Consider the following 72,089-nt stretch of genomic DNA (forward strand, 5'->3'; position numbering starts at 1 on the left):
TTTAAAAAGGTAATGGCGTCGTACATCAACATCAACAGGTTTTAACCCCGTGAGGGGTAGTTCTTACATAGACCTACCAAAATGTATCAAACAGAAAAAGGCGACGATAAACATTAAAAACAAAGACGACGAGTGTTTGAAAAGGTGTTTAAGAGCTGCTCTTTGGTTTTATACGGATATAGTAAACAAAAGAAAATTTAAAAACGATCCTAAATATAAACTTAATAAAGAAGAACCGGTTGTATACACCAAAGACGACGGACTTAAATTTAAAGGCGTAGACTTTCCAACACCGATCGACCAGATACCAAATATAGAAAGACAAAATAATTTAATGATAAACGTATACGGTTATGAGGGGGAGATACATCCATTATACGTGTCTAAAAATTACAATGCCGAGTTACGACCGATCGACCTTTTTTTGTTTCCAAGGGCAACAAGCATTACTTACTGCTGGATAAATAATTTTTCGAGATTGATTTACAACGTTACAAAACATAAAAGTAAGATATATTTTTGTTGAAGGTGCCTGTGCCATTATAGAACGCAAGTAAAATTAGATACACACATGGCCGATTGTAATGGCATAGAAACACATCCATCAAAGATTGTATTTCCTACCGCTAAGCAAAAATAATATTAATAGTCCTGGATAAAGACCTGCAGACAATCAAACGGCGACAGCACAACAGGACAGAGTTGGAGAACTTGAGACAACTCACAAGGGAACAATGGATGGATCTGTCAGGACGAATTGTCCGAGCGGCAGAAGCGAAACTGTCGTAGAGAGCAACGCGTACACTGCTCCACACTTACACACCAGCGAAAATACATAAATTGTCAGAAAGTAGTAGCTGTATTGATTGTGCTGACTAGCGCACTCTTGTGGTTTGCATGTTCATTTGGCTTACTGATGGATAGCATGTAGGCAAGGTTTGCCCTTATTTTATTTTTTTTACTGGCCAGCCGGACCTGTTGGCTAGAATTTTGACTGGTACGTTTAACTTAGACAAAGCAGACAGAGTCTGAGTTTCACAACAGATGATGAATCAGGTAGATGATTGAAGCACAAACCAACTAGGTATTATATTTTGTTATGGTCAGGAAATCCATTTATTAGAAAACAAACTCAGTTTTAAATCCACACACTTTTAATTCATGAAAGCTGATTGAATGGGATGACCACTTAAAACCACTAACCAAAATGATTTCCAAAGATCAAATAACTGCGACAGTGTTATGCAGGTAATAATTTAACTCACTCACAAAACATGCAGTCAGTTAAGCAAATTTGACTTAAGGCTTAAGCCTAACTTGAATGCAGACTGAGAGTAATTTGGGGAGGAAAAAAAAAACTGGAAAAAGTAGGAAGTAAAATGGCTGAGAACAGAGTTTAAAATTCAGAGTCAGATGAGGTGCCTTCCTCAGAGTCCTCCATCTGTTCACTGTGCAGACTGAGGTAATCATCCTCCTCCCCTCCAACATCAATTTGAAGAGAACTGGGTTCTTCCTCCTCAGGCTCTTCCTCGTTGGGCTCTTCCTCACTGCTGCCCAGCGCACTTTCACTCTCTTCATCAGAACCCTCATGCAGCTCTGTTGATCCCATCCGCTTGGATCTCACCCCAGAGTTGTTCCATAGATCTATGGAAGGAATGGGGTCGATGTTTTTTAGTTGGTCGGTCACCGAGTCATCCCTCAGTCTTGTCCGCTGAATTGTTTTGAGGAGTTTCAGTCGACTGAAACCACGTTCGGCATCTGCTGAACTCGCTGGGATGGTCTCCATGAGGTCAACCAGGCAGCAGATATTAGGAAGCTCCTCTTTCACTGAAGGGGTTATCTCTGACCACTTGGCTTGGGTGAATTTATTGTACCTGTAAATTGATAATAAATGACAATCATTAAGTGTTAAATCAATATTGATTTGTTCCATTCCAACTAACCAAGAATTGTGTGGAAACTTCTAATTATTCATGTTAATTTTCTGCCAGAAACATGCAAAATTTCAAATCTTATTACTTGTTTGAGTGATAAAAAAGTCACCTTATTTTATTTTACACTTTTTGGATTCAAAATGAAATAATCTGTAGGCTTGAATGTGACGTCTCTGCTGTGGTCTTTTAAATCAATTGTCTTAGTGCTCACTTGGCATATATCCTTGATTTGAGGAGGTCCCACTCTACAGCGATGTCATCAGTATCAACTTCGGCTTTTCTCAACACTGGCAAGAAGTGCTTCACTAGCAGTGAGATGTGTTCATCACCAAAGTATGTAAAAATAATAATGAAAACTATGCTCGGTCAACAAATCGTCACCGACACCACGAAGTAACACCCATCTACATACCAGTAAAAACTAGCAATCGGAGAAAACGGCAACTAAAGTTGAACGCCTTCTAAAACAACACTTTGCGTCAAAACGAAAGAGTATTTTCAGTTGGGTTTCTCGTTGTGGACACTTGATGAACTGAATTTATTAAATCTGCTGTTTTTCACTCGTTTGTGTATTAAATAAACAAGAAATAAAAGAAAAAAGATGAGTGTTAGTTCGTGAAACCGAAAAAGCTGCGAAACTGTACAAGACTGTTACTAAAAATAGACTTCACAAAAACAAGACTCGCGAAACATACTTGCAAAAAAACAAGACTCGGGAAACATATACTTGCAAAAAACAAGACTCGGGAAACATATACTTGCAAAAAACAAGGCTGTTACTAAAAATAGACTTCACAAAAACAAGACTCGCGAAACATACTTGCAAAAAACAAGACTCGGGATACATATACTTGCAAAAAAGAAGACTGTTACTAAAAATAGACTTCACAAAAACAAGACTCGCGAAACATACTTGCAAAAAACAAGACTCGGGAAACATATACTTCCAAAAAACAAGACTGTTACTAAAAATAGACTTCACAAAAACAAGACTCGCGAAACATATACTTGCAAAAAACAAGATTTGCCAAATTTATACTTGCAAAAAACAAGACTCGGGAAACATATACTTGCAAAAAACAAGACTCGGGAAACATCTACTTGCAAAAAACAAGATTCGCCAAACATATACATCCAAAAAACAAGACTTGCTAAACATATACATCCAAAAAACAAGATTTGCTAAACATATACATCCGAAAAACAAGATTCCACAAACATATACATCCGAAAAACAAGATTAACCAAACATATACTTGCAAAAGAGCAATTTATACATTCGATGGCACTAACGGGCTTTCGTAGTGTCGGACCGGATTCGATCGAAATCGGTCGGATCATTCCAGAAAGCCAACTAAAATTGTGTCCACAACCTGGACTAACATAATCATGACATGACTCGAATATAAAATTTTAATTTTCAGCAACTTATTGCTTAAAAAACATAACTGACCAACACTGCACAAAGCATGACCAAAAAAAAATACTGCCCGTTTGATCTATTTCCGTAAACACCATACACACAGATCATAACAAACGCGGTCTGGGGCTACTCTTCCATAACGCCAAATAAACGTAGTGAAACATGGGAACCAGCCTAAGCATGTGTTTGTTGCGCTGAGCGAGCTAGCCTTGCACACCTCCGGTAAGCGAAATGTAATACTACTACGGATTGCACATGGCATCACACGTCACAACAATGATTGCTTATTATGACCCACAACACTGTACTGGCCCACATGGCACACCACGCACGTGTTCGCGCTCTACCCCTGGCGCGACCAGCATGCAGACCCCCCCCCCCCCCCCAAAAAAAACCCCAAACATTGCAGCCGGGTTCTCGACCGTCGAGGCGTTAATAATTGATTTATTTTTGTTTCAACATCTCAAAACTCACCTCTACAATGAAATGTACAAATTTGCGTGCCGCTTTGTCGGTCCGGTATGCAGAGCCAATATTGAGGCCTTTGGTGAGGTCCAATCGGGTCATCAAGCGGAAGTCCGTAAATGGACGGCAGTTGAGTGCGATTGCATGGGCGTTTCTGAACAGAATCTGTAGACGCTTCAAGGCAGCTATATTTATGTTTTTCAGCATGACTTATGCTGGGCTGGTTCCTGGGGCACAGTATTGGCCTTGTCTCTGTCCAACGCAAGTTGGTGGTTGTCACTTGTAGCGTGGACCTTTACTGAATCTTTCTTGAAATTGTCGGTGCCCTTGAAGAAAACGTTGGTTTGCTTCTTCCCCTTGTCGCCTGTAACTCCGTTTGCCCGACAGGTCTTGCAGAACATAAGGTCTTCTTTGTAATTGTAGGACAGCCACTTGAATTCTTGGTCTCACTCTTTCCTATAAGATCGTTTGCGTTTAGTCTTGTCATATTCGGTGTCTCGTTCACGATTGAAGGTCGATTTCTCAGCATTTGGGTTCAAAACGGATGGCAAAAATCTCCCCATTTTCAGACGGAAAATTGAAAAACTTTGTGCTTGGAACACCGAGAATCTGCCGAATGACACGCAATGCCCAGCAGAAGGAAACATCTTGTTGATATCTTGATACAATCATTTCGTCACCGTTTTCACGAAGAGCTACATATGTCGATTTTGAAGAAAAAGTGTTTTCGAGATAATCGCAAAAGAAGTTTCTCATATTTTAAAACTGCAAAAAATACCACTCTGCAACAACTTTGTGGAGCAAGGAAACCATCACACTATTCTGTGTGAGCTGAATTATTACATGAACCCAGTAGTAGGACTTAAAGAGGTTGTGGAATGCTCGAAGACATTTCCGTCATTTTTGGGGTATATGTAGCCTAAGGTGTGATGAAATAAAAACGACTATTGTTTCTGTTGTGAAATGAGTACAAAGGTTACTTTTAAGAGCTATTTTTCATTCAGGTCCTGTTTCGACCCGAACGTGCAATTTGTGTTAAAGTCGTCGTTGCGGGCAGAGAACAAAACACAGTAAATCGTGACGTAATAAACAGGACTCGTTTATTCTACTCTGCATCGGCAGTCCTGTTTATTACGTCACGATTTACTGTGTTTTGTTTGCTGCCCGCAACAACCACTTTTACACAAATTGCACGTTCGGGTCGAAACAGGCAGGACAGGACTTGAAAAACAGCTCTCAAAAGTAATTTTTGTACTCATTTCATGACAGAAACAATAGTCGTTTTTATTTCATCACGCCTTAGGCTACATATACCCGAAAAATGACGGAAATGTCTTCGAGCATTCAACAACCTCTTTAATTCAGCAGTTTATTATTGAAAATCAATTAGTAAAGATATGTGGCTCTTCGTGAAAACGCAAATTCAGGTTTCCAACATATTGGCCTTTTCTGTTCAATGTGTTTTTCCATAGGCGCGCGTGAGCACGCGCGCGCAGCTGAAAATGTAACAAAGATATGTGGCTCTTCGTTAAAACGCAAATCTCATTCATTGACATTTGACCTACTTTTACGTATTTCCGTGCAATGGGTGTTGTACGCGTTCAAAGGGCCAAAAGGTATGTGGCTTTTTGAGATTTTGGCCCCTTGTAACATTAATGTAACTTGCAAATTAATGATGTTTTGCTTACAGAAACATGTCAAAATGGTTAAGAACATTGTTTTAAAGCAAAATATTGAAAAACATCAAATATCGAAAAAATGGTAGTTTTTGACATATATTATATGGCTCTTCGTGAAAACGGTGACGATTTGTATAAACTCATTACTGGACCAAGCCCAGTCTAATGTGGCTTTCTTAGATCAGATGTAGGTAGCTTTCCAGCACTTAACTGGATCGTCACTCGTCACTCAATTCTCATCCGAGGCAGGCCGGCTCTGGACAACAGACGGCTCTGGACAACAGACGCACATACATGTACATTGGAGATAGCCTGACTGTATATCAAGGACAAACCACTGCACTCCCACCCTATTATTAGTATCTGCGAACATATTTAAGGTCTTTAATTAATTAAAGAGCCATTATCTCAGTAGGGCCTGGGCTCATAATACGAACCCTGGAATCCCGGTTGGGTTCGTGAACTGGGCTTGGTCCAGTAACGCCACAAACTAAATTTGTCTGCCCTTGCCGATTAGTCTGCCCTTGCCGATTTTTTTTCAGCTGGCCAGCCAGACCACTTGGCAAAGGTGTTCAGCCCTGCTGGTCCCGCCGGCAATTCAACTGGCATTTGGCCAGCGGACCACCGCTAAGGTCGAACCCTGAGGTAGGGCGCCCTCAATATTATCCTTATTTTCCAATCACATTTTTGTCCGTAACTTCCGTTCCAGCTTTTGATCCAAACTTGACCTGTTTTCCCATTTATAACAAACCAGGTTGCCTAAAATACCATTCCTAGTTATCCCATAATCATCCAAGATAATTCCTGTGCGTGATTTTGAATAGTAAGTTCATTTTTGATGCTTTAATTGGCACCTTTCTGGGGTGATTTGTAACTGTATTGATAATCATTTTAGGTACATGTGTATAGTGACAATCCATGTACATTAATGTTGCAAGGGGCAGAAATCTCGATAACTGCATTTTGCGTTTTCACGAAGAGCCACATACATTTTAGCCCTTTGAACGCGTAAAAAACCCATTGCACAGAAATACGTAAAAGTAGGTCAAATGAGATTTGCGTTTTCACGAAGAGCCACATATCTTTGTTACATTTTCAGGCACGCGCGCGTACTCACGCGCGCCTATGGAAATACACGTTGAACAGAAAGGGCCAATATGTCGGAAACGTCAATTTGCGTTTTCACAAAGAGCCACATATCTTTACTAATTAATTTCCACTAATTAACTGCTTTATTAAGTCTTATTACCGGGTTTATGTAAAACTTCAGCTCACGTAGAATCGTGTGATGGTTTTCTTGCTGCACAAAGTTGTTGCAAAGTAGTATTTCTTGCAGTTTTAAAATATGAGAAAACTTCTTTTGTGATTATCTCGAAAACACTTTACTTCAAAATCAACATAATATATATAGTATGTGGCTGTTCGTGAAAACGGTGACGAATTGTAGGCCTATATACCCAACATACATAACTACTACTAGTGCATCTAGAGTTGACCAAGTCTGAGGGGTATTGTCTTTTTAACTCGAAAACAAGATATAATATCAACATTCATGATGGTAAAATAAAGATCCATTATTAAAAAAGTCCATTTTGAGCTCTTTTTTTTTCAAAAAGGATGTAATTCAACACTACTCCCTGAGTATTTTTGTCAGCTCAAAGATCCAACAAAGAAGGGATGTGCTACTTGCACTTGATGGCTTAATTGAAAATCAATGATTAAAAAATACTATTTTGAGCTCCTTTGGTTTTTCAAAAAGGGATGTAATTCAGCACCACTCCCTCAGTATTCTTCTATTCAGTTGAAAACAGATAGAGGAATGTTCAATAATATTGGAAATAAGACAAGACTTCTCTTGGGTGTCCTTTTTCACTCTGAGAAAAGTGATAATAGGCCCTACAAGCCCTGACAGCTCCTGCGTCATTGGGAACTTTGACATCATAGACAAGGTTGTCCATGAAATTCCACACAGCAGTAGCCTGAGGGGCATATTTCATTTCAAGTCAAGCACCTGGTGTGCCTTGTAGCACAAGTCTACTGCGCCCAGGAGCGTGTCACACTCCAAAGCCTGACCCTCGATGATAACGAAGCATTGCCCAGGTCATGAAGCCTCCTAAGATGGGTAGGATAAATGGCTGGCTTCTAGTCTTCCCATCGACTTTCTTCAGATAGTTGGCCAAACTGACACCTTCCTAAAAGACAGCATTGACAAATACAACAGATTTAGGGATATTGTCCCTATAACAAATAATGGTCATCTATGAACAACAAATGCCCATTATTCCATTATCTCTATTGATATTTCATATAGCTTAAGGCAAATTCAAAAAGATTCGGGAACAAGTTTGTGAAATAAATCGTAATCCTTGTAACACAATTACAAGCTTAATAGGGCCCGCCAGTGTTTAGAAAGTCAGACATGAATTGACCCTCTGCTAGCAAATTGGGGTGGGAGGAGAGGGGGTGGCAATCACATATATGAAAGCAAATGAACAAACAACACAGATGCCTGTTAAGCCACTCTCTTGACAGTTACATGTCCCTAATCTCTTGGGCAAAACTCCCATCTGCACCGGCAATATAATGTTACATGGAATCTGCTTTAGGTGATGAAAATTCAGTATCGGGTTTTGCCCTTAATCAACATATTTTTTTATAAACAGCGGTCCCCGCTTATAAATTACAAGCTGATTTACCCGATCATAGATCGGGTAGGGCGTATTTGTGTTGGGGTTGAAAGTGTGGGGAGTTTAATGTAAATGGGGGATTTAGTTGAGAAGACATGTAGCTATAGAAAAGCAATTTACGGCGACGCGATCTGAGGCAATTTCTGACCACGTACGATAGTAAAACAAAAGATCATCTTTTAAACATCATTTTCGAGTTTGGAGTCATTGAATCAGCTGTTCTGAGCAAAAGAATATTATAGTAGGCTACAATTTTTATTCGGGGAAGAAAAAGTGGGGGAAATTTCAGAGAAGTAGTTTAAATTTTGAGTTATTCAGTTTTGAATTGAGGTAAAAGTATTCCTCTTTACAGAGGTTTTGCAGGATGACCAAGGTAAATGTTATTGTCAGTACTTTGATCTATAAGACCAACAAAGAAAGACAACTTCAAAGATTTAAGTTCCTCCATGTACTTCAACGAGTTGCAATTAAAAAGGCAAATTAGAATCAAACTGTGTCAAAAGATGTTCCTACCAGTATTTGTATGACAATACGAATACGACTTTTTGACACATTTACATACCATCAGTAAAATCCCGGTCATCCCGATGCTCTACACATGGTAGTTACATTTCCAAGAATGAGCAATTCCATTTGCATACACTAATAATATGCAGGTAGAGAGGGCTGGCCACTTCTGATACAGTAGATTTGCCTTGCGAGGGTAGAGTTCAGCATAGTCTGGCTGAATCTGGGCAGTAAGTAAAAAAGGCATCAACGTTCAAATTCATGCTGAGACAAACATTGTATTCGTTATATTTACCAATTGAAACCACCCAAACCAGGGGGAGTTTGAAAAGCAAAGGTGATATGCAACAACATCCCCTTACTTTTTACAAATGTTGGCTTTGACTCCCAACTTGAATTATGTACTTTATAAGCGCATTGCTTTCTTCACCCCACCCGCCATACCTACCAACCCCTCCCCAAAAGAAAATCCCTGCTGCAAGAAGCAGCCCGGCTTGGGAGGTATTATAACACTCTGTTTAAGACCGTTGGAAGTCTGGATGGGTGATAATTACCCGAGGCGAAGCAGAAGGTAATTATCACCCAACCAGACTCATACCGGTTTTAAACAGACTGTTTAATATTGACGGAACACATATTTATTCCCATTCATAAATACCTTTTCGGTCAGAATCCCAAGTCTTTTCGGTCCAAAAATCAAAACCAGTCAAAAACTAGACGTTGCAACCATTTTGTTCCACAATTTTACTTCATGTTTTACGAAACACCCCTCCGACTATAATATGGAATGCCCCACCACTTTATAAGGACAATTGCGCACGCATCGTGCGTACTGGGCGATGTCATACAATACGCATCTGGGCTGGTGTAGTGTGAATTTTGAACCATGAAATACTGATTCACTGGTAGTATTGCGCATGCATTCGTGAGGAATGTGAACGTTCAACCGATGTAATGTTAAAAGACACCAAATTACATGACAGTCCAATTTTTTTATGTGACACTTGAAAAGTGTTTAAGACCAGCTAGCCATGTCTTTATAATCCGTTTAAGACTGACCTCGTGACGGGCTCTCGACCAATAGAAATTGGTAAGCTGTCTTAGGTATTTATTGTAGGGGCACGACATTTTATAATAGCACATCCAAGGTCAGCCGCTTAATTAGTGGGACTGGCAAGGTTATTTGTGACACCTATCTGGGGTCGTATAGTAGCCTAGCGACGGATATGTTGTGAATGGCGGAATAATTACGTTTCGGGCCGATTCACCCAGGCACATCGTTGCGGCCTCTTGCCGTGCGTGCTTTTTGCTGTCGCAGGTAAGACTTTCTCTCCTCAAATATGTCCATTTTACTAGTGTTTCTCGATATAGTTTCAGTGTCTCAATATGTTTAACTGGTGCATTATTATGTGCAGATAACTTTGATAGGGGCAATAGACATGAATATGTGTGATTTAAGGGATGCTGTACTGGCAACAAAGTTTATAACTTTTGGCCAGTGGGCGCGCAGCGGGTCATAATAATATGCATGTATAGTGTATTGCGCAATGGCGACCATGTGTTGTTACTGTACATGTACAATGTCGATTCTTGCTGTTGTGTGCACAACTTACGTGTGTTGTTGGGGCACTGCGCTGTGTGTTTATGAACGCCTGCTAGCTTCAGCGCGGTGGCGCTGTATTATTGGGGCACTGCGCTGCGTGTGGCAAGGCTCACTAACTATTTTAGGCGCTTAATGACGCAGATTGGGTGAATCTCTTTCTCCCTTTATTGTAATGGTCTTTTACACACTCCACTGTAAACTTGTGTACATGTATAGAGCATTGTTATGAGTGTCATTGTATAAATACACTCATGTTGAATTTGACATGTACCTTGCATTTTATAGACCTTGCCGACTACTCATAGATTTCGAGCAGTGTCTTCATATATTATGTCATGGGCTCCGTCGAAACCTCATTGGACACTGTAGCTATACTACCTTGAGCACTACTCGTCAAATTATTCACCACCCCATCTTATATCAGGGTAAGCTTGTGAATTCAAGGTGTCGATTTATATTGCATAATTCCCAGCCTTTTTGAGGAGGAAATAGGAATTATATTATTTATTATCACATGTATTGCATGTATTATCACTGGTTTACTTGTCAATGTCATTTCGTTTTAATAGTAGCCAACAAGCTAAATTGCGCGGTGGATAACTACAGCTCTGTTATACACACACATCCATTTGAAAGTGTATTGTACATTGTTTATTAATGTATAATTGACAAACTGGTGAGACTGAGTGTATAGTTTTGACAAACAACTGACACTTATTGTTTATTCTTTCTTTTATTAACAGGTTTTTTTTATTGGGATTGTATATCATTAGGGTACATCAGCTGGAATAAAATTTAATCAAGCATTGTATATCTAAGAGTGCTGCGTCCAAGTTTTTTCGGGCTCCCTATCCACCTCATCGTAGATGGACCATCAGCCTTGGATTGGCCCAGGGTCGACCATACTACTACAGAAAATGGCGTCGTAGACAGGATACAGGGGCTCTAGTCGACGCAAGAGCATCAAGATAATATTGTTTATATTTGGAACAAAAAAAAACTCTGATATATAAATTTATTAGTCTCAGTGGTGTTAAAAAAAAATTGGTTGGTGCTCAGATTTAGCTGTCTATTCAAAGGCACTGTATGACATCATTGGAAGTCTATGTTTATGTAAATGATTTATAGTGTTGCAGGTCACTTATGTAGTTTGGAGTAGTAAATAATAGAACACCTTTATACAAGTATAAAAATTAGGTGTATCCTGATTCTAACGCTCAAAATCGCGCTCGGTGATTTAGATACCTACGCGAGACAACTAGGTCTCTCGGGAAAAAAGTTGGTTAGCACGGCTATAGACCACCTGGGGTGAGGCCAAGGAGGAGGTCCTCTGCTGTCCTGCAACAGAAAAAGAGAATTTTGAAGGACTTTCGGCGCTACTAATGCGTAGGTTTGGCTCTCCGGAGTCTGTTTAGTCACTTAATGCTTCCTTTTACAGTCGTGTCCAGGAAGATGGTGAAACATTGGCGGAGTATAGCAGGGCTCTCATGCGTCTGTATGGCAAAATAGAGTCGACCGTTGAGGGATCCCATGAAAAGGGAGCTGTTGTCCAATTGAAGGAGAAGGCCCTAAGGGAACAACTAATTCGGGGTGTTAGAGATGTTTCAGTACGGAGAGACTTTCGGAAGTTGACGTTGGACCGTCCAGATGTCTCTTTCTATGATTTGCGAGAATTGGCTCTGAGTCTGCTTGCTGATGCCGACGAGGTTCCTGGGGAAGTAGACCTGCTCTCAGTCGAAAAGGGGCGAAGCCGAAACCCAGGTGGAGCAATAGGGTCTACGTATATCCATAATTCTGGTGTAGATAATCAAAAGTTGCTTTCAGAGCTACTGAAAGGACAGAAACAACTTCAAACAGCTGTCCAGGTACTGGTCCAGCAGCAGACTCCGATGAGTACTCAGCTGCAGAGTGTTTCAAACTCTCTGCAGTCCTGCTTTATCAAGTCTCAGGCCCAGGAGCGAAGGAAGAACAACCGGAACCCAGTGACTTGCACCTTCTGCCACAAACAAGGGCACTCGGAAGAGAAATGCTACGCTAAAAGGCGCGCCCAAGACGCCAGCAACAAAGAAGCAACATCGGGGCAGGCTTCCCCATCGGGAAACGCCCCGCCTCCGTCTTAAACAGGCACTATGGCGGAGGACTTAGTTGTGCCCACCAGTCACAGAAATCCTGAGCCACGAAGTACCAATTGTGATGATGATTTTACAGGAAGACTTTTCCTTAGATGTTTATAGGATAATGAATATGGACGACCACAGGAAGCTCCTTTCGAGCAGCCCTACTGCCAAAGTTTGCATTCATGGGGTTCCAGTTTGCCGTGTATTAGACACGGGTGCAGAAACGTCCTTGATTTCCTCCAAATTTTATCACAGTCGGTTAGCTTCAAAGGTGGGGACATTAAATGAGGTGGGCACATACATCAATTTGCTGGGAGCAAATGGTCTACGTATTCCAGTGGAAGGGTTTCTTGAGGCCCCCATTAAGGTGTTGGGACATGAGTTTACAGCCAGCTTCTTAGTTACTAGACAGGAAGCTTCGGACTCTGGTGGTAGGCGGGATACATATCCTGTCCTATTGGGTTGCAATATTTTGAGAATGTTGTCTGCTGGGATTCCGCATCACAACGTTCGCTCACTGGGCTCAGATTGGGATTTCGCCCTACCTTGGTTCAAGTCGTTTGACTGCAACCGTGACAAAGTCACGAAGGAAGTTGTTTCAAGTCCCCAAGTTGCAGAAGTTTGAACTCATAAGTGTGAGTCGGTAACCCCAGCTTGCGCTAAGCTGATCCGTTGTGAGATTGGCACGTCTTGCGCTGATTTTGCAGGGAAAACTGTTCTGCTCAGACCGCTTCAACACGATGTTGACGGAGATACTTTGGGGAATGACAACACAGTCTCTTTATGGCCTGTTGTAGAGGGCATCCAAGAAGTACAAAGAACTACAATCCCGGTCCTGGTGGCGAATACTGGCTCGAAGCAACTGATTATTCCGGCTCTCACCAGGGTGGCAACTGCCTCAACAGCATTGATGGAGGATCAGGTCATTACTGATATCCATGCCGACGGCATTGTTGTGTCCACCCATGAAGTTGTAATTGATAATTTAGAAGGAATATCAGGTTGTCCTGCTCCACGGGTGGAGAGCTCTAAAGATGAACAGGAGCGAGAACATTTCGCTCTTCCTGATGGTTCTTCCTACTTATTTCCTCCAGGTATTAGTGTGCGAGGCATGACTGGTGACGAAGCACTGGCAGTGGTTTCCTTGATTAGGAAGCACGAAGGACCTTTTTCATTAGGGCCTTATGATTTGTGTTGCATACGCGCCAAAGGGCATCCAGATTGCGAGCATCCCTGAGCTGCGATGGCATCTTTTCTGCAAGCATATGGCTGAAAGTGACAAGCTGCCTCCCACCCTTGGTGCTCTCAAGCAGCACATCCACCGAGTCCAGATCCAGGCCACAGTATGGGGCCAGGCAAGCATTGCTCAGCAGCAGTTCCTGGATCCGCTGCAGCATGGCTTCTACAAGGACACAGCAGCTGTTCAGGTGAAGCCAATCACAAGTAAGGTCCTCCCAGCCCCCAAGGCCATCATTGAGATGGTGATGCCAGTGCAGAGCAGACTGTTCAACATCTCGATGCTCTTGCAGGTCCAAGAACTTATCATGCACAGACCTCTGCCAGTGCAGCACCAAGTGCCAGAATGATGAGGACTCTAGGAATGACTTGTTGCCGACCAGTGACAGTGATGATGATGATGTGTAAAGATTCTGCTATATAACAAAGATTTTGTTATACCACACTTATTTTGTCATGCTATCATGATATTGAAGTTGTCCAAGAAGCTGCCTAGACATGCTAGAGGTTTGACTTGCTACATGTAGAAGTTTTGAGCCATTTAAAAAAGTATTATAATGGAATGAACATGAAAATCTGCTTTGTGGTTATGTTTAGCTGAGTTTACTTTATACCACTGGCTTCCTCACCCCTGAAAATGTATGTTTAGCCGTTAAAAGCATTACTCTAGGAAACCTGGATGCTGAGATATTGAGAAACACCAATTTTCAAGGCAGCCATTTTGAAAATCCAAGATTGCCGCTTGGTGGTTATGTTTAGCTTATTTTACTTTGTACCACTGGCTTCCTCACCCCTGAAAATGTATGTTTAGCCGTTAAAATCATGACTCTAGGCCACCTGGATGCGGAGATATTGAGAAACACCCATTTTGAAGGCGGCCATTTTGAAAATCCAAGATGGCCGCCATGCATGCTTCCGGCAAATTGTAAACATTGGTTTTCTGATTGCCTGTACCACACAGATTCCAAAAATGTATAGGTTTGCAAATCCCCCAAAAAGTTAACGAAGTTCAATATCTGGACATAGTGAACTTGACTAGTACTTCCTGTGGGAAAAAGGCTTTGAGCTTACTAATGACACCTATATTTCTAGAGATAATAGAACAAATGTTGTTAACTTGAATTTTCCAAGAGAGAGAGAGAGTAGGATCAATATATAACCCCCAAAATTTTACACATTCAGAATAGGGCAATTTTATGTTATCGATATTTATATCAGGTAAATGGGACCTTGTTTTAGCGGAAAATAGCATGCAGGTTGTTTTCTTGATATTAAGGGATAATTTGTTTGCTTTAAACCATTCAGAAATTTCAAGTAATTCTTGGTTAACTGAATAAGCAAGTACATCAATGTTGTTATGACTATAAAAATATAAATTACTGTCATCAGCAAACATAATGAAGGAAAATAGATCTGATGATTTGTTAAAATCATTAATATAAATAGAGAACAGTAAAGGTTCAAGTATTGATCCTTGAGGAACTCCATAAGATATTTGTTTAAGAGAGGACTGGTGACTCTCTAAAGACACAAATTGTTGACGATTAGAAAGGTAATTCTTAAACCACTCCAGTGGAATGCCTCTAATCCCATAATAGTCAAGTTTTGTTAAAAGAATGTCATGATTAATGGAGTCAAAGGTCTTAGAGAGGTCTAAGAAAATTCCAAGCGTACTTTTAGATGAATCGAGGTTGGTTGTGATTTTGTCTACTAGCTTAATGATGGCATGTGTTGTTGAATAATTTTCTCGGAATCCGAAATTACTGTCAGATATAAAATTATATTCATTTAAATATTAAGTGGTAAGTTTGTAAATAATTCGCTCAAGGATTTTTGAGGTGGTTAATACTGATATCGGTCTATAGTTGTTTACTGATTTTATATCACCTTTCTTAAAAACTGGAGTAACTCTGGCAACTTTCATTTTTTTTCAGGAAATATTCCTGTCGAAATTGACAAATTCATAACAAGAGTTAAAGGTTGGGATATTGACAAAATAATTTCCTTTATAAGTGAACTAGTTATTAGGTCATAGCCTGCACTTTTTTTCTTTGGCAATTTATGTACAATATTGATGACTTCTTGTTCAGTTACTGGGGCAAAGAATATGGAGTTCGGTTGGGGACTAGATAAATAATCAGAATAATTTTTAGTACTGGTTTGAATCTAACCACTAAGTGTTTGACCAATTGAAGTAAAATAGCTTTTAAACTGATCGGCTATATGGTGCGGACTATCCATAATTTCGCCATCAACGTCTATGCCATTAATTTTGGATTGCGATTTGTTATTAATTACATTGTTGATTACTTGCCATGTATTCCGGATATTATTTCTTTGTTGTTTAAACTGCTCAGCGTAGTACTTCTGTTTGGAATTACGAAGGACGTTAATTAAAATGTTTTTGTAGCGCACATATTTTGTTCGATTAGAATCATTAGGATGTATCATATATCCATGGTATAGCTTGTTTTTGTGATAGATTGATTTGCATAAACTAACAGTAACCCACGGGGATTTAGGAGTTTATATTCGTGATGCAGGCTTACTTTTTGTCATGGGAATATTTTTATCAATAAGTAAATTTAAAGTATCCATAAAATTGTTAAAAGCAATGTTTGCATCGGAGGCAGAGGCGACATTTGTCCAGTTGCAGGAATTCAAGTTACTATTAAGACTAGCTATGTTTTCTCGTGTGTACAATTTGGCCTGGGATCGGAACGATTAACTGACAAAGGAAATGATGTGAAAATTGGGAAATGGTCCGAGATATCCGTAACTAAAATACCAGCATCTGGAAATGGTAATATGTTGGAGAAAATGTTATATATAAGAGTAGTTTTTGATTTTACGGATGCCAAGTGTCCAGAGAAAACTGTAGTATCCTGAGTACAATATCTTATAGCACACTATTTGGGAACACAATTCAAAAGAACACCCACAAGTGCATTATGGGAAATAAGCACATGGAAAGTTGTTGAACATGACAGTAGAGTTTGAACAAAAGTACACAGTTTGTCTCCGGTCTACAGACATGTAACAGTTTATAGAACTACCGAACAGGAATTTTTTGACTACGGTTGGAGTGATTTTGGCCCGTTTTTGGAGGACACTTTGTGGTGAACTGAACTGTAAGTACATGTACGTGCAACGTGCTATACTGTACACGTACATTGAAATTGTACACACATACTGTGCAGTGCTTTACCAGTGTGTTACGCTACGACGCTCAAAATGTCGAATTACCTGCCCCCGTTCCCGTCTTTTGACTACGAAAGTGACAAAGCCAATGTTGCCGTTCGTCGGGAAAAATGGGTCAAGCGTTTAGAGAACTTATTCGTTGCCATGAATGTACAAAATGGAGAGAGGAAACGTGCTCTTCTGCTCCATTATGCTGGTGAACATGTGCATGAGATCTACGAAGCAGCGAATCAGACAGATGCTGGAACAGGCGATACATACCAGAATGCAAAAACAGTCCTAGACAAGTACTCTCGACCGAAAAAGAACACACAAATGGAGATCTACAACTTCCGATCCACCAAACAAAAGGAGGGTCAGACACTAGACGAGTATGTTATATTACTACGTACGCTTTCCAAAACATGCGAGTTCACCGGTGCAGACAAAGAAATCCTGACACAGCTTATTCAACACTGCTCCTCGAATCGACTCCGACGGAGTGTTCTCCGTAAACCGGACAAAACGCTTACACAAATAATCGACATGGGCCGCACATTGGAAATAGCAGATCAACAGGCCTCAACTTTGGAACGCGAAACTGTCCACGCACTGACACGGAAATTTAACGACACCAAAACAAAGCGACCCCCAGCAGGACTTGCCAGCTGTGCCAGTCGTCCTAAACGCTCAACACAGCCCAACCAAACAGCGGCACATCAGACACGGGGTAAGCTCTGCATTTTTTTGTGGAGGGAGCTATCCCCATACAGGCACATGCCCAGCGAAGGGACAAATCTGTAACTATTGCGGAAAACTGAATCACTTCCAGCGGGCCTGTATCAAACGCAAGAAAGACAAGGCCGTACACAACATCCGAGAACATGAGGACACATCAACACAAAACACGATCGCACAACAGACGGACTCGAGTGAGGACGACTACTGCTACACATTGCATAACAATGAACACACAGTATACACACTGTCATTGCCCACAGCCCAAGTCAGAGTAAACAATCGGAAGATCAACATTCTTCTTGACACGTGTTCAACGGTAAACATTCTGGATGAACGTGGCTACGCAAGTGTGGGCAGTTCGCCCATGAAACGCCGCGGACAGTCAAAAGTGCATGCCTATGGTGAAGATCGACCGATACACATCCTCGGGGAATGTCAACTGACAGTTGAAACTGCCTCCGTCGAACAATGCCACACATTTCTCATAGCGCACGGAGCCCATGGCTCCCTGCTGGGCTATGAGACAGCAACCAGGCTGCAACTCATCAATGTCGTGCAAGCAGTAACATACAAGGACAAGTGCCAGGAAAAGTATCCTGGGCTCTTTCTTGACATAGGAAAACTAAAATACACACAGGTGAAACTCCATGTGGACGAAACTGTTAAACCTAAAGCAATCACCAATCGCCGTACACCTTTCCACCTGAGAGCAAAAGTGGCAACCGAGATTAAACGCCTCGAACAAGACATCATCGAACGCGTGCTTGGGGAACCCACTCCCTGGGTATTTCCAATTGTTACGCCCCAAAGAAAGACGGCTCAATACGCCTATGAATCGACATGCGAGAACCCAACAAAGACGTACTTCGCGAACGCCACAGCACACCAACAGTGAACGAGCTGATTCACGACCTCAACGGAGCATCGGTCTTCAGCAAGCTCGATCTTCGTTTGGGCTATCACCAACTTGAGCTCGAACCAAGTTCGCGATACATCACTACGCTCCACACACACATGGGACTATATCGCTAAAAACGTCTGAACTTTGAAGTTTCCTCAGCGAGCGAAATCTTCCAAGACACAATTCGCAATGTCATCTCTGGCATTGAGGCCCGAAACATCAGTGACAACATCATCTGCTACGGAACGGGTCCAAATGCACAACGCGACTATGAGGCTGCACGATGGCAAGGGCCTTTGCCAACACCGCACTTCGTGGTTACCACCGACCACAAGCCTCTCGTAAACATCTGGCAGAAGCCACGTCCTCCACTACGCATCGAGAGGTGGGGTCTCCGACTACAACAGAAAATCGCAGAACAATACATCAATTTTGTGACAACAACGTCAGTCCCTCGTGCGATGAACCTCATCGACATCCAGACAGCAACTTCACGCGATCCGACCCTGCTGAAAGCTATCGACCTCGTCCGTACAGGTCGCTGGTTCGAAATCGAGAAGATCACTGACCCCGCGATCAACATACCTGAACTTCGTCAGTACCGCGCCAGCAAAAGACGAACTTACCTGCCATGTTGATAACATCCTGCTGCGGAATGACAAGATCGTCATCCCAACATCACTACGTGACCTTGCAGTTTCCATAGCTTATGAGGGTCACCAAGGAATGGCGCGGACAAAGGCAATGATACGTTCCAAAGTATGGTTCCCAAGTATTAACGAGACAGTTGAACATACAATAAAAAAATGTCTAGCATGTCAAACAGCCTACAGCAAACCAGGACCCTTCGAGCCACTGTGCATGTCAGAGTTGCCACAAGAGGCATGGCAGAATCTGAGCATGGACTTCTGTGGACCGTTACCCACAGAAGAAGAATACCTTATGGTCATCGTGGATGAGTACTCCCGATACGCGATTGTGGAGATTGTACAATCAGTGTCCGCAAACACTGTTATCCCCGTTCTGGACAAAATACTGTCAACATTCAGCTGCTGCAAAGTGATCAAGACCGACAATGGCAGCCCATTCAACTCTCATGCCTTCGCGAAATTCGCAGAAAACAGCGGTTTCAAACATCGACGCATCACGCCTCACAGGCCATGAGCCAACGCGCAAGCCGAGGCTTTCAACAAGCCACTGACGAAACTTGTCCGTACTGCCGATCTTGAACACAAATCTTGGAGGCAGGAGCTCTACAAGTACCTGCGGCAGTACCGTGCAACCCCACATCCGTCCACCGGTATCACACCATATCAACTTATGTTTGGACGCGAGCCGCGTACGCGTCTACCCCAAATCGAACAGCATGACCAATCTCCATCAGATCACCAAGCGAGGACAAATGACAAACAGGCAAAGCTCAAGCAGAAACAGTACGCCGACAGTCGTTTGAATACGCGCCATAATGACATCGACATCGGCGACACCGTGCTTGTCAAGCATGACACCAAACCATCTAAGCTGTCAACCCTATTTGATCCCCAGCCTTACACTGTCACCGCCAGGAAGGGCACCATGATCACTGCATCTCAGAATGGCCAAAACATCACCCGCAACTCATCCCGCTTCGAAGCCATTCCCCCAGACTCTAACAAATACCAGGGCAACAATATTGATGAAGAGGAGGAAGACCTAACACAACCCAACACCCAAACCGCACCCACGAACGCAAACAAACCCCTACCTGGCCCAGAAACCACACCTACTGCATTGCCACGCACCTCACCAACACACACTCAACCAACACACACTCAGCCAACACGCACTCAGCCAACACGCATCAGCAAACCCCCTAAATACCTTGAGGACTACGTGGTCAAATAGACTGAAAGAATTGTAAATAGACAAAGATGAAAAAAATGCCAAACAGGAAAACTTTGGAAACTGAACTTTAATGTGTTAATCATTCAAGGGGCTGGGCTTTATGATTGTATAATATAACTTTGATTAATGTGTTAGTTTCAATTCAACTTGGTGAGGGTTGTAGTATCCTGAGTACAATATCTTATAGCACACCATTTGGGAACACAATTAAATAGAACACCCACAAGTGCATTATGGGAAATAAGAACATGGAAAGTTGTTGAACATGACAGTAGAGTTTGAACAAAAGTACACAGTTTGTCTCCGGTCTATTTCATTCATTTAAGTTGTCCAAAAAAAACGGTACAAAAACAATTAACCTGTCTCTATTTCAGCAGAGTGTGGTTGCCCCCCCCCCCCCGACATCAAAAGCAGTTTACGCCACTGCCGATCTGCACATCTAATGTTACCGCATCTATTGGTCTTATTACAGCATCCCACCTGAGATCATCACGGATGACGGTCTAACCTTAGCCATAGATATCGCCGACCTTCAAGTGCTGTCAGAAGATGTAAACGAACTTCCCACTATATTCCCCATGACAGTCACCATGACCACCGACACAGCCAGAGGTGTGGTGAATGTCATCATATACCGGTAGTACTTGTATCTATAGCACCTACAAAGCCAAGTTGTAACTTCATATTAAAAATTAACTATTTTATTATCAGTTTTAGATTTTAAAGCAACAATCTTGGGCAATTTTTTTGATGGGGGCTTGTGATTATTATTATTTTGAAGAAATTATTTCCAGGGCGAATCATACCGGTACACATGTTTTTAAAAACTATGGACTATTTATTTGCTATTTTGTGGACATATGCTCAGTACAACACAATCTGAAGGCCAAGCACTTAATTTGCATACCAGATAAACATCCTGTATTTATGTGTGTGACAAGTTTGAAATTTGTCAGTTGCAGTAGAGATGCACAGCTGCAGTAGAGATGTGTGCAATGGGGGGGGGGGCAAGTTTCGGGGGTTATATACGTCAAAGTCACTGTAAATGGAGTGACAAGTGCACCACATGGTTAGTAGATTTTCCAGGACAATTATGAGTAACATTCTTGTACCTTTTCAAGCTGTATTTTCTGAAAAAGTATACACACGTAGCATGTGAACCAAACTGTTTTAATAACTCGATGGTGCATGATGTATGTGTATGTTAATTGTTTGGACACTGTGCTGTCTCAACATTACTACTGTTCATGGAAATTATTTTCAATTATTCCATTCTTATGCAGTCATATAGCTTGCTCATTTCATGTATGTTTGAGGACTGATGCTGAAGATGCTTATATATTGTCCACATGGACTTGTGTACAATTAACATGTAGTGTCCACGTATTAAAGAACAGTTGTTTGGACAGACGACATTTAGGATTTTTTTAAAAAAGCATTTCTTTTTTAAATAGCATGCTATTTTTTAAAAATAGCAACCTATTTAACCTCTATTTTTTAAGAAGATATTTTTTTCACTATTCTATTTTTTCGCTATTTCGGGGGGTGGCGAAATACAATGAAAAAAAATAGATTAAAAAAAAATATTTTCAATAGGAAATACATATATTTTTTCTCTATTTAATTTCGACCTGGGTCACATGTCACTGAATTATTCGTACCAGCACGCGTGGCGCGCAGCGCAGCGCACACTGCAATGGAAGTTCTATTGCACGGTGAATAGAACTTCCATTGCACGGTGTCACTGGTGCCGGTGGTGGCGCTGTTTTAAATCGAGATAAATTCAATAGGATTGTTCTCAACCTGTTGAACAGTTTGCATTGATATGAATATATGATCAACTTGTCGAACTTTTAAACAGTTTTTCGCTATTAAAAGTCATCCAATCAGATGACAAGGATTTATTGAAGTGTTTTATAAACAAATAATGAATGGTTCACGTTCATGCAATGGAAAGGATAATTTCATTAGGTGGTTTCGCCTCGTGGAATAGAACATTTCATCCGTCACATCATGAAATTATTCCTACCATTGCACTCACAAACATTCATTATTTGTATACTAACAACCATTAAGGCAAGATACTTTATCACAGTGTACGGAAATGTTCTTTTGATACATTCACCATTGTGCACAGTTGCACCCAACCCTGTAGAGGTTAAGACTGGATTTGGAATTCAATTATTTTAACAATTACAAATTGTAAACATTTTCTCAATATGGCTTTGTTATTTCAAAAATATTTTAAACATGCACTTTTTGAGGAACACACATTTTATTAAACTGTATTTGATCAGTGATCTATTTCTTTACTAAAATTGAACAATAATTTGACTGTGTAATTGAACAACATTTTAGACTCTAATTTGACAGTTATTGAATTAACTGTAACTAAACTTTCACTGTAGGGTAATAATGTGTCAAGTTCGTAACCCCCAAAAAACCCTGCTTATAATCTACTATTATACGAACATTACTTAGGAATATCGTATTCATACGCAAATTTTGAGATGACCTACAAATCTATATAACAAAACACCCCACTTTTTTAAGCTACGATAACATTTTTCAAGTTCATTCCAGTTGATTTCAAGGTCACATGATCCATCAGGTCAAAGTACAGGTCAAAAGATCATCATACATGTACTTCAATTTTCTCAAACGAACAAAAATAATAGTAAATTTGGATTCTTCCATAACCTTTCCGAAACAATTACAAACAATTTGGCCCACAAGTTATAAAGATTTAGTCTTTTCATATGGACCGCAATGCCCATTTTGATGAAATGTGCCCTAACATTACCCTCAGGAGATAGTATGTGACCCAGTGTTCAAATGCTTGTAGAACTTATCATTTTAGCTCGTTTTTTCCTGTTTTTTTTTTCAGCTTAAATAACAGAATATATATATAAATATGAACCAATTTGAAGTAAGTAGGGTTTAGACCAGACAGAGTTTCAATTTTCTTCAGCTGATTTGACCCTGCAATTGAACTACAATTTAATTGTAATTGAACTTTGATCAAATTTTAATTGAACTTAGAACTAGTTTCGAAATCTTATTGAACTCCAATGTGAGACTTTTCGGACGTTGGTGGCAGCAAACACACCAGTCCTTTTATTCATTGTTTGCGTCATATTGCGTATGTGCACTTTGGCTTAAACATCATGTAAACAATTGGAAAAGGACCAGTACATTGCCCAAAAAAATTCTTACATAAGAAAAATTATCTTGAAATTAGAGAATTATACTCAAATTACAGAAAATTTTTGTAAGAAAAAGGATAATGGGCAAGAAAATATTTCTGAAAATATTTAATAATATATATACTTCTAGAAATGGTATTTTTTCCCAATATTTATCTCATAACAAGAACATTTTCTAATATCAAAATAATTTCTCATATAAGAAATTTGTTCAAGAACTACGAACTGTTTTTTTTTTCTCATATGTGCCACCAAATATCTTATTTTAAAAAAATATTTCCTATTTTAAGAAAAACAATTTGTGTGTTCAGAATGCAAAATTTCACAATATAAATTTCCTTAAAACTTTTCTTGAGGTTAGAAAAATGTTCTAGATTTAAGATAGTTTTTAAGAAAAAAGAAAATGGGCCAGAAAATATTTCTTAAAATATATAATAATTTACTTCAAGAAATTATATCTTTTTTTAAGATTTTGTTTTCTCAATATTATTTTCATTGCAAGAAAAGTTTCAAATTTTAAGATAATTTCTTATATAAAAAATTTGTTCAAGAACTACGAACTCTGTTTTTTCTCATATTTGCCATCCAAAATCGTATTTTAATCTTGTCTTCAGAATGCTAAATTTTAAAATGTGAATCCCCATGAATCTGCCAATACTCTGGCTTTTGTTCGATTATCGTAGTTAAACTGCACTGATAAGAGATGGTCTGTAATACAAAGAACTGTGAGCTGCTGATCAATTAAGGGGCACTTTACCCGAGACATTAAAGGAGCATACAAGTAAACACAAATTATTTCACAATTTAATTTTATTAAATAATTAAAACTTTTAACAATGAATAAACATTAAAAAAATTATTTCACAATTCATTGTTATTAAGTAATTAAAACATTTAACAATGAATAAACATTAAACATGTTCACTTCATGCGCTAATTCATCAATATACTTGCTGTAAAGCATTAACTCTCCTGTCATGCCTGTAGTTAGACCATTCAAATACCTCAAAATCTGGGCTCTGGCAAATTCGAGTACAAAAATGCAAGACCTTTTAAAATCTTCAGATTTTTTTGTTACTGCACTTCCACACATTTCAATTCCTTTCGAAAAATTTCAAAGTTCCAGCACTATTTCACCTTTCAAAACCCTTTAAGTCAGGCAATTTTAAAATGTTTTGAAAGGTCTGATAATTCTCTGCCAACTGCACTGGGCAAAGCAGAGTTAATCAAGACTCAAATCTTTTTTTAGCTTTTGTTTGATTTTCTCGCATACAGGGTATACACAGAGAAAATTGCAGAAAGCTAGTTGACACTGTTTCTGGCCCGTAATTTTCAAAGTATGTACATATTGGTTTACTCACAGTATTGGATTTTTGTACATAAAGGAGTGTCTCTAGAACAATGCTCAGGCGTAAATGAATTCTGTTAAATTCAAATAATTGAGCTTTAATATGTTTGTTTGTAAAATTGAATACGCTTGTTCTTGAAACTCTACGCATCATGGAGGTAAAAATAGGGGTTGGAACGAGACACCAAATCCCATTCATCTTAATTGTTAACATTTCTTAAATGAGAAACATTTCTTATTTGTCTTATTGTTAAGACCTTTGTGTATGCTGTCTAGTGCCAAGAAACAACTGTCCCTGCACAACCATCAAAACTTTAATTTAATTTAATTGTTAAAGAAATGACAAAGTTCTACAATATTACAGTGGATTTGTTGGCATATTTAAACTTCAACCTCCTTCAATCTAAAAAAATTAAATAAAGAGGATTTGTTGTTGATGTGTTCCAATTTGTTCCAATAAACACTATCGTGATCTAAAAACATTTAATATGTATTCCTACCAGTTTTGATACGTAGAGAATATTTTGCCTTCCAAATTCCACAATGCTTGTCTGAGGCCTTGCTGCAGATTTGAAAAAAAGTGGTTCTACTGGCTATTGCTATTTTCACATTAACTTTTGTAACAGCTTCTCGTTTGTACACAACTGTACATGTAACTCCTATTTCTACCTCCACGATCACATATCTTACATGCTTCCTCACTTCATATTATGTAACATTTTGCATGGAGGTCAATTAAATCACCAAGGTCAAATTCAATGGGTATGTATGAAACTCCATCCCCAACAATGACACTGTAACAGTTATGATCCATAAATTTTTCTTGTTTACAGAATTCAAATCCGTGCAAGATTTGGTTTCTCTACAATGTATGCTTGCAGATCCTCCTTAAATGGTAATGTTTCTAGCATTTCAATCTCAAAAAACACTTCTGAATTTTACGCAATGTAAATTTTTTTCAGTAAGCCAAATTCCGGCTGCATATTGTCATTAAACCCTACTAAAAGAAAGCTCTTGTCAGCAACATACTTGGTGCCACATACAATAACATGCTTGAAAGAGTATGCAACCTTAACCTGTGATATAGAGGGCGCTCGCAGAGCCGACATGGTTTGAAAAAAATCAGCTCCGATAAAAGTCACCGAAATCCGACATTTTTGATGTCCAAATCAGCAAATCTTCCAGAACCACAGTCACACCAACGCCCACTGATCATTATTGGTCAATTCTGACAATATGAGTGCCTCTAAAGCCGGAAAAAACTTCGATCTTCGTCACGATCTACCTCAGTATTAGTCAATCTTGACAAAGATGGCGGCGACCAAGGGAAACTTACGTCACATGAATCTACACCATCACTTGCTAATCCCTTTGCACCTTTGGCTTCAGCTGGGCCTGCTACCAGCGGTGAGTCTGATACACCTGACACATCTGCTGATTTGGACTCAAAATTGAGGTCCAGCTTACTGTCAATTCTAACCAATGATCCACACATTCTCAAACCTATAATCGATGCTGTACCGAAGCTCTGGTAGTCAAGCTCAGCACCCAAATCAAACAAGAACTATACCAAGCCATGTCTATAGACATTGAGATCAAAAGACATGCATCAGTGATATCGATCGAAAATGTGAACAACTGCAACAAAAGAATGACCAGCTGTCGGAGGAAATCGACGATTAAGAGCAATATAATCGTCGAAATTGCTAAGTCCTTCATGGTCTCCCGGAATCTTCTGGTGATATTGTTGAAGCATGTATCACCACTATCAACAACGCCATACCCCAAGCAGCCTCTTGAACGTAATGATATTGACCGTGCTCATCGCGTGGGGAAACAGACCCCAAAACATGGAACCCCTCAGCACTCACCCGGCCGTCCTGCCAAACCCAAAAGTACCATCCTGCAGTTCTGCAGCTACGCTAGTCGTGAGGTAATCTTCATATCAAAACGACTTTTCAAGGGATCCGGTTTCTTTATAACCGAAAGCCTCACATCTAAAAGCCTGACCCTACTGAAATCAGCACAGAACCACCCCAAGATAAAGAACGCTTGGACCCTTGACGGACGACTTCCTTGCCTTCTTCACAACGGTCAGAAAATTGCCATCACCTGTTCCTCGGACATCTCTCTCTCTCTCTTCCGGGGAAGTACAGTCCACTATCTGCTGTATTACGTACTGCGGTTGTTGTGTGCATGCAAGGTGAGGATATATACAGTGCAGGTGATCAGCTTCAACATAAGGTGCGGCTAAAAACAACTCAGGCCGACTTAGCGGAGCTGGACTGACTGCACACCCTGCTTGAAGCTTGCAAGCGATGTGTAGTTGACGAGATCTTGTGGAAGGGTGTTCCAAATTCTGATGCTATCCGGAAAGAATGTCTGCCGATATACCCCAGTCCTGGTGAATGGTACTAGGTATCTGAGGGAGTGACCTCTCAGGGCAACTGTTGGTGTCAGGTAGGTATGTGGGACATCAACCAGGTTGTTGACAATTCGGAACATTATCACTGCCTTGGCCTGTGCACGCCGTTCTTGAAGGGTGGGCCACTGGAGCTGATTGATCATGGCAGTGACACTGCTGGTGGTCCTGTAGTCCCCAAACATGAAGCGTGCATAACGCCGTTGCACCATCTCCAGCTTTTGGACGTTGCTAGAGTATTTAACTATAGGGCGTACTAAGGTCTTGTAGCACAGCTCTTTTGTTTATCTAGGACACTGATGAATATTACGTTGCAAGAAACCCTGGTAGAATTTGCTTTGTTGGTTATGATATTGATGTGATGGTTCAGTTCAGGTTTTTGTGGATGTTGACGCCGAGGTATTTTGCAGATTTGCATGTAGTTCCATCCAGGATACCGTAATAGTTGAACTTATGACGTAACATTTGATGTGGCACCTTATCAAAGGCCTTTGAGAAGTCCAATATTATGACATCTACTTGGCCTTTGCAATCTATAGTGTTGGCAAAATCTTGTAGGGTAAGCAACAATTGGTATTACAAGAGCGGCGTTTTCTGAAGCCGAACTGTGCAACGGTGAGGATGTTATTCTTGTCGAGATTATTCAAGATTTGGCTACGCAACACTTGCTCGAGCATCTTGCAGATGACGGAGGTCAGTGATATTGGTCTATAATTCACAACCTTTTTTAAAGACGGAAACGACGTTCGCTTCAATCCATTCTTGTGGTAAGATTGATGAGAATTGATCATTGAGTATGTTTGCTTTGGTCGCACTGTCCGTGTATGTTACTCCATTTCTCGCCTTCAGTGGGGAAACACCAGAGTTATCACGTTTCTTGCTGTTGATGAACCCCCAAAATCTCTTGGGGCTTGTTGTTGACTCGGGGGAAATAATGTTGTTGATGTACTCACTATAAGCACGTTTACAGGCTGATCTTGTCGTCTTCTTCAGTTGGTGATAACGCTGAAAATCTCTGGCTTTCTGTGTTTTCTTGGCCTTGGTGAAGCTACGCTTTTTACGTCTTGTCAAACGCTTTACTTTCCTTGTGATCCATGGTTGGTTTAACCTGGTGGATGACATCTTGGAGGGCACACGATTGTCAAGGATCTTCAATAATGATGACTTAATGTCTGCCCACATCTGGTGAATTGGGCTGTTGACATTGTACTTCCTCACAAACTCACGCTGGAAATTGTGACACTCCTCCTTCATGCAATCAACACTGGCCTTATTCCACATATGGATTTTTCGCCTCACTGGAATGTTCCTCTTTGGTGTAATGTTAGATTCTGTGTATACACTGTCATGATCGCCGAGACCTGGCAGAGGAGCACATTTATTAACCAAGGAGGGGCGGTTGGTAAGAAAGACATCCAGTGTCTTATCTCCTCTAGTTGAATATGTGACCATTTGCTGTAATCCACAGTTTTGGAGGAACTCAAGAAATCTCTCATTCAGTCGACAAGGATATTGCTTGCGATCGACTGCCAGCAGATCCCAGTTAATATCCGGAAGATTAACATCTCTACCAATCCAGAGCACCGCATTTTTGAATTTGCGGGCAAGTTGTTCAACACAGGAGCACAATGCATTCAGATATTGGGCATCACTGCTGGGAGGACGATACATGAGGGCCTTATCTTTTGCCATGGTGAACTTAGCACAGATACATTCGGCATCCACATCAACTTCAACACGATCATAGACAAGGTCTTTTCTGATGGCAAGAAGGACTCCACTATAACCATCACTGCGGTCCTTCCGAATGACATCAAAGTTAGGTGAAACATATGGAGAAGTTGTCTCATTTGTCAGTTTTGAGCCCCTACGGCCAGCCACTCTTAGCAACACACGTGATTTGTCTAGTCCAATGAGCTACTGAGACGTCATTGTTTATTGACGACCGCTTGGTGAACGCGCGCGCGTTCACGTCGACGTCACACGCGCGCGGCGGGAACTGAGTGCGTCGATGTTTAATGTGCGGTGTGTGCGGTCTTGCCGCACCAAAAAGTCACGTCAGAGCCGAGGAAAGCTCCCGAATGCAAAGATTTCACAGAAAAAGAATAAACATGTTTCCATCCTTCAGCTGTGGTTTCAGGTAAGGTAGAAAATAAACGGTAACAGTAAATTTAACCCTGTAAACTGAATCATTTGTGATTGACATGCAAGCTTGTTTTCCCCAAACTTTTATTATCGTGAGGACTGTACCACTTTATAATGGGTATGATGGCGCGAGACGGGTGAGACACTGCACTATACGCAACGTTAACAACTCCCAGTCTTCAGCAGGCTAGGCTAGGCAGGGGCCGTGGCCGGCCTGCCTGCACGGCGGCTGGCTGGGCGCGGGCCAGAGCGCCGCGCTTGCCTTGCCCGTACCGTGCAGCCTGGGAACGGCACCGACGATACATGTCATGTGTCAATTATCCCTACTTGTGTTCCTCCGTAAACGGTACAGTGAGCCTGGCTAATGTTGGCAAAATGAAAATTGAAATGAATGTTTTTTTTGTTTTTTTAGTTGTACCGAAACATTTGTAGGCCTAGGCCGCTAAAGATCCTACGGACAAATTTCAAGCAAACTTTCTCCTCAATTCCCAAAATAATTAGGCAATGAAAAAAAATCAGCATGCTTTGCTGTTTGGCTCAAAATAAACTCGTAAGAAGATCAGAAAGCTCCGAGGCACAATTCTTATACACGGAGCATTTTCTTTGACAAATTTTAGTTTTTAGTTTTGCAGTAAAATTCAACGTTGGTCTAGGCCTATATGCCTATATCCTTACAGTTGTAAGTAAATAGTTTAATCGCGGGATAAAATAATATAGCATTACCTTTGTACCTTGTAAGATGCTTCACCGTCAGGGTGTGTAAAAAGCAGCTTTTAAAAATCAACAAAAAAAGACAAGCACTGTGTCGGCCTATATTCTTCATGGACATGCAGGCCATTGCAATTTGTCAGATACTTGAATGGTTGGGTGAATACAAACATTTTTAGACTGGATTTAGCATTGACAATGATTTGCTGATGGGTTATTTTTACACTTCTTGTTTTCCAGCCATGGCGTTGCAATGTAGAGCTCCAAAGAGGAAATGTGCTGCAAAATCACCTGGCTTTTACAAGAGGCTTACTACTATTGACTTGAAGGATTCTCAAGGCGGGAAAAATCAGTATCGAGACAAGAAAACTTGGAGAGAAGGGGAGTTATTTGATATTGAGGTAAGTTTCAACTTAACTTAAGTACAGTGCATGTACTGGTACATTTTGTACTTATTGTGTCATTTTTGCGTAGGGAAAACTTCATTCAGATTTTTTTTCTAGCCTGTTCTCCTGGTCACTACACTTTGGCAATTTAATAATTAAATGTTTGGAGTTTTCACGAAAGTTTTTTTCCAGGTCACAAATACAGATCGTATTATTGGGTACTAAAGCAGCTACAAAGATTTCATAAACATAAGTTCTTAACGTGTATGAATAATAGTGCATATGTTATAAAAAACAATGTCACGGGGGTGGTGGGGGTGTCTCCTCAAGTGCAATTTTTTTTTTGTCACCTATGAGAGCAAAGAAATGTAACTGTGTGGTGCCAACTCCATTTATACTTGAGAAAAACTTGTGTTTGCAACCTGATTTAGTACTGCTCATAAGGCCCCATGGTTAGTTACTGACATATTATGAGCTGCATAATCAAATAACCATTTCGTTCATTTTTGTTTTGCCTATAGTAAATACTGTTAAATTTACAAAGACACATTTTGTCTTTTTCAGATTCTAAAAGAAGCAGATGACAAGGTCTTTGTAACCTACCCGGGATGGGACTCTAAATACAACGAGTGGTTGCCCAGATCTCAATGTGCAGATGTCATCAACATCCAATGCCTCTCGACACCCTCATCTCTAGATGATGGGCAGAAACTGTTTTGCGCGAATTTAAGACTAGACATAAAACGTAATCTACTTGGGAAGAGGAAAGCTGACCCTCATATTTCAATCACTCGTGACATTCAGTTTGATGTGTATGAACATTTTTTTGGTACTCAGAATAAAATCAGATACCCCACAAACAGTGAACTTAATGATGTACTTGGTACTGGTTGAATGGAACGCTTCAACAAGAGCAGAGAATGCTGCTATGTGATTCCTGGAACAGCCACCATTTCCCTTCATAAACATCGGCCCATATACGAGTATGACATTCATGGGAAGGAAATAGTCAGCCATGAAGGTAACTTTGTGAAGTTCCAATTCGTTCGTGGAGATGCTACAGAAGCAGAAGTCACAGACAAGATCCCTTGTGATCTGCCATGGAGACACTGAGTATAGGGCCATTTGATGATTTTCTCATTTAATGTAGGAAACATAAAGATATAGTTCACCTTTTTAAGCCAGTAATTTTCAGACATGTAGTTGTTGTTATTGATTGATTCAATTAATGTAACATTTTGTTACCTGTGTTACTAAAAGTTTCTTCCTGGCAAATTATAAAAGGTTGTACCATAACTTTAAGAAAATATGAATCGCCCGCACACACTTCTGAAGGTTCCAACTGAAATAATATGTGATGCTGTAAAAACAAGCCAAACAGATTCATCTGGCAATGTAGAAAGTGTAGTTTTCAAACTAATATGTGACTACTCGAATGTTCAATTGAAATATACAGGAAGAGTTCACAAGCAGATACAGACAAAAATAAGTAGAGTCAAACAACAGGTACGAAAATCTTGGAAGGGAGGAAAGCAAAAAGACTTGTTTAACTTATGGTTAAAAAAGAACAGAATCTGGAAATTCAAGGTGTTCAATGATGAGTTTTTTAATCTAAGTTTGATGACGAGGGTAGCAGAACTTGAGAAACAAGTCATTGACTTAACTGAGGTAGTGTCACAAAAAACAATCCAGTTTGAGAAGTTGCAAACCCAATGCAACAAAATATCGAAACGCATAGTATGCAAATACAGAACTTCAAGTGTGCAAAGATACAAGCCATACAGTAGGGCTCAGGCATTTCGCCTAAAGAAACAGTTAAAGGATGACTGTAAAGCTGCTCTTGGCTGTTTAGATTTTCAAGGATTGGAAGTTTCATCCCTTGTCTTACGTAATACTCACACAAAGAAAGCTGAGCATATTTGTGTACTGAATGATCAACCGCCTTCAGTTTCTGGCATTTCAAATGCAGCGGATAAGGTTAATGTCTTGTTGTATATTAAAGACAAGTTTTCCATCTCTGATAAAGCATATCACGCCCTGTGTACAGCAAGTGATTTACCAAGCATTAACCAGATCAAGAATAAAAAAGCACAAATAAAGCAACTAACAAGCACAGTGAGACCCACGCCTGCACAGGCAATTGGATTTCAGAGAGATTTTGTTCAGCTGCTAAAAGAAAGGGTTGAGGTTCCTCAAAGACAGGGAAAGATAAAAGAGGGAGATAAAGTGCGGGTAAAATTGTCAGGAGATGGTACTTGGGTGGGCAAGCATCTGCATGTTGTAAATGTAACGTTCACTATACTTAATGAAGACCGGGCTATGTCAGGTAGTGGCAATTATCTACTTGCTATATTTGAAGATAAGGAAGGTTACTCCGCTCTCCAAACCCACTTGGCAGATTTAATACAAGCTGTTTCACAGAACACAGAAATTCTTGTGGGCGACTACTTGTACAAAGTGTCATATCATCTAGGTGGTGACTACAAATTCCTTCTTTGTGTGTTGGGGATTGACTGTGCATCTTGCAAATTCCCATGCATTTGTAAATGCCCCTCAGACATGTTTTATCTGTCTAACCAGAATTATGAAATGCCTGACAAGAGTTGTAAATACAGATCAATTGCTGAAATAGAGAGAGGTACAAAACTACCTAAGAAATCAAAGGCAAAGTTTAATTGCTCAAACCAACCACTTTTCCCAACAATACCCATCTCTCATGTAGTTGTTGATAACTTGCATTTGTTCCTGAGGATTACTGATACTCTGATGAATATGCTTATTCTGGAAGCCCGAAGGCTTGATGCAGTATATAAGATGACAAAATTCACAGAATTTGACAGGGAAAAGTTCACCCACTGTGCTCGATTGGAAAATTTCCTTGCATCAGTAGGCATAACAGGATTTCATTTCTACATAGGTAGAGAGTCCAAGGCTCTGAAGTGGCCAACTTTGAATGGCCCACAGAAACATAAACTGTTCCCTAACATCAAGATTTCTCAAATCTTTCTAAACTTGGAAGAGACTAAAGTGCAGAACATTCAGTATCTTTGGGATGAGTTTTACCAGTTAGCTTGTAAACTCTCATCTACAGAGGGTTCTTACAATGCATCAGAAGTGCTTGCATATAAAGAGAGGGTTAACAACTGGTTCACTAAATTCTGTGAAATATACCAGAAGCGGCATGTCACACCTTACATCCACGTCCTTGTTGCACACGTTCCCGAATTGCTGGGACGTTTTGGAGCAATTTCTCAGTTTACCCAGCAAGGTCTAGAGAAGCTGAACGACATGACCACGAAGTCATATTTCAGAAGCACCAATCATAGAAAGGTGTAAGCCCTCTCTCAGCTCATGGACAAGCAAAACCGAGTGGAGTATTTTGAAAATATCAACACTCCTGACTTAATGAAACCCAACAAATTAGTATGCAGTGCTTGTAAACAGAGGGGTCACAATGTTAGAACATGCACAAAGAAAACCAGTGAGCAATAGGACACCCATTCACTGAGTGTAGATTGCATTTATCCTGATACTTTGTGAACTTAACTTGATGAAACACATTAATAAGCAGTTCTTGTAAACAGAGCCTGGGGCCACAATGTAATAGAAAATGCACAAAGAAACCAGTGAGCAATAAAGACTGGATCAGTAATAATTTTGAATGTAAGTGATATTTCATGGGTTCCATGAAAATTTAATTTTTTGAAGTTTGAGAATTTTTACTGGCATCTGCCAGATTGTGAAATTGTTATTTTTGTGTTTGATGTGCTTTTGAATTGATCTTCTGAAATAAAGAATGTTAATGTTGTCATTTAAATTTTCTTGCTTCAGTTTCAATCTTTTAAGCGAGTGGTTTTCTTATTTTTGCCTCAAAGGAGCAAACTGTTGAGAATTTGATGGGAGTGATTGCATGAACAACCGTTGCCCTTTTCAGCAATAAAGATAATTGCATGATCACCCCCCCCCAAAAAAAATCCAGCTGACAGCAATTTGACTTGTATTAAGCTACTTACAGTTTAGATTTTCAGTGTACATTATTTTAGACGGTTTTTTTTAAACAATCTTCCCCTGTTCACTAGGCCTTGTAAATACTCAAATCTCTAAGTAGCCATACAGTGTGTTGTCTATACAGTATTGCTTCCTCAACTCTCTGATATATATTTTTTTTACCACGACGAGTGCTAAATTCTGAGTGCAAAGAACACAGTCGCGGGCCCACGACATACATACATGTACACAGAAGGAGTCATGCATCCCGCGCATAGCATGCATAGCATATGCATAGCATAGGCCTAGCTTTAGCCTACAAACATTGACGTGACCTTAGTACAAACATGGCGCGCGCGGCCTAGCTTTGCGCTTGTTTTGTGATGGTTTGTTGTGTGTGTTTGCAATACATGCAGTACCTACGTGTATTATTGTAACCGTGCGCTGGCATATGCAGACAACTCGCGCGCATACACAACTAAACTACAGAACAAAATCTTTGTTTTGTGGTATTTCTGGTTCAAATATCTGGGTACAAACTACAAAATTGAGTATGGTTATTAACAAGAACGGATGTACGAGACTTCATAACACACCACTAGTGATGTATTTATTTTTCTTTTAATCGACCAGAAAATTCTCCCCACTCAAATAATTGGTCTCGTCCAACCGTTTCTCATCCATATTCATGATTTCCTTGAGTAAACAAGTTTTACTGTGTCTTTTGATTGGATGGGTACGGTGGGATTTTCCCTGATGTCAGAAATTCTGACCGATCGAGACTAATCTTAGATCAATGAAGTTTCTTTCCCAACGTGTGCTAGCATAATGCTCAACGTATTGTTCTAAATATAGACCTCAAAATCGGATGACATTTTCAGTGTATTGGCTATGAGCGGTCTCAACTGAATGATTATCGAGGCTCGGTACGGTGAGTTAAGTTATCAATTGAATACACAACTTTTTATCAAATGAAAGTTTAATTCATGTACTCTTCCTATCTGCATGTGGTATTGAAAAAGACACTCCCTTGATTTTTTTAATGACTTTTTTAAAAAATGCCGCTATTCTTTTTACGTACGTCTATCGAGAGCGGACTATAGAGGGCGCTCTCTAATGAGACAAAACTTCTCCATATGAGCTTTCCGATGAGTGTATACTACGGTTCAGCCAGTTTTGATGGTTGGATCAGAAGATGATGATGGTTGGATCAGAAGAATGAATTAAATTGATTATGTCTTCCTTTTTGTTCTTTGCACTTTATATTGACAGTTAACACTTTCATGTTCACAGGTTTTTTGTTGGTAGATTCGGGTATTGGTGGTGAGCGTGACAGTGGTGGTCGTGGACTTGCGTGGACTTGACTTGTCACTAGTATCTAGATGAGAAAACGAATTGGTGGTATCAACAAAGATTGACTCGAATAGGCTGCTGGAAGAAAAATTGAAGTTGAACGCCTTCTAAAACAACACTTCGTGTCAAAACGACAGAGTATTTTCAGTTGGGTTTCTCGTTGTGGCAGTTGATGAATTGAATTTATTAAATCTGCTATTTTTCACTCGTTTGTGTATTAAATAAACAAGAAATAAGAGAAAAAAGATGAGTGCTAGTTCGTGAAACCGAAAAAGCTGCGAAACTGTAAATTTTCGTTTTCACGAAGTAACACTCTTCAATGTATTTAACACGAGGAAAGTGCAACTTCAGGTCAGCGCGTGCGCGCTCATACAACTTGTTACAAGAAGAGTGTTACTTCGTGAAAACGTTTTTGCTCACTGATGAGCAGAGTGCGCGCCATGCATTGCAATGGAAAATGGAACTTGAGTGTTACTTCGTAAAAACGAAAATTGTCACTTTTGCGCAAAAGTTGCCATGGATACTTGGCGTAATTATTAAAGTAAAGCTCTTGAAGCTTTGAAACTTCGTGCAATGGTAGGTCTTAATAATTAATGTTAAAAAATCCAAAAAAACTGAAAATCAAAAAAAAAAATACGCTTTAACACGGTAGAGTGTTACTTCGTGGTGTCGGTGACGATTTAGATAGTCATGAGGTGTAACAGAAGAACAGACTATGCCGAGGTGTTCAACGAAATGTTCCTGCCGATGTTTGTAGATGAAGTTGATGGATATTATGCCCAGTAATACATAGAAAGCATTTCTAGCCATGGCTAACATATTTGCCACTGATGAGGTAGGCAATGCATAGAAAGAAAGAAAAGGAATCTCTCACCAATGTCACTGCAGTCTTCTGACGTCTGGGGTCTAGACACAGTCTAGGCTGAGGTGTTAAATTCTGTAATTAGGCACCAGACTAATCTAGGCGTGGCAGGATGGGTGACAAAAATGATCCTGAGAATGTCTCCAAAAAGAATCTAAATAATGAAAGGTACTCTGGAAAAGACAACCCAGATATGAATAAGGGTTTAACTATCCCAAAATATCCAGGTGGAAATGCAGGCTGGGGATGAAAACCGAGTTCAGTCTCTCACGTCTGGGGTCTAGACACAGTCTAGGCTGAAGTGTTAACTTCTGTAGTCAGGCACCAGACTAAATCAAGGTGTGGCAGGATGGGTGACATAAATGACACTATAAATGACTCAATAACTGAATAAGACTCCAAATGATGAAAGGGCACACAGGAAAAGACAAACCTGGGATGAAGTAGGGTTTAACTATCCCAGAAAATCCAGCTGGAAATGCAGGCTGGGGTTGAAACCGAATTCAGTCACTCACGTCTGTAGTCTAGACACAGTCTAGGCTGAGGTGTTAAATTATGTAGACAGGCACCAGACTAAACCTAAGTGTGGCAGGATGGGTGACAAAAATGACTCTAAAAATGACTCAATAAGACTCAATAGGGAAATAGGGTTTAATATCCCAAAGATCCAAATGAAGATGCGGGTTGGAGTTGGAAAAATGTGAAAATATGCACTTTTTCACGAGCCCATGCACAACACGTCCAACACGTAAGCATGCACACAACTACCAGGACATCGCCAAACTCTGAACATTCTTCATCTTCACCCACCCCTGTAACTGTATTCATCAGCCTTGCCATGTATTACAGTCCATATCTATATGCTACTAATGCTGATGACTCATCCACATAATACTAATACACTTGAAGTGAATTGGTCGGAGCGGCGCTGGTTGGTTGTGTGAGACATCATTTTGACTTTAGCTAGTCAAGGTGTGTCCCATATGGCTGATTAGCGTTTATTTGGTTGGTTTATTTTAGGTGTGCAGTGACTTTTATCGATTTATTTATTAATTTGATTAATTTCATTTATTTTGTTTGCCTTGCAATCATAATTGATTTACCATTTCATTGTTACTCGCATTTATTTTGTTTTTACTCCATTGTCATTTCCTACGTTGCTCCTCAATATCGTTCATTGCTTTGTAAGTTTTGTTTTGCATGTTAAGTTCCTCTATACTTTTTGTTATTGTCCTGTTAGTTTGTTTAGTTAATGCCTGTTAAGTTCCCTTGTATTTCTTGTAAATGCCCTGTTAAGTTTACTCAAGGTGGTATTTTCTGTGATGGATGTAACAGTTGAATTCATTTGAAATGTACTAGTTTGTCCTACAATGATTATCTTAGTTTGTCGTCTTCTAATGATCCATGGATCTGCCACAAGTGTCTCTCAATACCCTTACCTTTCAACTCGTTAGACTCCGATGAATTTCAATCTGTTGTTGACATGACAGGTACTCCCAATGCCCATTCCAGCACTATCACCAATCTGATTGATTTGGTTAATTCCCATCTTTCTGATGCTGCCAATTTCCGTGCTGACCCCAACAACACTAGCCAATCGTCAACAACTGCTTGTATTCCAGCGATTTAGATTGTTTTAATAATGCACGTAACTACAGTTCTGATCTTTCAATGATCCATTTCAACATCAGAAGCCTCACTAAACATTTGAACAACTTAAAGATACTCTCCACATACATGGAGACTTCTCTTTAATCGCCCTTTCTGAAACCTGGCTCAAAAATACTTCCCCTGACATGTTCTCCCTACCTGGTTACTCTCTCATCACCAACCACAGGTCTTCTAAACGTGGCGGTGGAGTTGCACTGTGTATTCGTTCAGGTATTCACTACGAGGTTAGAGACGATCTGTCTCATTCCACTGATTTCTTAGAATCTCTATTCATCGAGATTTAATCCCCTGCTGCTAATAATATAGTTGTTGGTGCTATGTAAAAACCTCCACAAGCTCCTCATTCTGACGTCATGCTCTTATTTCAACGTATCATTGCAAAAACTGCCAAGTATAGGTGCTTACTGACAGGTGACTTCAACATCAATATTCTTAATTATGACACTTGTTCTGCTACCCAAAATTTTATCGACACTATTTTTTCTCATTCCTTTATTCCTCTCATCGACAAACCTACAAGGATTTCTAAAACCTCTGATACATTAATTGACAATATCTTCACAAATATTTTTCCTTTACCTACGTCTCATGTTTTAATTTCTGACATAATTGATCATCTCCCAATATTTACTTTTATTCCTATCTCCAACACTTACTCCAACAATTCTGATTCTACAGGTTCTGCTTACAACTATAACAGGACTTAATTTGGATAGACTACATGAGCACCTAAGCTCAGCAGACTGGTCGCCAATCTACAGCACTGAGGATCCTAGTCTTGCATACGGCAACTTTGTGAACACATTTAAGCGCATCAACAATGCTGATATTCCCCTTTGCTGCTAAACGCAACACCAAGAAAATTCCTAAATTTCCTTGGATCACAGATTCCATCCTTCGCTCGATTAACCACAAAAATAAATTATATCGCAAATTTCTTACCTCTCGCAATACGGACAATCATCTTGCTTACACAAAATACAAAAACATTCTCACTAATGTTCTCAGAAATGCCAAAAAGAAATATTATATCACCCAGTTTGATAAAGAAAAAGGCAGCATCAAGAACACCTGGAAGATCATCAATTCTGTCATCAACAAGAAAACTCCTCAGACTATCTCCCAGCTCTCTCATAATGGAAAGCTCATTGAGGATTCCTCGACTATCTCCGAACTCTTTAATGGCTACTTTGCAAATGTTGGTCCTAACTTGGCAAGTAGCATCCCCAGCTGTTCTGCTACATTTTCTGACTACCTCTCAGAACCTAACTCGCATTCCCTTTTCTTCACCCCCATTACCGATCAAGAAGTCTGCGACGTCGTTAAGAATCTGGCTAACAAAAAAAAGTAGTGGCTTTGATTCCATCATGCCATTTGTCATAAAAAAAAAATCATGTCTGCCATCACTGCCCCCCTTACCTACATATTTAACTTGTCGCTCCTCTCTGGAATAGTTCCTGATAAAATGAAGGTAGCTAAGGTTACTCCAATCTTCAAAACTGGTGACCCTCATCTCGTCAGCAATTACCGTCCTATCTCTGTTCTATCTCTGTTTTCCAAAATACTTGAAAACTGGTTTACACCCGTACCACTGGCTTTCTTCAAAAACACAACATAATTCACAGTTTGGCTTTCGGGCAAAACACTCTACTACTCATGCTATTCTTCATCTAACTGAAAAAAATTGGGAATAGTTTGGATGACTCTAAACACACTTTGGGCATCTTCCTTGATTTTTCTAAAGCTTTTGATACCTTGGACCACAATATACTGTTGTACAAGCTGAATTATTATGGTATTCGAGGTAGTTGCCTAGAGTGGTTTAGAAGTTATCTTTCTAACAGAAATCAATATGTCTTCATTGACGGCAATGCTTCCACCCAACGTCCTCTTACATGTGGAGTTCCCCAGGGCTCGATTCTTGGGCCGCTTTTTTCCTTATCTACATAATTGATATTTGCAAATCGAGTGATGTTGTCTCTTTTATCCTCTTAGCAAATGACTCTAACTTATTTTACAGTCACAAAAACATTAATACGCTGGTTGAAATAATGAACTCTCCACTCGTACTTATCTGTAACTGGATCAAATCTAACAAGCTTTCCCTAAATATCCAAAAGACCAAATGTATGTTTTTTAGTAATGTGTACGATGTTCCTCCCAGCAATATTGTTATTGGTAATTCCAATCTTAACTATACTTATTGTACTAAATCTCTTGTTTTGTTCATTGATAACAAGCTTTCATGGAAACCTCACATCGATTATTTATGTAAAATTATTGCTCGTAATATTGATATTGTGGCGAAAGTGTTCTAAACATGTAGTCTGGTTAGGAGACTAGCAGAATTTAGGGATTTCCCCGCAGTGAGCAATGTCAAGGGGTGGAGCATTAGTGTACGTGCTGCGCGCAGAGATGTAATTGGCTGCGCGTCGCCCAGCATTGTTCTGTGTGCTGTGGAGACGTACACACGTGGTTAGACGGTCAGTGCGTTAATGGCAGTTCGTGGGTCAACAGTCAGTCGTCTGTGTGGGTGAAACGTGTGGTGTAGAGGTAAGCACGAACTTTGTAGAGTTTGTGGTTTGTGTGTGTGGTTTACTAGGATCGGCTTTGTGCCGTGGGTAGCGCTTACTAGGGAGCCGAGATCGCTAGGTTGTTGCCGGCGAGCTATGTGCACTTAGCCCGGTAGCGTTTAGTTCCCCGTTGTAACGGAGAACATAAGTAAGCCGTGCGTTGGGAGTAGCATCAGCCAAGGTGGTTGAGCGTGCCAAGTATCGGAAGAGGTGTCGGTGCTCCTGCTGTGGTGTACACCTTTACGGTGAATAGCGGTGAACGTGTACTGACCTTGCTTTCATACGGCTGCGTTCCCTGTGTGGCAGCTGTTGTAAGCCACGTTGATCGTCTGCAGCTTAAGTTGTTACCTCAAAACCTCTATAATAAACTTAACGACTGTTGTAGTTTGTAAGCCTTGTAGTAAGCCATACAGCAAGTTTAATTAATAATAAAAGGTTGCTTCAAGTGCAAGAAGTTCAATCAGGTCATTTAATTATCAATCATTCATAAGGCAATTATTGATTCAATAAACCATATTTAAATCATTGTGGTCCGAAATCAGGTGTCCTGTTGTGTTTTTTTGACTTATTGAGCAGAGTTAGCCAATCAATTCCTTAGGCGATATATTTCCACCAAAACGAACTGGCATCCCTTTGCCTTGAGGCTGCTCGTTAGTCTCCGGTCCGAGGAAGTAACTGGGTTCGGGAGCAATCCGCCACAAAATGGTGTCAGAAGTGGGATCGGAATTGATTGAGTAAAATTCGCTAATAAGTCGAAAGCTTTGGAGAGAGCTTACAAAATTGTTTGGTGTTGTTAAAAAGAGTCCGTTGTCGGATATCGTTGCCATGAGCATGCAGCGTTGTGCGGTTGCCTCACCAGGTGAGAGCAAAGTGCAGGCACTCGATGAGGAATTGAGTCGCTTGCAGATGGAGCATCAGTTGTTGCAGCTAGAAAAGTCTGCAAAAGAGGCTGAGCTAGAGAAGTGTCGGTTTCGGGTTTACCCGGAAATTGAGTTTCGAGTCCCAAGCGAAACTGGCTATGAGTCGTTCAGGGCAAAGACGATGATGCCGAGTGTGGCCATGTCGCCGGAAATAGTCCATGAGGGCTTGAAAAAGGTGAGCTTTAGGGAGAGCACACCCTTAATAGGAAACCTGCATTGGACTTATCGGTAGAGGGTAAAACACCTGTAGCTAAGATGCCTGGTGCGTATAAAGAAGATGGTCTGAGTAACATAAGACCAGGTCGAAGTGATTAGACACGGAATAATCCCTTTGCAGAGGGACAGGAGGTTTTGACCCCTGAAAAGTTGAGGGCAGAAATAATGAGTTTTGCTACCTGAGTAGGCAATAGTGGTGACCGATCGGGAAAGGTTGAAGTTGTCCCGTCGGTAGGCCCTTGGCCATTAAAAAGTGAGCCAAGGGTATGTAATGAGAGTGAGTTGAAGAAGCAGTTGGAACGGAAGCGGCACCGTCCAAACATCATTCCCGATAGGTATAGTGGTAAGGTCTTGTGGAGAGAGTATCACAGACATTTTGAGTCTAGTAAGAAGGCTAACCACTGGGATGACGAGGAAGCCGCTACATTCCTCGCTGCAAGCGACTTGGTGGGGAAAATGGTTCGCAGGCAACAAGATGCGACAAGAGATTTATTGTGACCCCAAGTGTGGTCAAGAGCCCAAAGCATGGCTTATTTGTGGAAGGAATTGTCAGGAAGACGAAATGCAGATTTTTAGTAGACACTGGGTCGACTGATACATTGATTAGCAGTAGGATCTACTACCAGATGCCAAAAGAGCAAAGGCCTGCCTTGCTCGCACATGAGGTTAGCGTCCAGCAGGTTGATGGTAAACCACTGAAAGTGCTGGGAGCGGCATGGGTAGACATTCAGATTGGTCGTACTATTTCCCCGGTGAAGGCAGTTTTTGCAGAGATAAGGTGCACTGGCATTTTAGGTATGGATTTTTTGTTGACTACAGGTGGGAACTTGGACCTCTTAAGCAAGAGGTGGATGCTCAATGGTGAGAACATCCAATGTACCGATGGTGGAGGTGAACCGTTCGTCGGTAGAGTGTTGGTGGCAGAGACCACAGAGATACCGTCTGGTCACGAAGCTTTCGTGCCCAGAGTAGTGGCTGAGAATTGTCACAGGCTTGTTGGGCCAGCAATTGTTGAACCTCTTGAGGGAGGAATCGAGTTAGCCACGAAAGGCTTAGCGCTAGGGCGATCATTGGTAGAAGCAGGGACTGAGTACGTTCCGCTGAGAGTTTTCTATCCTGGTCCTGAGACCAGGACAGCTAGAAAGGGGACAACCGCAGGAGTTATCTCCGCGGTCGAGTCGAGTGCAATTTAGGTAGGCAAAGTGGCTACATGTTCCGCAGAGCCTGGGTTACCTGGACACTTAGTCGATCTATTCGAACGGTGTATAGCCAACGTTGATGTAAAACACCATGGGTTGGCCCAAGGGTGTTTGAGAGAATTTCAAGATGTCATTTCGAGGGGTGAGTTTGACATTGGTCGGACTGATGTGGTTCGACACCACATCAATACTGGAGATGCAAGGCCGGTAAAGGAACGACCAAGGCGTCACCCATATAGTTACCAGGAGGAGATTCAGAGGCAAATTGTTGACTCCAGGAGAGAGGCATCATAGAGCCTTCTGACAGCCCCTGGGCTGCGAACATTGTCCTGGTTGGTAAGAAGGATGGGACAAAGCGGTTCTGTGTGGACTACCGGAAGCTTAATGATGTCACCATCAAGGACGCTTACCCAGTGCCACACATTGATAAGACATTTGATGCGTTGCATGGGGCGAAATGGTTCTGTACCTTAGATTTAGCGTCAGGGTACTGGCAGGTAGCTTTCGATGAAGACGCCAGCCAAAAGTCATCCTTTGTGGTGAGGAATGGTCTCTACCGCTGGAAGTGCATGCCCTTTAGGTTATGCAACGCTCCAGCAACGTTTGAGCGCCTTCTGGAGCAGGTCATGAGGGGCCTGCAGGGGAAATCTTATTGATTTACCTAGACGACATCATTGTGTTTGGTCGAACGGTTGAGGAGACCCAGGAGCGTTTCCGAGTAGTGTTGGGTAGGTTGAGAGACGCTGGGCTCAAGTTAAAGCCCAGCAAATGCCATTTATTTCAACGGCCAGTGAGTTATTTGGGCCATATTTTCTCAGCAGACGGGGTGGCAACAAACCCCCAGAAGGTCCAAGCCTGTGCCGATTGGCCAGTACCTCGATGTGTAAGGGATGTGAGAAGTTTCTTGGGCCTCACATCCTATGACAGGAAGTACATCAAGGGTTTTGCAGAAATTGCGAGTCTGCCCCACGCCCTTACAGAAAAGGCGAGGGAGTTTGTTTGGAGCGAGGCGTGCCAGGTTTCATTTGATGAGCTTAAGGCTAAGCTCCAGTCTGCCCCGATATTGTCCTATCCAATTCCGGAGGTCGATTTTCTCTTGGACACAGATGCCAGTGGAGACGGCATAGGTGGAGTCTTGTCCCAAGTACAAGATGGAGAGGAAAAAGTCCTAGTTTACGCTGGCCGTAAGCTGAGCAAGGCTGAACGCAATTATTGCGTGATACGACGAGAATTGTTGGCAGTTGTCGTGTACATTATGCACTTTCGGCAGTATTTGTACGGCCGAAGAGTGACGTTGAGGACGGACCATGCCGCACTTTGGTGGTTGCTCAACTTTAAGAACCCCGAAGGTCAGGTGGCAAGATGGATTCAGATTATTTCTGCGTACGACGTAGAGATTCAGCATAGGCCGGGAAAGAAACACGGTATTGCTGATGGGCTGTCTCGACGGCCCTGTATGCAGTGTGGCCTAAGTGAGGACACTGCTGAGAAAACTGAGGTCAATGAGGATTTGGGGAGCCAGGCCAAGCCAGAGGAGGCACTGGCTAGGGGCATAGAGGCTCAGTCGACTTTGACAAATAAAGTGTTAAGGGAGGCCCAGTTGGCCGACAATTGCATGGGTTGGCTCATCAGAGTCAAAGAGAGTTGTGACAGTCGCCCAGCTTGGCACGAAGTATCCCACACCCAAGCAGGTAGTAAGACACTTTGGTCGTTATGGGACCAGTTGGTTGTGAGAAATGAAATTCTCTATCGGAGATGGGAGTCTGATGATGGGAAGGTGGTACGATGGCGGTTGGTGCTGCCAGTAGACCATCGGAAAGAAGTCTTGTCAGAGCTGCATGGAGGGCTGCTCAGCGGCCACCTTGGGGTTAGAAAAACCGAGGTCAAGGTGAGGCTGAGGTACTACTGGCCAGGCGTAGCGGCCGATATCAGGTCGTTTATTCGTAGTTGTGACATGTGTGCTAGGCGGAAATCGCCAGCCAAGAAGAGTTAGGCACCCTTACAGCAATATAGGGTTGGTGTGCCCATGGAGAGGGTGGCAATCGATTTGCTCAGACCAACTGCCCAGAGGCGAAAGTGGGAATCGGTGGATCCTTGTAGTCGCTAACTACTGTACAAAATGGATGGGGGCCTATCCGCTTCCGGATGCCACTGCCACTACAGTTGCCCTCAAGTTGGTTAACGAGTTTATCTGCAGGTTCGGGGTTCCTCAGGAACTGCACTCGGACCAAGGCAGTAACTTTGAGTCCGAGGTTTTTGGCGAGGTGTTGCGGATCTTAGGCATCACTAAGACTCGTACCACCGCCTACAATCCGAAGTCTGACGGGTTGGTCGAGCGTTTTAACAAAACGCTTGTGAACATCGTTTCGGTGTTGAACATCGTTTCGGTTGTCCGAAGAGACAACGTGACTGGGAAGAGTTCCTCACGTATGCCACATTCGCATATCGGTGTACACCCCAAGATTCTACGGGTGAATCACTAAATATGATGATGCTATGCAGAGAAGTCAGTTTGCCGATTGACTTACTGACAGAGTGTCAAGAGGTCGAAGATGACGACCATGGGCTAGACTTTGCAGAGAACTTGCGTAAGAATATGCAGGCTGCACACCAGAGGGCCCATGAGTGTCTCGGGAGGATTGCCCAGAGACAGAAGCGAAACTATGACCGCCGGGCGGCTCATAGAGGTTTCAAAGAAGGTCAACTCGTTTGGCTCTTCAATCCAGCAAGAAAGAAGGGCGTGTCCCCCAAGTTGGTGCTTAGGTGGGAGGGGCCATGGCTAATTGTTAGCCACTTATCAGATGTGACATTTCGCATTCAGTTGCGACCAGGAAGCAAGCCGCGTGTGGTACACAGTGATAGGCTAAAACCATACACGGGTGAACCCCTTGTACCCTGGGAGTACAAGATTAAGGGGCAGAACCTTAGTGAGGGGGTTCAAGCAGAAGAAACTGCAGCAAAAGAAACTGCAGCAGAAGAAACTGCAGCAGAAGAAACTGCAGCAGACGAAACTGCAGCAGAAGAAACTGCAGCAGAAAAGCTGATAGGGGCTCCAGAGGAAGAGCCAAGGTCAATTTTGGAAGACGAGGGACAAATGCCAAGGCGCAACCCAAGGCGTAATAGGCGACTTCCCCTTCGTTATGTAGAGTAGGCCTAATTGCTAGTTGATGTAGCCAGTGTGTAGATGAATTTTAACCATGTCGTTTTGGTTTGTTATTCCATCAGATCTAAGATGAATAAGAACGAAGCCCAGAGGTGGCAGAAGAAGTTAAGAAAGTTCAGATGCACAATGTGCCTGAATTGGTATTGGCAACGTCAACGTTGCTTGTGGAGACATGTCCATGAGTCACATGGCCCAGTGATGTATCTCTACTGCCGGAGATGCGCTTACAGGTCAACACGTAGCGACACCATGAGACGTCACTACGGTGGATTCCACCCAAGTTGGGTGCAGGAATGCGATTCCATCCGGCCAGAGGTAGAACGGCCAGACAGGGTGGAGCCAGACAGGGCCCACCGAAGCTCCAGCCGCACCAGCACCTCCTGTAGAGGGTCAGGAAGGCACATCAGTAAATCCAGATGCGCTGTCGCTATCCCCTTGTCCAATCTCACCCCTAGTGAGGAGCGGGTCCCCTCGAGCAGCGACTCCTCCCCCAGTTCCACCAGTGTAGCAGGCACCAGTCCCACCAGTGCAGCAGGCACCAGTCCGTCCCTTGACTGGAAAGCCCCGGTCGATGTTCATGGGAGGACACCGATCAGTATCACCGGTCGCGTCAACAGCATCCTCAACACGAAGGACAACACGGACAACACGAAGAATCGTCAATCAGGCGGCCGAAGCTGAAAAGAAGGCTTGCTACTATCAAAGAACACATAGTCCGAGAGAAATGGGTCGGAGCCAAAATGGTCAGACAGGAAGAAAAACGGCGAACTTTCCAGGCGAAGATCGACGCAGTATGGGAAAGTCCGGACAACAACTAGTGTGCTAAGTTTAATCATCCAATTATGTTTTATTGTTGACTTGATTTGCAGGGTGATTTTGTTCTTTCATATTTATACTTGTTTTTTTCATATTTAAACTTGTTCTTCCTATTTATACTTGTTTTTCATTGTAATAGAGACCACTTTATAATTGTTAAAGGTTGGAAAAACGTTATTTTTGTATAAAATAGGTTTATCTATTTTTCAAGAAGTGTGTATTTTATAGAGAAAAAAAGTGTATATGTGTAAGTCCACATCAGTAACACTAAGTGTATTTTGATTGTATAAATTTAGACTTGACTTTATGATTGTATAAATTTAGACTTGAAGTAAAGTCGCCTTTTTCTATGTACAAGATGCTGTGCATATTTAATGAGTTTCAACATCAGCCCCCCCCCTTAACTTTCTTATTGATGTATAAGGGAAAAGACCCTTATGTTTTGTATTGTATTATAAAGGAAAGGTTAAACCTTATGTTTTACATTGAATTGTATACAAACAGTTAAGTTTTAGAGACAATTTCTTTATTTTTTGTTAAGCTTTTCTGGACGAGGACGTTCCAGGCTTTGCCCAGTCCTGTGTGGCGATAGTGTTCTAAACATGTAGGCTGGTTAGGAAACTAGCAGAATTTAGGGATTTCCCCCCAGTGAGCAATGTCACGGGGTGGAGCATTAGTGTACGTGCTGCGCGCAGAGATGTAATTGGCTGCGCGTCGCCCAGCATTGTTCTGTGTTCTGTGGAGACGTACACACGTGGTTAGACAGTCAGAGCGTTAATGGCAGTTCGTGGGTCAACAGTCAGTCGTCTGTGTGGGTGAAACGTGTGGTGTAGAGGTAAGCACGAACTTTGTAGAGTTTGTGGTTTGTGTGTGTGGTTTACTAGGATCGGCTTTGTGCCGTGGGTAGCGCTTACTAGGGAGCCGAGATCGCTAGGTTGTTGCCGGCGAGCTGTGTGCACTTAGCCCGGTAGCGTTTAGTTCCCCGTTGTAGAGGAGAACATAAGTAAGCCGTGCGTTGGGAGTAGCATCAGCCAAGGTGGTTGAGCGTGCCAAGTATCGGAAGAGGTGTCGGTGCTCCTGCTGTGGTGTACACCTTTACGGTGAATAGCGGTGAACGTGTACTGACCTTGCTTTCGTACGGCTGCGTTCCCTGTGTGGCTGTCTAGCGACTCCAGCAGCTATTGTAAGCCACGATGATCGTCTGCAGCTTAAGTTGTTACCTCAGAACCTCTATAATAAACTTAACGACTGTTGTAGTTTGTAAGCCTTGTAGTAAGCCATACAGCAGGCTTAATTAATAATAAAAGGTTTCTTCAAGTGCAAGAAGTTCAATCAGGTCATTTTCTTCCTCAACACATTCTACTTTTTTGGTATAACACTCTGGTCTTATCATACATTAATTCTGGCATTTTAGCCTGGGGTATCCGGTAATGCTTCCCGGGCTCCACAACTAATAGAAGTCTTCTTCTACAGAAAAGGGCTATCCGCGTTGTTAGTAATTATCATTATCTAGCCCATAACTATCCTCTCTTCAGCCATCATAAAACTTTAAAGGTGGCTGACCTTTCCATTCTTCAGCTGGATGCATTCATGTTTCAAATGGCTCATAACGAACTTCCGAATAGCCTTGCCTCTTTGTTTTCTAGAAATTGTTCCATCCACTTTCATTCCACTCGCCAAGCTCTACAATACCACCTTCTTCTTACCCGTACCAGCCTCTCATATAATACCGTCAAGTTTGCAGGTCCCAAACTCTGGAATTCTTTAGACATATCTTTTCATACTGCTCGTTCCCTTAGTCGCAGTGGAAATAACTGTTTGAAATTAATCAAATGCTCATCGATTATCTCTCTCAATAGCGTTAATGTAGCACAAGCTATAACAGGAGACATAAGAATATGATATATGTTCAAAAGCCCAACAATGATTCTGTAAAAATCATTATCAGTTGGTAAGAGTCCTTTCCATATGAAAGGAAGTACCTTAGCAAATACCATTATCTGACTGGCAGTTTGTTTCATTCTCGAGTCATCTGAAGTTAATACAACCCTTTGAATTTTACAAAGCTTATCCTTTTGATTGTAATAACTATATGGGAAATGTTTCATTTTCATATGAAAGGCTCTAGTGTCAAGATCGCCTTGTTCATAAAAATGGAAAAGTATCTGCCTGATTTCATGCTGAAGGACACCTTCGAATATGACGTGCATAATGTCTTGAGGTAACTTTTTGGTAACATTAAAGCTTGGAAAATCTTTAAGAATGCTTAATCTATTAATGTGTAAGTTGTTTTCAGGTGTTTTCTCATGTATTCAGTTGCAGCACTATTTATTTCCTCACAATGCTGCCGGTGGGAATTTTTATTTCTAAGCTGAATGTGGTTTTCAGTAAAATGTTCCTGAAGCTCTCCATCTGAACATTCACAGTGTATACACTTTGCATAAGCACCACCAACTCCTTCTTTAAAACCCCAGAGCTGATGACTAGCTGATGTGTCAGCAACTACTGCAAGTAATGCACCTTTCAAAAGTATATGTTCCCCGGTATATCTACTGAATTGTACTCCATCAGAGAGTCTCACCCTATCATCATAAAATGGTTTCAAAACTTTATCAACACTATATCGATGAATAATGTGAAAAGATGTAACTGATACGAGGCGTATGGCAGCTAACCTTTTTTATAAGTCTATGTTTGCCAATGTAAAATAAAACATTCCCAGTTTGTGAATCGATGCCCTTGTGCTAATTGGGTTGCAAACATCTATTTCAACAAAATACAAAATGACTTCGACAGCATTACCGTTTTGATACACTACATGTTGTCTAAAAACATCGCCACAGCACAAATCATCAAGGAATCCAGCATGATGACAAGTAGTAGGCATTAAAACCATCTTTTGAATGCGTTTATCTGACAACCTATGTCTGATGTTTTGTATAATGGGAACTTATACTCGGACTCAAATAACAAAAACACATGTAATTACTCGCAGGTTTGAGTTTATGCCACAGTCACTTAAAACTTTTAATTCATTCCAATTATTCCATATTCATAACTGTGCCGGATACCGATGATTGGGCAAACCGGTCACATCAACAACATGGGACACGTCCCATGATTTTGAACACTACTGAGTGATCAAAATACAACCACTGGCACCACAGAGTGCACAGACCCAAGACTAAGCTGGGTACAGAGCCGAAGCTACAAAATACAACCACTGGCACCACAGAGTGCACAGACCCAAGACTTAGCTGGGTACAGAGCCGAAGGTACATGCATGTACCTGTAAACCAAAACAAGTGGTTCCAGGCCATATCCATCTAAAACGTGATTACCTCAAATTAACTGCTGGATTGTAACTTATAAGATACTGATGTGATAAATTATAGCTAGTTACAAATGACACAGAAGGATGATTACTATCAATGCAGTAATGTTGTTAAACATGTCCGCCGGCCTTAATACACCGGACATAGTACTTTAATTAATAGTAAATTGAATCGGGTATACCTCTATTTACTTCTGAAATTACAGGTATGCACACGTATGTAGGACAAAAGCAAGTAGCCGATAACCTCCATTGTCCAAATCGACCTTTATAATCACGCCCAAGAAGTGGAAGCAAAAGTGCCAATGTGAAATCAGCACAAGCTTTATACAGCCTGAAATTAAAGGTGGGAGTCACCGACAACTTAAAAGGAAAATATCTTACAAGTTGTAATTGCTTCTAGGAGAGGCGAAACCAATAAAACCCATTTTGGAAAAATAATAGTACTCTAGAAGCTTTCCAAATGGCGCCATGAAAAAGTGTGAGATACATTGGCCACATCACCTATCTCTTGCTCCCGTGGCCATACATAAGTGCACCAGGAAACTAAAGCGCACACAAGTTGTCAAATAATATAGAAAGCCATAAGGGGCATGCTTTGTGATAATTACAAGATTGTTAAACACAAGAATGTTTTGTCCTTCACAAAGGAGGCATAAAGTACTGAGGTAGTGTGTTTTACAAGAACACAGTTGTGGAGAAAGTATGCCTACATTTACATAGCTTGCCCAAAAATGCTAGCGGCACCTTTTCTGGGTCAGACACATACCTTGTGATATATACATTTAATTATACATTTCTAATTTCAGCTGGAACAGCATCGCTTTGTTGATACAAGTCACAAGCAATGATGTCATTAACATGCCTATAAGAAACATCATCGATCCTGTTCGTCAACTTGATCAAACTGTAACTCAAACAATTGACCGACAGCAAAAATATGATGATTACCAATGCAACACTCTGTTTCAGTTTAGATGACTGCTTTCTGATGTAAATCATTTGTTAAGAAGACAAACTGCAAATCTGGCCTATAAAAAGTTGCCCATTAATTCGGGCTGTCAGTTCAATTGTACGTATACGGATGCCAAATCTGAGATACCATGCACTGGTATCTACCAATCTCTCAGAGCTCAATCCCTGCCAGAATCCAAATAAGAACCATGAATACGACAGTGACACATCTGCCACTGTAAGACCATTGCTTAATTGAACGTTCAAGAGTTCATGCCAAAACGCTGATCAATGTGTCTTGTACTGTCGCAGCTCAGTAAACACACGGTACATCCACATAGAGCAGTTTTCGATGGAGGGAAAATTCCACCATGCTGCGACAAATGACAGCATCTCCATCCAAGTTTGTTCGTGCAGAGTGCAGACCTTGCCAAGATCTGCCTGCCATCGTGCTTTCACAGTAATGAGTTCCTGCCTTCAGAGAACCAACTCCTGATGCGTTGTATCCATTTAACCTTTGCATCCTGCAAACAGAAAAATACTCAAGGCAGCAGCTATCCATATTGCAATGTATGGTTCATTGAATTGTATTTTTATTTTATTTTTTAATTTGATTTAATGTCCTCTTATGATGTCATGATCTAGTCTGATACCAAAAACTGAAGAGAAGTCAACTAGTCATGATAGTGGAGCTGCTTAGGTCCATTTTTGGCCAAAATCGTGCACTTTGTGGTAAAAGCATGAAATTTGGCATGTGGGGTCAAAATGGGCTGGGAATCATTTTAAGATCGGGAGCCATCCTGGATCTTGCCCATTTTGGGGGTGGGGCTTGATTTTTTGAAAAAGGGGGTGCAAAAAATTTAAACTCACACAAAGTGTATTTAACATCCATTTTCCTTGTTTTTCTATGGTTTGACATAAGCTTAAACATAAAATAAGACATTCTAGCATTTTAACACCTGTTATTTTCCACCCATTTTGTGGGCGTGGCCTACATTTGTAAAAAGGCGGGGAAGGACTGGCAAAGATTACATTTTGGAAAAAGGAAATGCTGGAATTTAAGATCGAGTTCATATCCTGTATAGAAATATGACAAATATGGATGTTTTCTAATCTTCATCTCAGTGTATTCATGCTCCAACAATGATATAATTATGATAAGATATGATTATCATAGTAATGATGTTAGTAGCAGCCAACTCTTGAGGGCGCTTTTCTGTTTTACAATCCAACATGGCAGCCTCCTTGAGTGTTTTCTGCTGTGTTGTTTTCAGGTAAGTTTATGAATTTGTTTGCTTTAAATTATAGTTTGAGTTCATTTTTCTTTTATCAGAATGAGTGTAAACGACTATAGATTTGTTGTGGATCTAGAAAGGTTTAGGAATGGTTCAGTAAAAAAGTGAAATGCAGATTTAACTTTAACAGTTAGGCCTAGCCTAGGGCTAATTCTTTTGTAATGACGATTGCGTAGTCACGGGCCCCTCTTTCGTTTTGGTCAAGTTTAAGTCAAGAGTGTTTTCATCGGCATGCCATTCCAAAATGATTTCTGCACCCAACAACAGACTTCTCTGGATTTGAAAGACACCTTTCTTCTTAATGTTTAACAGAATCTAATGTTGAACAGAATCTACAAATGTGACATTCTTACAGTTGATGCTATGCGAATTAACACCGTTTTGCTCACTAACGGTTTGTCGCGATGATCGTCATCTTTATTTTTATATTACATGTTGCTGTCTTTCTTGTCGTTTTACTTAAAATTATCCTCAAAAATAAAAATTCTACGCTCTATCGACAGCTCTCCTTTTGGTTTAGATTTTGCTAACTAGTTTGGTGATAACGATAAAGGAGATTATTGTTCTCTTATTCTAAATACAGAGCCTACACAATCACCCTGTAATTTGTATTGTTTCTGTACTCAGCCCATCACGTTGACATCCATACTGCAGCAGGCCTAATTATATAGAAAGGTTGAAAGGCGGTCATAATTTTTCCTTGGAAGCCTAGCCTATACAGCCTGGAGCCCTGGTTCTTGTGATAATAATAACAGCTCTCACCACGACGTGAGTACTCTCTCTATTAAAATTAATGTTATAAATGTAAGGGCGTTTTCCATTTCTTTAAATTCTAAATGATAGCATCCATTCTCACAGTCATAGCTTAAATGAAAAATTGAGTTTTATTTTTTAATAAATAATAATGATTGAGAATGACTGTACAGTGATTGTACTATTTGTACATGTGTGTCCTAGAAAATTCCTGCTAGTTGCGCAACTATTGAATGAAGAAACCACTTTTGATTTTTAAGTTTTCTGTATCATTTTTTGTTTCGTTTTCCAGACTACAATTCACGTGTATCCAGTACCACATGGTAGGCCTATCAAAAAATAGTCACAGAATCAGATTGTATTCATTGAAGACTAGCATATGCACCTAGCTGGAGGAATAGCTGTAGGTGGTAGTGATAATATCTACCGCTCTTGTAGATGTAAGTAACATCCAGTTTGGGTATTTTTCCTTTTTGAGGGGATAAAATATTCAAGATGGCAGCCTCCATTATTGTATTCTTGTACATTTGTCTCATGAGTGTAGGGGATCATTTTCAGCATTATATAATATCTGTGACTGAGCTGTTCAGAACTCGGTGAATTAACCTGAAAATGTAATTATTATATCTTATACATCCACCATCCAGTAGTGGTTAAGGATATTACAGACTAGGAGTTTTGGATCATTTTTCTGAATTGTTAAATAGATATAATAGTTGCTGGATCGATCTGCCAGACATGTCACATTTCATTGTCTTGAAAAAAATGCTGGAATTGCCCATGATCTTTTTTGTTTGATTTGTCCATTAAAATTAGTTTGAAGTCTAATGTAGATTAGAAATGCCCTGGAAAGTTTTAGGCCCCCCCCCCCCTAAGGTAAAAACCATTTTTTTTTATCTATGGTCTTCTGTATTCTTATTACATTTCAGACCGCCCATTCACAATGTGCATCCAGTACTACAGTAATCCCAGCCTAGCATAGTCACAGGGATAACAATGTTATTCTTGGAGGCCTAGCCTATGCATCCCGATTGCCTAGCTGATGGTGGTGATAGAAACATTGATTACTTTGGGGAACCACTACATGTATACTTGAAAGCGTATATCTGATACTAGAGTGCATGGCCGGTAGTGGTCTATAACCAATAACCATGCCCAAACGTCTTGTACTGGTTGATGAAAATCAACCCAGCACATCTAAATTGCAAAAAGCTTCAACAACCTGGGAACTTTGTGCTTTATGTCAACGTGACAGTGAGGAAACATTGCAGTGTCCGGCAAAATCTACTAAGAAAGAAACCGAGGGCCTCGGATACACATCTTTCACCCACAACCTTTCAACATTCCAGGAGTTAAACTGTATGCCTATGGACATAGATACCGGAAGGCTTGACGAAGGCCCAGGCATAGAGGCAACTCTCTCAATGAATTCTGCAGTATGGCACAAAAGTTGTTTGCTGAAATTTGGTAAAATAAAGTTGAAGCGAGCCTTCAAAACGAGATCCTCAGAAGAAAATGTATCTGATCCTCGGCCAACAACCCGGCGGGCAAGTGGTGGGAGGCAATTGGAGTACGAGTCAGTGTGTTTTTTCTGCGAAGAACCAGCTGGAAAAATAAATCTCCATCAAGCTTCCACGTTCGATTTGGATTCAAGGGTTCGAAAATGTGCCCTTGAACTACAAGATACCAGGCTTCTTCACAAGTTGGCTACTGGAGATATGATAGCTATTGGAGCAAGATATCATGCCAAGTGTTTGGTAAGCTTGTACAACAAGGTATCCAGAGTAAATAAGTGTGAGCAAACTGAGGGACCTGATGCTCATCTCCATGGTATTGCATTGGCAGAACTTGTTGCTTACATTGAAGATTTCCTCAAGGAAGCAGATGCATCTCCTGTCTTCAAATTATCGCATCTTGTTGCCTTATACCAAGAGCGACTTGAACAGTTGGGTGCATCAAGTGGCACAAAAGTCCACAGTAGCAGGCTGAAAAATCGCCTACTGGCAGTCATTCCTCATCTCACAGCTCACACAGAGGGTCGTGATGTTCTCTTGACAAGTGACCATTTTCTTGGTGCTGCTTTGAAGAAGGCATGTGACTGTGACAATGATGCCATGTACTTGGCCAAAGCCGCATCAGTTGTACGTCGTGAAATGTTCACGAATCAACTATTGTTCACTGGATCATTTCAAAGAGGAAGTCAGCAAAATTCTGTTCCTCCCTCTTTATTGGCTTTGGTGAGAATGATACAGGAAGGGCCCAATATTGAGCAACAGTCAAAACTGGCATCTGGTAACTCCTCAAGAACACCGTCTGCCTTATCAATATCCCAACTTTTGATGTTTAACAGTGTCAGAAGAGCACCAAAACCTCAAGAGAAAACAGACGTCAACTTGCGCCATAGACGGGAGAGGGAAACACCCTTGACATTGTACATCGCATTAAAGTTGCATGGTGAAACAAGAAAAAGAAACCTAGTGGACACATTCTACAGTTTGGGAATGTGTGTTTCCTATGACAGGCTTCTGCAGCTTTCATCAGACTTGGCAAATGGAGTTTGCAAGCAATTTGAAGCCGATAACGTTGTGTGCCCACCCAAAATGCGTCATGGACTTTTCACCACAGCAGCAGTTGATAATATTGACCATAATCCTAGCTCCATGACAGCTCAAGATTCGTTCCACGGCACAGGCATTTCTCTCATGCAGCATCCATCACATGCCTATACTGGCGTTGACCGTAGTCTTCTTCTGATCAGCAAAGAAACCACAAGCACTACCAAAGCAGTTGTCTCCCTACCAACCTTCTACTCGTCTGTACCACCAGCTGCTTTGAAGACAAAGGAATTCATTGCACCAGAAGTTGCTGGGTACGAGTATGTACGGTCCGATCACCTTCAGGCAGTGAATAAGGCAACTTCAGACGAAAAACAGTGGATGGAAACGGTACAAAGAGCCTTGACGAAAGGTGTTGATGGTGATACACCATGGCTATCATGGGCAGCGTACCATGCAAGCAGACAGCAAGAATTAACCCCCCCCCCCCCTCCAGCAATCAACGCCTTAATGCCACTCTTCCCAGATAGCGCCCATTCTGTTGGGATGATCAAGCATTCAATGAATGTTGTTAGTGCTGCTGTTCGGCATCTAAACCCAGGCCAAGTACCCATTCTTACGGCAGATCAACCTTTGTTTGTCCTTGCCAAGCAAGTGCAGTGGTCCTGGCCTACAACGCATGGAGAGGACTCCATTGTTATGATGCTGGGAGGTCTCCATATTGAGATGGCAATCCTCAAGGTAAGTTAAAAATTCAAAACCAGTAGATCACTAAAGAGCAAAAGAGGGTGGCCTGTATCCCGCACAATTTGGAGACGACACAAATATTTTTGTTTTGCTTTTTATAATTTGAAACCTAAAATGAGTCCAAAGTGACACCTGCAATTTAGACAGTAGTTAGGCTACTGATTATAAGGCAATGTTTTTGTCTTGTTTTGTTAATTATAAATTCTTACTTTGTGAATAAAATTCAAATGAAATCAAGGATCGTTCTGGTCTCTTCATAATAGTGGCAGATCCAGATTTTCTGGGGAAGAGATTTTGCACTAAGCCTCACGAAGTAAATTAGTTTTCACAATTTCCAAATGGGTGTCATTGCTAATGATTTATGATGATTTCCACATTGAACATTATGTGTCCATTCAAATATTCTTTTTTTTCATAACATTTATTTCATTGGAAAAAAGAAGGGGGACGCCTAGGATTCATTCAAGGGTTATACAATCAAGGCTTGCTTTAACATTTTCCATTTTTAATTTGTTTTATAACAGCTCATTGGAGAGTGGCTGGAAGATAGCGGTTGGACGAATGCCTTGACAGACGCTAATATTGCAAGCTCTGGCACATCGGATTCTTTCATTCGGGCACACCACGTCACATCAAGTTACTGCAGCAAGTCTACATGCACTCCTCAATGATGCTTATGGTGGAAGGTGCATGGAAGGAGCAGTTTGCAGTGCTACAGGTGCCTTGCAGGCTCTAAGCTTGGATGAGTGGTGCATGCAGGAAGCACGCAAGAGTCCTCAATTTGACTACTGGCTGAAAGTTCTGTCCTTGGAGGTCAAGCTGCTGATGTTTGTACGTTCCATCCGTGAAGCAAATTTCGATTTGTACGTCCAGTCCCTAATCCAGCTCATGCCCTGGTTTTTCGCTCTTGATCACACGAATTACTCTCGCTGGCTTTCTGTCCACATCCGTGACATGATAGTATTGGAGCAAAAGCATCCTAGTATCGCTGCAGAATTTCGTGCTGGAAAGTTTGTCGTTCACAAATCAGGAAACAAGTTCTCTGCAATGGCAATTGACCAATGTCATGAGCAAAACAACGCTCTTGTTAAAGGTTCAGGTGGTGCTGTCGGCCTTACAGAGAATCCAGGTGCACTACGGCGATGGATGGTTGCAGGTCCTGAGGTGGCAAGGGTGTTATTGGAGTTTGAGGAAGATGGCTTGTCTACATCTAAAGAGTCAAATGAAAGTGATGATCATCATGAGCAGTTTGCGTCATTTCAACAACGCTTCTTGAAGGACGTCCAGTCTTTGAAAACCGTGATGGAGGAGTTTGGCAATCCTTTTTTGGAGACGAGTAAGGATCTACTTGTTTTGGAGACAAAAGACATCATGGAAGATTCAGTAGTGGCAACTGTTAGAAATGTTGAAGGAATTGGACAAGAGCAGTACAATTCATTCGTCGAGGAGAGACTTGTGAAGTGCACAAAGCCAGTAACCGACAAATTGGCCAAGAACAAGTTGCCACGATTTAGCAGTCCACCTGTAAAAAAATCATCAGGACATAAGTTTCAAATGCAGTCACTGAAAAATGATTGCAACCTGTTCTCAAGACTGTATGTTGCATGTCAAGCTAGGGATGGTGATTTAGACCAATTCTTTGCCCACGAAAACCAAGCATGGCCACCTTCACTGTCGCACAGAGGACAACAGCGACTTGGTACAAAGGCAAAGCTGATGTCCTGTTTGGAAGCAGGTGTAGCTACATGCAGTGAGTCAGGAGTAGTCGATGCGGTAATCCTTGATGGTGCAGCTGTAGTGCAGTTGCTGGTGCCTAAACCAGTAAAGACTTTCCTGGAGTATGCACAGCAGGTGGTTTTTGCATATGTTCTGAGGCACCTGGAGAGCACCATGAGGCTGGATATTGTATGGGATGTGTACCGTAAAGACAGTCTAAAAGCTACAACAAGGCAAAAGAGAGGAAAGGGAATCCGCAGACGTGTGGTCGAAACATCAAGAATACCAAAAAACTGGAAAGACTTTCTGAGTGTTGATGAGAACAAGACAGAACTCTTCAGCTTTTTGACAAGGCAAGTCACTGTATTGGAGATCCAGGGCAAGGAAATATATGCCACACAACAAGAACATGTAATGTGCTCTCCATCCGTGCTTGATGTTAGCATGCTTACCCCTTGCTCTCATGAAGAAGCTGATTCCCGCATGATGTTACATGCAGCAGATTCTGTGAGAAAAGGACTCAGAAAGCTCCTGGTTCGTACAGTTGACACAGATGTGGTTGTGCTGACAATAGCAGTAATGGATAAGATAAAACCTGACGAGTTCTGGGTGGCATTTGGTGCAGGAAACAACTTCCGATTTGTGCCGGTTCACAGCATTGCAGCATCAATTGGTCCAAGAAAATCAGCTGTACTCCCAGTATTCCATGCTTTTACCGGCTGCGATAATGTCTCTTCATTTACAGGAATAGGGAAGAAGACAGCATGGGATATTTGGAATGTCTACCCAGAGGTCACAGAGGCATTTGAGGAGATGTTAGGCATGCCTGATACCCTAAGCCACAAATCACTTAGGTTGGTGCAACGCTTTGTGGTACTCCTGTATTGTAAAACGAGTGAAGAGGATGATGTCAATGCTTCCAGAAAACATCTATTTGCCAAAAAGTCTCGATCACTAGAGAACATCCCACCGACATTTGCTTCACTTGAGCAGCACATCAAACGCACCTGTCTCCAAAGTAACTGTTGGAATTTGTGCCTGCATCCCAACCCACAGCTGCCGAGTCCTTCTGACTGGGGATGGACTGAAGTGTCTGGAATGTGGCAACCATTCTGGACCACTCTGCCAGAAGCATCAAAGATCTGCTCTGAACTATTGCACTGCAGCTGCAAGAAGCCATGTAGAGGACGCTGCAAGTGTGGGAAAGCTGGACTGAGGTGTACTTCGTTGTGTGCCTGCTCGGGGGACTGTCATCAGGAGAAGGAAGAATAGGCAAAATGCTGGGTGAGGTAACTTGTCTCTGTGATATTACTGAAATCCTTTCCTTCAAATTATACGCAGCAAAAGTTGAGTGCCTGCTCAGGGGGCTTGTGAGGAGTAGTAAAAATAAACAAAATTCAGGGGGGGGTGGGTACCTTGTCTCTGTGACATTACCTAAATCATTTTCTTCAAATGATACTCACCAAACGTAGGCTGAACCTTAGCCTATAACATTTAAAAATAAACCACGTCTCTCACAGAGATGTAATACCTTTATTTGTAAACATACCGGTAGCCCTAGGTATGAAACATTTTTGAGGACTCTAGATTTTAGCTGCATTCAGTAAAGAACATTTACAAATATTCAACCCCACTTAGCTCCACCTGTAAGGGTAGGTCGCTCTTTTTACAATTGCGTTTACAATTTAAGTTGCAGTTTTGTGTTTGTATCACATAAATGCAAATTTTGCGCATGCCTCAAATGAATCAGAAAGCTCCAATTGTATACCCTTCTTTGGCAAATATAAGCCTCCTTTACATATATAGGCCACGCCCACAAAAAGGATGAAAATAAAAAGTGTTTTAATGTTGGAATGCTTGTTCTCATGTCTAAGTTTATTTCAAAGCATAAAGAACAAAGGGAAATTGACATTAAATACAGTTTTCGTGATTTTCGTTATTTGCACTCCCCTTTTAAAAAAATCAAGCTCCGCCCCCAAAATGGGCAAAATCCAAAATGGGTCCACCTCTTAAAATTTTTTTCAGCCCATTTCCACTAGACATGCCAATTTTCAAGATTTTACCACCAAACTGAATGGTATTTCTCATATTGAAACCAAATTGCTAATATATACCACCTCTTTTAAAATGTAGGCCACGCCCACAAAATGGGTGCTAAAATAACAGGTGTTAAAATGCTAGAATGTCTTATTTTATGTTTAAGTTTATGTCAAACCATAGAAAAACAAGGGAAATGGATGTTAAATACACTTTGTGTGAGTTTTAATTTTTTGCACCCCCTTTTTAAAAAAAACAAGCCCCGCCCCCAAAATGGGCAAGATCCAGGATGGCTCCCGATCTTAAAATGATTCCCAGCCCATTTTGACCCCACATGCCAAATTTCATGCTTTTACCACAAAGTGCACGATTTTTCGCTTAGCAGCTCCACTATGAGGAAAAGATAATCACAAACAGGTCGGTACGGAATGCCAACCAAGTAAAAACATATTTATGAAATGGTTTGAATTCAATTGATCCTCAAAAGTCAAATGTAAATAATAATAATAATAACAGAAGGTTCTTATAAAGCCCACATATCCTAGACAAAGCCATATTAAAGATGCTTGACAACAATTGACACAATTAATTAATTAATGACCTCTGAATAGTTCTGTTTTCACACAGGGATTGAAAGTAAAGACAATGATGATAGAGTGAATGTGGTGTAGTGCTATTAAACAAGACCTATGTAGCATGTTAGGTGACAAAGACAATTTGGAAATAAATACAAGAAGCCAGCCACGAACTAGCATAATCCAAACACAGTTGCTCTGAGTCACAGTATGTGATTCCCTCAAATAATGCTGAAAATTAGTTAATGTAGAAAACTATAATTAGCATTGAATGCACATGTAAAACGTGATTACCTAAAATTAACTGCTGGATTGTAACTTATAAGATACTGATGTGATAAATTATAGCTAGTTACAAATGACACAGAAGGATGATTACTATCAATGCAGTAATGTTGTTAAACATGTCCGCCGGCCTTAATACACCGGACATAGTACTTTAATTAATAGTAAATTGAATCGGGTATACCTCTATTTACTTCTGAAATTACAGGTATGCACACGTATGTAGGACAAAAGCAAGTAGCCGATAACCTCCATTGTCCAAATTGACCTTTATAATCACGCCCAAGAAGTGGAAGCAAAAGTGCCAATGTGACATCAGCACAATCTTTATACAGCCTGAAATTAAAGGTGGGAGTCACCGACAACTTAAAAGGAAAACATCTTACACGTTTTCACACAGGGATTGATAGTAAAGACAATGATGATAGACTGAATGTGGTGTAATGCTATTAAACAAGACCTATGTAGCATGTTAGGTCACAAACACAATTTGGAAACAAATACAAGAAGCGGCCCCACGCAGTAATCATGGTTACCAGCAACGAACTAGCATAATCCAAACACAGTTGCTCTGAGTCACAGTTTGTGATCCTCTCAAATAATGCTGAAAATTAGCTAATGTAGAGAACTATAATTAGCATTGAATGCACATGTAAAACGTGATTACTGAAACACTTTTACATGAACCAGTATTTGAAAAATTGCCACCATGTGCATGTTATCCATGTACATTTGTAAATAAGACAAACAAAAACATATGTGCAAACCGCATCCTTAAAGCAGCTCAAACAGCACAATGCAAACAATCAAAAAGAGCAAAATACCAATTGCTAGAAGAACAGTACGTGTCCTTCATTATCAATATGATGCTGAGGGTCTGCTGCAGACAACTTATTTCCGATGTGGTTTGGCATTCAATCCTTGCAGTCACCTGATTTAACGCAATCGTGCGAGTTATAATTCTAAGAGTAAGAGATGTCCAGGATTCTCGGAATTAGAAAGCAACACAAAACAACAGTAATACTGGAAGCCTATTATCAACGTACTACCCAAATACAGAACTAAAACGTCTGCCAAGGAAAAAGACATTAGCATCCCAGGCATGCAGAAGCCTTTTTAAAATTCACCTGATGAGCCTATTTTGACTCATGACATTCATTAATAATTAAATAATATTGTGCATTTTTGATTTCAAATTGGTGCATAATCTGGAAGTTATTTACCTTTCTATGCCTTAAAGCATGCTTAAAGTAAACATGCGCCCATAAGCGGCATGGTATTTATAATAATAAAAATTTAGGAAACATCCCTTAGCCGAAAACAAACTTGGCTTTGTGTACCCACTACATAGCACACCTGGAACACGTATTTTTTTATTTTTTAATCTTTTTTTACATGAGAATTACACGCTAATTTGAATACATCCATTTGCCGAGAAAAATAGTGACACAACTCTTTGTCTTGTTCCTTGTTCATATTAATTACAGCAGACTGTCGTAGCCCCTGGAGACAAAATGAATCCTCGAGTCACCATAATTGATGAGATAACGCTTGCAACGCGCGCGCTGTCCAACGCAAATTGAATGCGAGTGTGTCAAAACATATCCTCGTCGTTTCAGGTGGACTGACGATATATCAACTGAAAGATATACCTATCCATGCTGGATAACCCAAAATTCCAAATTGACCTTTAACTTAATTTTTGTAAATATCGGTAAGGTCCCCAGTCAAACTTTACTTGGAATGAATAGCCTAAGCTTTAATATTATAAGCCATGAGCCTCTATAGCAAGAGACGTGTGAGTCACCGCTTAGTTAATATTTAATCTGCAGTTGTTGCCTAGGCCACGCCTGCATGCACTACAGGCTCAATCTCATTATAAAGGCACAATTGACGAACTCGGAAATCGCAAATTCGAAGTTCCATGAACGTAGGTTTTCTTTAATGCTGACACAACCTTAACAAACCAGGAAACATATTTACATAGTATGCACATTTAATTCCTTGTGAAACGAATTTGTCGTTCGTGTTAACTCATTCACCAATTTTCACCTGTGTAACTTACGTTACTTGTCGTTTCTGTTGTTAATGCCTTCTAAAAACTTTATTGAAGGTTATACATTTGTTTGAAAGCTTATTTTTATGTGTATATAAAAAACAGTAACAATTGCAAACAAAGCCACCGACAAGACGATGGGTTTAAAATCTTTAACTTAGTCGTGAAAAGAAAGGAAAAATCATCGATCATTTACTTTGGCAAAGTGAGGCGTTGTCAATCCGCACGGAAACCGTAAACTGTTGATTCCCCATATTCCGTCTCAATTAAACCATGCCTTAAACCTCCAGCAATGTGTTACTTTCGATTTGTTTCACTTATTTAAATTATACTCCAAGGAAAACTTCATCGAACTGCAGTAACGTAAGTTTCAATGGGGGGTAACGTATGTTTCTCTTTCGAAGATCAAATTTTCGTTCGATAAATTGCCATTTTGTTACCTGTTTGTGTGAACATGCCAGCATATATAACATAGTTCTCCTCTAAACTTGTTAAAGTGACCAGAAAACAAAGTACCAAACACGTTAATCAGTTATCGCTTCCTAGCCCAAAATGGTGCAATATTTTAGTTTGTACACTAAAATTAAAAGCCAGATTTTAACTAAAGTGTTTTTAAGAGTAACCTTGCAGTAACTAAAGATGCTTAACATATATATTCACCAACAAACCGTGTAATAGATTTATGTCTTAGGCCTGTTAACCATTTGGAACATTATTGCATAACAATGGTAACGTATGTTTCAATGTGATGTCTACACAACACCTACTTATACTCTCATTTAGTTTTTGTGGCTTTGCACTGGTCAAACATTTCCACAATCCTTTTCCTGTCCTGATCTGATAACCGAAATAAGCGCTTCGACATCGCAGTGCGTTCTGGGGCGCTAATGTGACACATAACCTTATGCCTAGGTATCCACAGGTCGTCCGATCTTGCAGGCCATTTAAAGTATTCGGGAAACTTGTCACTGCTTCTCATAAAGTGAATGGAAATATCGTCGTCATCGGCCTCCAATACTGTGCCAATATACCACTTGTCTTCGTACACTGCCGCTACCCAGTCATCGGTGTTGTATGGGATCATGACTTTATCTGGTTGGACGCTACTTTGCTTGCCTTCCATATTTTGAGGAAGCTGTCTTGAGAGATACCGAGGTTTCCATCCGCTGCACATTGTGTTTTGTTCGTACTCATTCGATGCAATATAGCACTTCTCACAGTAGCAAGAATCATTCCTCATAAGCAGGTGGCCTCGTACTCCAATCACCGAGTGCACGCACAGGGTGCCTGGAAAGGTTTTGACGTTACACCATTTGTCGGCGATGGTTTGGGCACTAGACAGTCTTACAAGTTTGGTCTTTTTTCTGCCGTCAGCTGTAACACGAGACCATTGTTCAAACTCCAAGTGTTCTGCTTGGACAGATCGAAGCAAACCTTGCACGTCTTGCTCACTGTTGTCCTTGATGAACTGATCAGGGTTGGTGGTTGTTACCTGTCGAAGGGCCTTAAGGGCCTTCAGCTTCAGCGACAAGTTCTGGTGTCTCTGACACAAGCAGGTATTGCGAGATGCAAATTCTACCAGCTTGATATGGGGACACAGATTCCTCCTGACCCTGTTAAACGCCGATAGAGATACATGTCGCCTCTCAGGATTTTCTGCAACATACTTCATGTGGAGATTGGCCATATAATCAGTGAGATATCTTTTTTGTTTCTTGTCACCACTATCACCCGTTTTACACGCGTCTTTCTTTCCTGGCATTATCCTGGAATTGTCGTCCCTTTCCAAAAAATCTGTAACTTCATTATGCAGAGATTTCCACAATGGTTTTGTCTACATCTTGGACCAGGATAGTTTTCCAGTTGCCCTTGCAAGGTTTCGCCGTCCTAAGCCACTTGACTTTTGAACCATAGACAAGAGTCGATACTTTTTGAGCACCTTTGAGCCCGATACAATGTTATGCAACACACGGCGCTCATATTTAGAAGAGCTGCACTTCGAAGCACTTGCAAGTTCATCTAGGATAGCATTGGAGAATAGCAAGTGTTTCTTCACATGCTTACTTCTATTCCCATGAATACCTGCGTTCTTCAGCATGGAAAGAGTTTTGGATCTTGGCGTATTTGATGCATTTGTAATTGGTGTTGAAGACGTACGCTTAGCTTTGAGCAGTCTCTCATTGCGTTTGCGTATTTTTTTGTTCTGTCTAGTTGCCGCTTGTACTTGTCGTCTTAGTGTTTCGATGGTTTTGTGTGCTCTGTCAAGGCATTTGCTGATTCTTTTCCTCTTACGTGTTGGTCTGGCAAATGGCATCTTAAGAACGAGTGGCGTTCGTCGAGTTGAGCGTGTGCTTGGTCCAGCATATGAGATGTCAGAAATGGCTGAATCATCTGCACTTTCTTCCTGCTCTGCCATGTTCTCAAGGTCGTCTTGCTCATTCCGTCTTAGTTTAGCTAAAGCTTCTCGGACATTTGAACGATGCTTCCGAACTCTCTTGTTCACATTTTGTCGTCGTTCCCGAACTTGCTTTTTGGACAACCGTTCAACGGGAACATAATATTTCTTCACCCTTCTGCTCTCTGCTTCCAGATATGTTTTCTCTCCCAGTTTCTGACGTCTTCTCTCACGATAAGCAGCTTGTATTTCGGCGCGTGTCTTGGCCATCTTAAAAATGCAGATGCATGTCGCACTGTCGCAGAAACTGAAAAGTTATAACAAATAAAATCAGATCTAATTAAATAGAGTTACAAGGAAGAACATTTGGTGGTTTGGACATGCAGCAACAATAACAGCACAATATTGATGCTCTCCAGAATATTCTGTTTTTAACATGATACCATTACTGAAAAGTGGAAAACTCCTAGGTTGGACCCCCGTTTCCGAGTTTTCCATGTTTTTGAGTTACATATGGTTAATCAAAGTTATTGTATAAAGAAAGACATAACACCAGCCATCCACATTTCCGTAACATACGTTACCGTTTGCGTAACATACGTTACCATTATTTTCAGGGCATTAATGTAATCAAAAGCAGTACCTGAAAAACCTGCTTGATATAATCTTGTATTTCAATTACCCAGGTAAACTCCAGTGACATTTTTTTTCAGTATTAGAATTTTTTTTAGATTGTATCCTTCAGAAAGATATGTTGCTGTCAATAACATGAAACTTACGTTACCATAAATAAAAGGATCCCATAAACAATTACAGTCACATGTAATACGTAATACAGTAAAAGCTTTAAGACGTGTTGCTCTCATTACCGATAATCCATTAGGTCGGCTCGAGCAAAACTGCAGATAAGCAGTCAACGTGGCAATCAGATTGAGATGCACACCCCCATAACGATTAAATAACATGAAACTTACGTTACACAAAGATTTGATCTAAAAATGCCGTTATTCATGTAAAACTCTTAGTAAATGTTACATATGTTGATGGTATCGCATTGATGAAAACCCAGAGCATTCTACACAAAGTTTTTACTTGGTTATATAATCCCATATAAGTCATGTACCAGAACTTACCAAAAAATCTGGTCCTTTATGCCTTGGGACTCCACGCAGCATGGTCAAGCCGCCATTTTTATCAGTGCAAAAGGTTGCTATGTAGCCTTTTGTGCATGGGGGCGCTGTTGAGATACTCATTTTCAAACGTGCAATCATCATATGAGAGAAAATGAAACACATGCTAAACGATGGTAACGTATGTTTCATAACGTAGGTTTCAAAGGATTCGTTTGAAAGTTCTTGAGCCAACTTGTAAATGCATGTTCGAGGCATCCGGTTGATATTAAGAAGAGCGGACACCGATCCTAAAATTGCACATGACATTAAGTTTCTCAAATGCAGAAATATTGACAAAATGCGGTAACGTATGTTTCATACAATAAAACCACTTTTTGACTGTTCAGCAGGGAAATCGCCACATCTCCAAAAATGTTTTCTACATGGAATCTACAAGTTATGGGCATAAACACCAAACCACGTAATTCATTGAACAATCAAAAGCAAGCTCAATTTTTATATTTATAAATATTCCGGTGGAGTGTCTTCCGAGGTAACGTAAGTTACACTCAATTTTGCGACACATTTTTACCTGGCAAAAGTTCTTTCGCAAAGATGTCAACAAAGAAATTTAACACCAAATCATTTCGCCATAATCATTATCATCTATATTACGTTTATATTTGCTATGAATTAGTCCACGTTTTTAAACTATATCCTCTCATTCTTGACATTTTTTTTTGCGACATGGGAAATAGGTATCCACGCTTGTATTCAAAACAATATGAACGAAAGAACGAGTGTCACCTCAGTCTCAATTTGGGATATTTATTGTTATAAGAAACCGAATTATTAAAAAACGCTATTTCCTTTGCCTGGTATTAGCCATATATTTTTGTAGGCACCCTTCAATCCATGCGACAAGGATATCCCATATTTGCGCCGATATACTGGGATTGAGCCTACAAACAGCCTTTGCACAAACACGGGATAGATTAGTCTAGTAGTAGTAGCCTAGGCCTATTATCGGAATTTTCTCACCTTGAATCCACCAGTCTTGGCCTTTTCTGGTACACATGGTCAGATCATGGCATGGATGGTGTAGGCTCCCCAAATCTCGACCACCACGTGAACATGCTGCAGCATTGTTACCTTGTACAGTTGTAGGCCTATCATGTACAAATGTTTGATGGAGTCTCAGATCGATGCACAAACTTTCCTTACCGTCGTGTGTGTTTCCGAGACGTTAAAGTATAGATGGGTCCACTGGCACTGAAGCTATGCCTGCAGCAGGCACAGGGGTAATTGACAAATACTATAGTGAAGTGCCCACAAACTGGCTGGTGAAAGCAGGAGAACTTGCAGTTGCATGATGAATTTGGCCTCATCTTTATGAGCTAGTGGACGCCCAACTGTCACATAATTCTATTTGATTTGAGTAAATCTGAGACCAAATATATTCAAAGTCAAAGATCCATCCACACAAATGATGACTGTCAATAATTCCACTGAACTGGGATCTGGAGACATCTAAGGTTAGAGTTCAACAAATCCGCGACGCAGAACAACATAAACCACTACTTCTGGTTCACTAATCACAGAAAAAAACCACTCCTGCTAGTTCACAGAAAAACTGATCCAATTTGCTAAAAACACATACACCAAATATAGATCCAAGGTATTGTAAATCTAATTCCAAGGGAGGGAGAAGAATATAATCCAATGAAAATTTAATGCACAAATGAAATCTGAACCTGCTGTCTCAATGACTATGACAAATGTGAGCACAGCCGACTTACAGCCCAACTTGGGCCAATTCACTTCACTTAGCAACATAAGACAAAACAAACTTTTTCATTGGTTCAAAGTTGTTCTAATCATTTGCATATTGAAATCTCTCACTGGCATACCAATTATGGAAATGGAGTGCAGCTGTGCAAGGCTGGAGAACTGAGTGAGGTGATCCAGCTAATTAGGTCAAAGACTTGGCAACACGCCAAATTGCTGGCCTGTGTTCTTGTGTGTATATGAAACTAGGGCAAAGAGTTAATGAATTCATGTACATGTAAACAAACATGAACTCGCTGAGTATAAAGCATTTTATCATACACTGTTGATAAAATGAAATAATATGTGATTTTTTTTTTCTCAACTACAATAAATTTATGACCTCTGCGCTTCTGGACAGCTCTCTCACGAAGACAAATTTCTTGTGGTTGAATAAGCTGAAGGCATGCATCTACATATTTGTTTTGAAGAAACGCAGATTTAAAGTTATGAAATGGGTCCTCCTGTGATTTAAATGTTTCCCTGACTGCCATCTCAACATCATGCGGATAGGTGTCATTTTCTTGGAACTGAATGTCTTCAAGCAAATTGTCTGCAAACTGCCTTACACTGAACTCCACCATTCGCCGTGAACTGTCAATGATGTCACCCACAGTTGCCTATAAAACATGAAAAATACAAATTACAACATTATTTGCATGCATCATTAGCATACGACATTTTTTTTAGGTTAAATGAGTGGACACAAATAAACAACAAACGGGTGTACATGTGTATGATCTGGTAAAAAAGAAATTATAAAAAGTAATAAAGTAAATTTCTGATTACAAAATGAGACATGTCTCCGAGTATCATGTCAACTGAATAAAAAACAGTTTTCATTGTGTTTTTATTTGGGGGGGGGGGCGGCAACATAGGCCATCGATTGTTTACCTGTGTGAGACAGTTCCTCTCCTTCAGGCCAAGAATAAACTGTGCTGCTTGAGTTTTCTTCGTGTCTTCATCTTGTTGACATACATTCTATAAAAGAAAGACGATGAAATAACATGTACGTCATTGTGCAGATCATATTAAGAATGTATTTAATTTGCACTTTTTTAGTCTTTGTTTTAACGAAAGGGGATGAGGTTTGACCAATTGTGGATCTTGGATTCAAACATAGTTTTAAAAAGAAGAAGGGAGTTTAATGAGGGAGTCAATTTGTAATAAAAAAAAAAATCGTTTTTGGGAATGAAAAAAGGAACCAAAAAGGCAACAAGTGGTTTGATTGATTTAGAAACAATGTGTTTGAAAGAAATTTGCAGACCTCTCGGCTACATGACGCTGTCAAAATACATGTTGGCTAACGTTACTCGTTAGTCCCGTTGAGAATGCATGCGTCAAAGAGGATGCTTACATTACAAATAGCATTTTGAAATATTTTCTGGTGTCGGTAAAATATCCAGTAGATAGTAAAAACCGCAACTGATTTAAACATTATTACAACTCGGGGAAGTATACAAACATGACAAAGTGGATTAGGCAGTATGACTAGCCGATGTTAACTACTGTACTGCGACATGTGCGATAGAAAAGCCTTACTCATCATTTGAGTAGGCCTAACTCTTAACATCTATTAAATTAAATAATAACTGTACAACAATGCTAATTGGCTAACGTTTATAGACTACCTGCTGCTCGTCTTCTGACTCCAAGTAGTCTACCTGTACCTTGTCCTCGTTGACGTTGTTCATGTTGTTCTCATCCTCTTCGGAATCATGAGGCTCGAAACGAACTTCTTCCCCGACGTGCTGAAAAACATGTCTGTCTCCTCCTTCCATTGGGTTTGGTAAATCAGTGTTGTACAGATCCCCATGTGTCTTGCGTACATGCTTGTATAAGGAATGGAACCGTGTGTATCGCATTGGACATTCTTGAATACCACACACAACACTGAAATTGGGCGCCCCAGCATGACTTAGATTTATGTGGCTCAAAAGCTCACGCAATGTCAAACACTCAAAAAGTGCACATATTGCACATTGCCAAACAGCCATGATTGGTAATCGATGATTGGAACAGTTTTTTTCAGCACCTCGAGGAAGACTTCGCACAATGGCACATTTGACGTATTAAAGTGCTTGCCGTCAGCGTAGTCAGTGTGCTGTCTGGATATCACCTTTATCACATAGTAGATAAAAGGCATACTCGGCAAACACTTACCGCCAGCATCCTGCATGTACATTAGTTATTCGCGGCTATCACGTACATCTGGTAGTTAAACGATTTGACCGTTGACCCTGAGCATGCAGGACAACAACCGGGTTTGTGTCATGACCCATAACCTTTGCATGTGTTTTGTTTCATGCAAATGCGCGCGCTGGTATGCAAATTAGGCAAAAAAGAGTTTTAGCCAATTAGAACCTGTTTATTTTTACAATTGAGCGCGCTCAAATGCACATTAGACAGGAGAAAGTGCAAGGGCCATTTAGAAAGTTTGTTGCGCGTAAAGACGCTTTTTTTTTTGGCGGGATTATCTGGTTTTTACTCATTCTGTCACAGTCATCCAGAGGAGGCGGAGGGTTTTTACAAATTGGGTCAGCTTTTCAACAATTAATTTTGCTTCAAGAGAGGGGTTATGTATCGAGTCAATACGCCTCGGAAACGTCGTCGACCGGCGCGTTTTGTGACCGACTCGGGTACTCAGCCAGCGCCAAAAAGAAGAAAAAATCATCCGCCAAACGGCGTCGGCGTCAGCAGTCGTCCAACGTTGAAGTTGCTGCAGTGAGTTCGGGGCTGCCCTCCGCCTTCTCCAGATCCACTCGTGCTGAATCAGCGGTGCAATCACCGGGCTTCGGTAATGCTCCGTTTGTGGGAGAGTCCGGCATTGTCGGTGCGTCCTACATGTAGTAGATATAAGTGGGTGGTACCAGACTTTGCCATAGGTCTGGGGGTAGTACAGGGCCAATGGGGAGAAGTCAGGGTACCAGACTTTGCCATAGGTCTGTGGGTAGTACAGGGCCATTGGGAAGAAGTCAGGGTATCAGACTTTACCCCCTTCCGTCTCTGCCCCCAAATAGATCCCTCTCCCAATATATCGGTCTCGCCTCCCCAAATGTATCTCCCCCTCTAGCTCTCTAAAATAAATCTCTCTCCGAGTTGTTATATTATAAGTG

The 72,089-nt window shown here is 40.9% G+C and overlaps 2 protein-coding genes and 1 long non-coding RNA gene across 3 annotated transcripts; all 3 read left to right on the forward strand.

Annotated features, from left to right (window-relative positions):
* The first annotated feature begins 30,422 nt into the window (after positions 1-30,422).
* LOC119732925 lies at positions 30,423-31,487 on the forward strand. Its single transcript, XM_038206504.1, has 2 exons — positions 30,423-30,587; positions 31,137-31,487. The coding sequence occupies exons 1-2, from the start codon at positions 30,429-30,431 to the stop codon at positions 31,464-31,466; spliced, it is 489 nt and encodes a 162-aa protein (XP_038062432.1). The 5' UTR covers positions 30,423-30,428; the 3' UTR covers positions 31,467-31,487.
* Positions 31,488-52,677: 21,190 nt separating this feature from the next.
* On the forward strand, positions 52,678-54,040 carry LOC119733444. Its single transcript, XR_005271830.1, has 3 exons — positions 52,678-52,894; positions 53,543-53,683; positions 53,961-54,040. It is a non-coding gene; the product is annotated as an uncharacterized LOC119733444 (long non-coding RNA).
* Positions 54,041-55,386: 1,346 nt separating this feature from the next.
* On the forward strand, positions 55,387-57,641 carry LOC119733071. Its single transcript, XM_038206652.1, has 2 exons — positions 55,387-56,964; positions 57,495-57,641. Exons 1-2 carry the CDS (start codon positions 55,387-55,389, stop codon positions 57,639-57,641), a joined length of 1,725 nt encoding a protein of 574 aa, XP_038062580.1.
* The last annotated feature ends 14,448 nt before the right edge of the window (positions 57,642-72,089 follow it).

The sequence above is a fragment of the Patiria miniata genome, unplaced genomic scaffold (assembly GCF_015706575.1).
Source record: "Patiria miniata isolate m_02_andy unplaced genomic scaffold, ASM1570657v1 HiC_scaffold_25, whole genome shotgun sequence".
NCBI classification, from domain to species: Eukaryota; Metazoa; Echinodermata; class Asteroidea; order Valvatida; family Asterinidae; genus Patiria; species Patiria miniata.

Bases quoted from the DNA above. Each gene is read 5' to 3' on its own strand.
- LOC119733071 (XM_038206652.1), top strand. From the start codon at position 55,387: ATGATAGCTATTGGAGCAAGATATCATGCCAAGTGTTTGGTAAGCTTG. The intron at 56,965-57,494 runs GTAAGTTAAAAA...GTTTTATAACAG, and splicing joins TTGAGATGGCAATCCTCAAG to CTCATTGGAGAGTGGCTGGA.
- LOC119732925 (XM_038206504.1), top strand. From the start codon at position 30,429: ATGGCGTTGCAATGTAGAGCTCCAAAGAGGAAATGTGCTGCAAAATCA. The intron at 30,588-31,136 runs GTAAGTTTCAAC...TGTCTTTTTCAG, and splicing joins GGGAGTTATTTGATATTGAG to ATTCTAAAAGAAGCAGATGA.